Source organism: Clytia hemisphaerica, unplaced genomic scaffold, assembly GCF_902728285.1.
Source record: "Clytia hemisphaerica strain Z4C2 unplaced genomic scaffold, Clytia hemisphaerica genome assembly, whole genome shotgun sequence".
Lineage (NCBI taxonomy): Eukaryota > Metazoa > Cnidaria > Hydrozoa > Leptothecata > Clytiidae > Clytia > Clytia hemisphaerica.
The window spans coordinates 33,928-94,875 of record NW_027103779.1 but is presented as its reverse complement, the minus strand read 5'-3'; the positions used below and the strand labels follow the sequence as shown (position 1 = coordinate 94,875).

The 60,948-nt window shown below is 34.4% G+C and overlaps 3 protein-coding genes across 3 annotated transcripts; all 3 read left to right on the top strand.

The window, feature by feature from the left end:
* Positions 1 to 3,614: 3,614 nt before the first annotated feature.
* Positions 3,615 to 8,792, top strand: LOC136806182 (E3 ubiquitin-protein ligase RFWD3-like). The gene is made up of 9 exons (XM_067062742.1): positions 3,615 to 3,703; positions 4,217 to 4,279; positions 4,424 to 4,504; positions 4,657 to 4,707; positions 5,436 to 5,504; positions 6,335 to 6,379; positions 7,802 to 7,887; positions 8,164 to 8,258; positions 8,555 to 8,792. The coding sequence occupies exons 1-8, from the start codon at positions 3,626 to 3,628 to the stop codon at positions 8,255 to 8,257; spliced, it is 567 nt and encodes a 188-aa protein (XP_066918843.1). The 5' UTR covers positions 3,615 to 3,625; the 3' UTR covers position 8,258; positions 8,555 to 8,792.
* A 5,610-nt stretch (positions 8,793 to 14,402) lies between these two features.
* LOC136806190 (uncharacterized) lies at positions 14,403 to 18,635 on the top strand. The gene is made up of 7 exons (XM_067062750.1): positions 14,403 to 14,531; positions 14,662 to 14,861; positions 15,718 to 15,869; positions 16,054 to 16,229; positions 17,242 to 17,364; positions 17,658 to 17,848; positions 18,441 to 18,635. Exons 1-7 carry the CDS (start codon positions 14,450 to 14,452, stop codon positions 18,630 to 18,632), a joined length of 1,116 nt encoding a protein of 371 aa, XP_066918851.1. The 5' UTR covers positions 14,403 to 14,449; the 3' UTR covers positions 18,633 to 18,635.
* Positions 18,636 to 24,196: 5,561 nt separating this feature from the next.
* On the top strand, positions 24,197 to 24,982 carry LOC136806186 (uncharacterized protein PF3D7_1120000-like). The gene is made up of 2 exons (XM_067062747.1): positions 24,197 to 24,707; positions 24,969 to 24,982. The coding sequence occupies exons 1-2, from the start codon at positions 24,197 to 24,199 to the stop codon at positions 24,980 to 24,982; spliced, it is 525 nt and encodes a 174-aa protein (XP_066918848.1).
* The last annotated feature ends 35,966 nt before the right edge of the window (positions 24,983 to 60,948 follow it).

The following is a 60,948-nucleotide window of genomic DNA, read 5'->3' as shown; positions in this document are numbered from 1 at the left end:
TTAGTTGAAATATTGCTACTCAAAGTTTTTTTAACTCGATGATTACGGGTCTCTGTTTCTAATTTCTGAAATTCTTAGAATGTTTGAAGAAACGACGAGTTACAAAGAAACGGCTTTGAAATTTCGAGCTTTTTTGATATTTTTACTCGGTTTTTTTCCTTCTTTTAATTAAGTTTTCAAGTAATTTCTCATTTTTTAACTCAATTTTTCCTAAGCTTGAAAAAATTGATGAGAACTTTCCTCTTGTTGAAGAAAGAAAGAAAAAACTCAAGAATTCAAAGAAGGAAAATAAATCGAAGATTTTAAAAGAATTAAGAGTTAAAAGACAAAAAATAACTCTTTTTCTTAAAAGACAAAAAATAACTCTTTTTCAAGTTAAAAGAATCTTTTTCATTCAATCAAGGGTGGTTGTACCAATCTCTAACCTTTCTCAGGCAAGAAAAGGTGAAGCCTTTTGACGACAGATTGAATCTAGCAATTCCTTTGTTTACGGTTGATATTTTTTTCGAAATTTAGAGGTAAATTTTAGTTTCAATCTGTCATTTGTGTAAAAACCAGGTGAGCAGCTCAAGATTTGTTGACTTCAAATCCTAACCAAGGAGATTGACTTCTAGCCCTTCGGGCTTATACTTCATTGGTTGTACCCCGACTGGTCAAGATCCAAAAAGTTGGGCACACTCAACCTCGTCCCCGTGTATCCCAGGCTTTATTTACGTTACTGTGATTGACGTCAGAGAAAAATTATGAAAAACGAGGTTCCGGAATAAGGTGATCTGGCAAATATGGGCCACCGTATTATGTAGAAATCTTTGGAAATCTCAAAAGTCGACACAGAGACGAGCAGAGACTGACAGACAGGGAGCGAATGTGGTGATCTTGGCGTTTTTATGATCAAACAATCAAACATTTTATGAAAAAGCAGTAAGTATTAATCATTTAAAGGTTTTATTTTTACATAAGTGTTCCAGACAAATATTTCATTTCATATAAATAAGGCGGCTGTGTCTGCCTATTGTCATATTAGTGAGGTTAAGTAAATCGGCTGATCGGTAAAATCACGACGACGAACGAAAATTTAACAGGCTAGTGAGTTTCGACCAATCAAATTTCGTATTTTCACTAGCCTATTACATTTTTCGTCCGTCGTTGTTATTGTGCTGATATAAGCAAACAATGTTTTCCTTTCCACTTTCTGATCAATCTTGCTCCACATCCGTGTCAATTAAATATCGAAAAGCTTGCAAACGATATCTTCAGAGATCATATGCGCCTTATATCTTGTTATCATTAAAAAGATTTCTGCTGGAGTAATTAGTTATTCAAAAGACCTTCCTGTTCTCCCAAACAACTACATAGGTATTCTTTTCTTGTCCTCACTTTGAAGTGAGTCTTATTCACAGTCTAATCATTTCTTTAGGCTAACGTGATTGTCTTGCATATCTAATTACACCAGTAGCGGCCTGGCTTAATTTTCTTGGTGGTGCAAACTATGAAATTGGCGCCCCTGGTATTTTTGTCCTTATTTGCGCCCTCCACCATTAAGTGAAAATACTAAACTGTAAGAGCAGTGAGTGACTGGTTGAAAGTAACGCCCCTAATCTTTGAAATGGAAATTTTATACCTAGTAAGTCGATTTAGTCTATATTTTTGCATTCTAAAACTCTGATCAGAAAAATTACCTGATAATCTTTAAACTTTTGCGCCACTGGTGTTACTGTACTCTCTATTAAAGATAAATGGCTGAAATAGGCTTAAAAATGTAAAGTTGGGAGGAAGGGTTCCTTTGAATTTTTGCGCCGCAGGCAAAAAATTTTGGTGTAAGAAAGGTCAAACAGCTTAAAAGATCTTCTAAAACGGAGAAAGTTAGTCAGTACAGGGGGGGGTCAAGCAGTTATTATATAAACACTATGACAATTACTACCGTGGTGGTATATAAACCAAAATTTGGGAAAACAGTTACTCCACCAGTGGACTAACTGCAACTTTGGTGGTGCCTAAGCCCAAAATTGTCGATTTTGGTAGGATATGGTGTACTAAGTGAGCACATTTTTCAATTTTTCACTTAAAATTTTAGGTTTTTAAAAATTCCGGAAGCAAAAAAATTCAAAACATTTTTTTCAAAAGTAAAAAAAAAATCACAAAATTTTTTCTTCAATCTGTCAATCAAGGCATGAAAGATATTTTAACAAACTTGGAAAATGATTGAGATATTTAACTCTTGAACGGTCGTTAATAAGACGTACCCAGTAAAATGGTATCAAAAATGAGGAATTCAGTGAAAAAATAGCCAAATTTGGCATTTTTGGGGGTGGTATACACCAATTTTGAGGGTAAAATCAGTTAGTACATTATGGAATAACTGCAAGGGTGGTGGTGTCTGTAGAAAATGTCCAAAATTGCAGTTACCTGGTCAGTATAAGACCAAAAAAAACACAGCGAGAATCAACAAGTTTTGATCATTTTGGCAATCTCTCATTTTGGGGGTGAGCTTTCTCTTTAACCCCTGGTGTATACACAGCACTTCTCTTACTTCTGATTCAATATTGATCGAAGTTTTGAAAAAATTCAAGAGAAAGGATGCAAGAAGGAAAAATAAATTAACATTGTACTCATAGAAGGCGTTATAAACGTGCCGAAGTGCGCCAAATTGCCCAATTAAACATCAACAAAATTTTGGCGCCCCCTTAAAAAGCTCTTTTGGCGCCCCTCTCAGATCCTTCTGGGTGGTGCACTGCACACCCTGCACCCCCTGCCAGGCCGCCACTGAATTACACCATACTTCAGTAAATGCAAGTAAAACAGGCGGGAGATTAGATATTACCTATATATAAGATATGTTCAAATTACAATGCTTACTTTCTTACAAATTAGCATGCGATAAAGCTGCAAGTCCTCTCACGTGATGTGCAATAAAGTACCGTGAGATTGGGTAACTTGCATCAGTTGAGTCTAACATGCATAGCCCTCAAATGAATGACCTGGCTGGTCATTAAAATACAACTACGCAGCTCCGCTTGCAGCTCTACTCTACCATTTTTGTTTTGATTTAACTTTGTATCTTAATGACAAGCTAGGTCATTCATTTGAGGGCTATGTATGTTAGCCTTCACTTATGCATGTTACCCAATCTCACGGTATTAGGGTTTTATTTCTGTAATATGGTGCTGAAAAGGTGACCCTTTAAAGAGACTTTTTTGAAAATTGTTCTTCCATTTTTGAAAAAAGTCCTACCCTTTCGATAGACTTTTTTACAAATTTTTCTCTCGAGCGAAATCCAAAAAATTCCTGAAAATTGTGAATTTTCCTGACCCTAGAGAGATACTACATTGAATTTTTTGATTTTTCCAACCCTTAGAGAGATTTTGAAAGGGGAAAAAACTGACCCTTATCGTCCGCACATACCCAGCACCAATTTTTGCCTGAATACCCCCCCCAATTCAATGTCAAGGAATATATATTTTTAATTTTTTCAAATTCAAATTATCTTACATCATTTGGAATGTGAGGCTGTACAGTATATCTGTATATACTTCAATTAGCAGGAAATAATGATTTGAATGATTTACTCGTACAAATTGAAAAGGTGCTTTGACTATTCTCGTACTTTTAGATAAAAACTAAAAATATGGAAGAAATTACATTAGAGGACCTCGAAAATAGCGAATTTGAAGAATTTCCAAGAGAACATAATAATTCAAACGTGGTTTGTAAATGTTATTTTATATATAATGTAATGGGGTTAATTTCAATATCAACAGTTTTGCATTGACTTGATTTTAATAAAGTGAAAACAATTTGGAGATGATAATTTTCAGTTGTTGTGTAGCTTTTTGTTGCCAAACTATGCATACTGGTTGTTGAAAACACATTTAACTTTAAGTGTTATTTTGATGTCAATAAACATTTGAAAAGTTGCTTTTTGATTTCCATTAGGGATTTAATTTTGCAGATAGGTACACCCGTATCGGCAAAATTCTGCAAAGCTAATCATGACTTTATTGAAGAATATTATTCTTCTAGCAAGGCATCTGTCAGCAAGACATTCAAGGCCAAGTTTTCTTTCCCGAGGCATAAGATCATTATATAATAATTGCAGCATATCAAGATTTGGTAATTAAAAATTTGTAAATGGTTAGGAGGGATATCCTAGGAACACGCTTTTGAAGTCCGTTAATAAGAACAATAACTTTATTGCCATTTTTATTTTTTACATTAGATGAATATTACCTTAGAAGAATTGGATGCGTCAGAGTTCACTCTAGAAGAGATCGAGAATGGAGTGAGTGTTTTAAAAATCTATAACCATGTAAAGTTAATCCAAGAAAGAAAGCCTTAAATAGAACACGAGTGCGGACCAATCAGCATAGATGGTAATAGCAAGTTTATTTTTAAAAAATTGTTTCTTATTTGTTTTTCTACTTAGATTAATGAACAAGTTGAGACCAGTACAAATGAAACGATTGAAATTGAAACAGATGAAACAGAAGAAATCGAAACTGATGAGGTAAAGTAACTTATCCTTCAAGTTACAATTTTAATTTTTCTGTTATATTTTAAACCTGTGCATTACCTGCTTACATACTTGATTAATTAATTTTTGTTTCAAGATATATTTGACAAGTTTATTACAAATACTTAAATGTTTCTTTTGAAAAGGAGATGAGCCAAACCATTTTCCAGCCAGTTCAGGCTACTCCGGAACCAGAGGTATTTTTGTCACATTCTATACTACCTATCATTAAAAGTCCATATGAAAGCGTGATTGGGTAGTCTGTGATAGAGGGCACTTGCATATGGACATAACATTAATTATTGTTTAAAAAAATGCAATCGCTTTATAAAATAATTATTTTTCCCCGAAAAGTATTTTCAATCTGATTTAAATCAAAGTATTATTTTTTATGGATATTTGAATTCAAGATATTACTTTTAAATGCACATCCTTATTAAGATAAATTTCTCTTCTAACTTTGTACCTTGAAATAGTGCAACATGACCTAGACATACTTTGTCGCATTGTGGTAAGGTTGCAAGAAACATGTATATAAATTGTGTTATTTTTTTATTGTCTGTGTACTTTGGATCTTGCATCTGGTGCATCCGGTGCAGATGGGTGACTATGGTTTAAAGTAGATTCCTTTTGGAAATGGTGCAATGAATACATGTCAGTTTCTTTAATGGTCCAGATAGAGGTGCTTTATGATGTTTTCAAACAAGGAAAACTTTAGATTGTCACTTAATCTACCATACTATGCTCCCTTTTACTGTTGTAGTACTTTGAAAAAGGCCTACTTAAAACCCAATATTTCAGACAATACATTTATTAGCAACGGAGATTAGTGTAAAAGTGTTTCTTGTCCTGAAACTGTGCCTCTTCAATCAATTCTTTTTATTTCTTTTGAAAAATGAAATTGTGACATGATTATTTGCTATAGGTTATTGAAGTATCATCAGAAGAAGATGTATTAAGTCCAGAGACATCAGAAAGTGACGACCAAGAAGAGGTTTTTTATAAATTACTTTAATCTTTTGAAATTTGGCTACTCTTAGGTGCCAAATAAACGGGGGAGGTTCGAATAAACGGGGGGGGGGGGTTGGAAAAAATTTTCAATTTAAATAAACGGTGGGGACCTAATTACCGGGGGGTTGGAAAATGGACCTTAAAAAAACCCTAAAAAGGGTCAAAATAGACTAAATTTAGGCTTTTAGAGTAAAACAAGGAACTTTCCTTTTGGTAGCTGGGAATTTTTTCAAAAATTAATAAACGGGGGGTCCTAATAGGGTCCAGGGGGGGTGGGGGTGGAAAAAAATCGAAAAATTAACAAGCGGGGCGCCCGTTTATTTGGCACCTAAGAGTACATATCTTATTACAAAACTTTTCTCCTGTGCCGCCTCTTTATACTTAACCAATTTACTATCTAAAATGCTCTGACTCGTGATCTTTAAATAGTGGGATAACTTTTATAGTTAAAAAAGGTCCACACGATTGCCCATGGGAGTGTCTCACGAGTTTTGGGAAAAAAATCTGCAAAAAACAAGATTTTAGGGGTCAATCATGCTTCATTGATGTTTAAATGATGATATAATACTTCGGATCATTTTTTCTTCCTAATGATAATGCACACTCACAGTGAGCAAACTTTATGAACATAATTTTGAAGGCTTGAAGAGCAAGATGGAAATGCAGAAGGAAACAAGCACTTTTAAAAAAATTCAAATTGTAGGTGAAAGGTATTTCGATAGCTATTATTTTATCATAGTGCATATGCGTATCTTTCTGTATGTCTTTCTTCATCTGTATTCCCCAAGCAAATTTTGGTCTATTACATTTCAGGATTTAACTTTTCTTGGCTCAGATTCAACACAAACAAATGATCAGGTATCTTTTCTCTCCACTCTTTACTTGATGAAGGCTGAAGGGATTGGAGATTTTTAAAACGTTTTAGTCAGGTGGGAGTTCAAACAATTTGGGGTAACCCTTTGCAATCCGGGTTCAAAATTTACAGGTGTGGTGGTGGGTTCTGAGACTTTGGAAATTTCTTTCAGTATCCAAATATTTTTTTGAAATAAATTTTTCTTAAATCAAGATGAAAAAATCTTTATAAAGCATCAAAGCATGCCATGAAATTAAAAAGTCTTCATTAAAGGTATTTTTTTTATGGAAAGGTCAGAAGATGCTGTGGCGGCAATATCTCAGAAATGCCCACGTATGCCTAGCCTGGTATTAGTAAGCACATGCTTAGTAGCACTGTTTCCATTTTTAAGGTGGGGTTTTGAGGATTTTATAAAGTTAAGTATGGCTAGTCAAGCAGGTTGGCTGGTGGTCTTTAGGTGTAAAATTTTAAAGGGTCGTCTGATGGGGGATGCTTTAATGTTTTGTACTTATAAAGAAAGATTATGAGTAATTACTATGTACTTTTCCATAAACCACCTTTGTTATGTGCAGTTTTGTTGTTTTATGCTCAGTTTTGTATTCTGTGCACTTTTGTAATTTTTCTGTGCATTTCTTTGATTTCTGCGCACTCTTGTAATTTTTCTGCACACTTTTGTAATTTTGAGATGCACACTTTTGTAATCAAGTAGCTGCGCACTTTTGTAACTTTGACAAAAAATCAACCAAATTTTAACTTTGAAATAGTAGACTAAAATCCTAGACAACAAAGTTAAGCCTGCAAGATCGCAAATTATATCAAACTGTAAAGTTATACTTACAATGGTTTATTGGCTCACTGACGTAAAGATTTATGTTAACGGAGTTAAATCGAGTTAATCCGAGTTTCGAGTTTTGAAATGTGGCATAAGCCAGATATTCAAATCAGTTATTAGAAACCATCTTAAATTCAATCTTACCTCTTTAATGAATCAACAAAGCTCAATGATGATGCCACTTTTAGTTACTGAGAAGTGAAAAAACAACACAGTCTATCAAAAATATCAAAAACGTATCTGTTTTAGGTACAACTCAGAACAACTCGGACTAACTCTTCATTGTAAATATGACTTATTTGTGATATTTTCAGTATAATATGTAAAGTACTGTGATCTATAAATCATATAAAAATTAAGTAAAGTGCTTTTAAAAAGCTTTTTAAGTATCCTTGACAAAGGTCAATCACAAAGAAGACAAATCCGGAAAGAAATGTTGGATAAAAATGTTCGACATTTTTAGTGGATTGAGTCTCCCTACCCCAAGATTAATTCTGCAATATACACGAGCTTTTAACAAACATAATTATATAATCATAAAGCAAAATATTGTTTTATGTTTCATATTTTAAATTTCAATCATAAAACTTTTTAGGTAACAGAATGTTGTATTTGTATGCGTTCAATAAAATCCCACAGCAAAGTCTTTGCTATGAAATGTGGCCATATGGCAGGTGGAAAGTAGGTAGAATTCTTAACATTATTCTGACAATTTATATCTGCAGTATTTTTAATGCTCACTTTTTTGTATTATGTCAATTGCCCACAATATTAGGATATCTAATCCAAAATCGAGAATAATTAACCATGAATAGTTTTTGACTCTATAAAAATTGTTTTCAATGATCCTTTCAATAATAAGGCTCTAATTTTTCCTGGTTAGATGTGGGGAAAATATTTGTAACAGACGTATCAACTTCAAATAATAATACTTACTTTTAAAATCTTATCTCTTAGATGTCTTAGTCAATGGTTTGAACAAGACAAAAGGTGTCCTGTTTGTAGAAACATCGTTGAAGCAAAGGATGTAATACGTTTGTATCCGGCTTAAGGTAGCAGTGTTTTCAAATTTGCTATAATATTTTGTTGGTCCAAGTCCATTAGCCTCCTAATATAGATTTGAGATAGAATCCTCGGGAGATTAAATTATCGAGGTCAAAGTCACCAAAAACTTGAATAGGTCTTTAAAGATAGCTATAATGTTTTGTTTTTTTTCAAATTAATCATTCTTTCTTTTAATCATAACAACTACCTTAGAAACGGTCAGAACAAAACAAAGATTCTAAATTCTATAGCATTTATATCCTCTGAAAATGATTATAAATGTTTCATTTCGTCTATTTTTTAGGAGAAGCAAGTTTTCATCACGTCTCTATTTTATAGTACTTTTGAGGTTTTCTATACATTATGATTTTTTAAATAGCTTACATAACGTCGCCACTATTTTTTACCGTGATGTGATAACCAGTATTAGAGGGTCCGTAGATGATATACTTATAGTTTACAAAGGGAGACTAAATTACTAGCATGGCCATTGTGACGGTTCTACCCCCTCCCTTAAAATAAATCGCACTAAAATATTTTGTTTTGCATAAGGAAGGATTTTTGAAGTTTTTTCAAAATGAGGGGGGTATCAAGGTCCACATCGACTCTTGCATTCATGTATTATTTGATTTCCTGTTTTTCTTTACTTTACTAAAGGGTCCATATTACTTCTCACATTTACTAAAATAACTCTGAATTTCATTCTTTTTTATCCTAAATTTGGGCACTTAGTGTAAGTAGACTTACTTTAGTTACTTCACTTATTGAATTCGAGATGGAAATATAGCCCGGGGGGTACTAGGGTTGCGAGCTGACGAGGGGGGGTGCCACCCGACTTTCGACCCTCGGACCCTTACCGGGACAAGTTTGACCAAATTTCGATCTTTCTGGGGGTAAGTTGAGATTTTCCAATTTCTCCTACTCAGAAATAAATAATGCCAAAATATGACCCGAAAATTTTGAAAACTGAACTATTTTTAAGCTTTGTTTGCAATCCGTAAACTCGTAAACTGAACTACTTGCTCTAGTGTAAACTAGATATCACTTTCCCGCTTGTTTTCATGTGTTCCTACTTGTAATGGGCAGTCTTTTTTGCTTTTTTGTACTTTTCCCTTTCGTTCTTTTATTTTCAACTACTTGAAATGTTGAAATGTATGTATGAATTTTTAGCTGTAAGTAACTGAAAACGTTTTTTATCCTTAGTATATATTTTTATTTGTACATCATTCATCTTAAAAAGTTTTATCCTTCGTTTACAAAGATACATTTTCTGTAAATAATTGAAATGATCTTTGACATATGTCACAGTCTTGAGTGACTTAGGGCAAGTCTCAAAAACCTAACAGTTTACCCTAAGTTTTCGCTACCAATAGCAGCAAGATTCAGAGATCCACTTGGGACTCTAAAGTACCTCTATACCTTGAAGTTTATGAACCGGGTTGTTAAGTAATTAAATATCACCCCAAAAATTTATAATTAAAAAAATTGTAATCATGTCGTCGTAATTTGATCGAATTTGGTGACGTTATGAATCGTATAAACGCTATAATATTAAAAATACATGTCCAATCTTTCCCAAATCTGAACCAAAGATCCATCTAACTGAAATGTAACTTTTTGAAAAAGAATTTTTGGAAAAATTTGATGACTGCATTTTTTGATGACGTCATCAAAATTTTCAAAATATTTTTCATTGAAGAGTTTGGCACCATTAAGATGCATCTTTGGTCCAAATTTAACAAAAAGTTCGACAAGTACAAATTATAGAGTTAGAGCTAATTTACGATTTATGACGTCATAATTTGATGACGTGATAATTCACACTTTCTTTAATAATTAATTTTTAGGTTGATATTTGATTACGTAACAACCAGGTCCTGAAACCTTATGGTATAGGTCATCTAAAAATCCATAAGTGAATCCCTGAGAATGGGTGCTATTGGTCGCGGATTCGGGATTTGTGATTTAAAAAAAATCTACACACGCCCTAACTCACCCGAGGTGGTTATTATGTTAAGTTTACAGGTTATTTCACATCCAAACTTCTGGGTAAATTTGGGCACTGCTTCGAAATTCAAACTACAAAATCTAAGAGTACTGTGCAAAAAACATAGCCTTATCACAGAATGAACAATTATTTTCTTAACAAGGCCATTAATTATTATAGTTTATTGCGTTATTGGTTTATTAAGTTTATTGGTCTATTAATTGTGCTTGTAAAGACGGAGTACAAGAGAATAGGCACCATGAAACTATGATTTTTAAGAGAACTTTGAAATTGTTTTTATGAAAATAACGTATTAGTGTTAGTGGATGTTAATAGAATATTTGCAGAAAGTTTCATATTGAAAGTTCCAAATTAGTTTACTTACAATTATTTTATGAATAATTTTATTTTTGTGATCTCATTTCTAGAAGAAAAACATAATGTTGAAAGTAACGCACATGGGAAAGTTCATCAGTTTATACAATCGTAATGGGAAAAAGATTTGGACCGCTCACAAGAAACAGCAAGATCTTTTTTTTACGGAAATATTTGATCGAACTCCAATAAGCGATCTCGAGCGAGCTCGATTTCTCGCAGAAGCCGAAAATATGGCAAGCCACTTGGAAGGCTCCAAACATGACGATGGCCCAATAATTCTTGAGACCGATAGAGAACATTGTCGACAATGTAATCTTAAGTTACAAAGAAAGTCTGGCGAAAGAGAGGTAGTGGTTTACTGTAGAGATGGTACACGAAAAGCTATACACAAGATCAAATACTGCAGAAAATGTCAGCTTTCCGAGCATTACTCGTACCGTGTTACAAGCTACTACAGATATTTGGACATAAAAGAATACGAAAATTCAAAATATCTCTTCAGCAGCGAGAGCACTGCATTCGAAAAGGAGCTGCTAAGGGAATATAAATGGGAATTGGTTATTGGAAAAATGAGCTTTTCAACTAAAGCAAATATCTACAATCAAGTAAACAAGAACAGGTAAGTGGTAATTTTCTGATTAGACATACTGCATGGATGTAAAAAAACAGATTGAGGATTTAACTCGTACTGTACTGTCCATCGATCATTGGAACCAAACAGCTGCTTAGTTGCTTTGGGAAAAAGTAATTAATTTTGCTCATTTTTATGGAAGAGCTAAAGTTGGTATGTGTTTGAATAAAAACACATTGCAGTTTTAAATTTGTGCATCGATGTATAATTGTTTTATAAATCAAAAATAAGAGACTATGCTATGAAAAAAACACAAAATCCCTCACTTCTATGGGTTGCTGCTCGTAAATTCATCAATGAATTTTAAATTTTATTAAACCTTAAGTAAAGGTAACCTTTCATCAATCATCTGTCAAAATTTGAAAGCAGCCGCTTTTTTAGCTGTGAAAATTTTTTGTGGGTAATTGCCACCGGAGGAAGCCTATAGCTTCTGAGGATGGCATTCGTAGACACATAAGGAAGTTGGGCAAAAATCTCATAATTTTGCGCACGTTTTCGGTATCTTAGTTCCGCTTAACGGTAGCATTCTTATCTTACGGTTTCTCTATTGTTTTATCATCATCAAAAAGACTTTTTCTGAATTATTTTGATCTGATTACTCATTTTGAAATGCCAGTTTGTCTTCTAAGGAAATTCCCTTTTCTGGGGAATTCCCTTTTTATACCACAAGTAGTTATTAAGCGCTCTTCGTAGGTTAAAAGTATTACTCTACTCAAAGTATTTGAACAGTTATGTTGCTAAACGTATACATTAATAAATTAACATATGAAGAGCAGTATCTTCAGATATATACGCTTTTTATAGGAAAAACCAGTCAGTCATATGATTCTGGCTGGGCTGCTCTTAAATTTATATGAGTTTTTCAGCCTTAAATGTCAATATTAATTAAAATGGAAACATGTACTTCTCAGTAATTTCTGAAACCTGAGGTTCGGATTCTTCTTAATTTGTTCTTAGGTTTTGGCCACATTTCAGCCTCGTATTCTTATGAAATTGTTTTTATAAAAAACGTGTAAGACAAGGCACGGATGTCACTCTAAGTAGACTGTAAATCACTCCCTTGACACATTTGTTAGCATTTGAAAGAATTTTGTCTCAGATGAGAGGTCACTCTTAACAAAAATTACTGTAGGGCTAAGATCATTCATTTTGAAAGCAAATTCAACTCTATGTGTTCGTTTTGCTGCGGTGGCACCTTAATGAAAGTTATGGCTAGTTTTAAGAATGTATGTTAGTTTTAACCAACGCAACATCTTCAATTTTGAATTTGTAAAGTTTCTCTTTGTGAAACTAAAAATCTGCATATTTGTGAGTAAAAAATTACAAATATTAGAAGTGAAAAAGCTTGAAAATTCTACAAAGTTTTATGTTCATCGCCAAAGTTATGGGGATTTCGGAAAAAAAATCATGCAATCTTCACAACCTTGTTTCCCCTTCATACAAATAACCCCTCCCCCTGGGCATGACCAAACTCAAGGGCAGATAGGGTTAATAGGGTGGATAAGTACTTTTTGCAGGCTTTCAACGACATTGACCTAGACAGCTGGCAAATTATTCATAATATATTTATCAAACCCGCCACCCTTACTAGATTTGGGATTATTAGGCGCCTGAGTACAATGGATGAAGTTTTCAATCGTTCTTCCATGTAAAAACTCCATACTTCCATAGTTTATTTTTTGTTTCACTTTCAGAATGAATATATTACGAAATGAACTCGACAGGCGTCGTTTGGAAGAAGGCTTTCTGCTCTACGCTGTTTGTGAAATATCAACAACTTATGATATAGTTATGGACAGTTCAATTGATGATTTATACGCCTTAATTGATTACATAATACCATTCTTTTACAATGCGTTCATCAAAAGATGGTCAGGTAAGTCTATGAGACGCTGCAAAACAAAATTTTGAGTTATAATAAAGGCATCGTGTGCATCTGCTTTTGCAAAGGAATTCTATTATAGTCTGGTAGAATTAGGCTACGACCTTGACATAATTCCAACCAAGCTGAAATTTGGCACAAAGCTCAGTCATAGGATACTTAGTCACCAGAAAGGAGAAAGTCAAAAAATATTTTTCTTCTACATTCGAGGAACAATATTTCAATCAATAATAAAACCCCTTTCCACAAGTTGGACACGAGCCCCTTTTTCAGAACATAGCATTCTTTACTATTATTGTAATTAGACTTTTAGACAATCAAACGTTTTTTATTTTCCAAAATTAGTCGAACTTGAGCTAAAAATTGTTATTTTTGGTCAAACTTGTTGGGATTGGGTTGTGCTTCATTGTCTAATCGCACGATGAGTTATTTTTTCTTATTTGGCGCCCCTTCATAGAGAGCAATTAATCGTTGATTGCATCCTGTAGAAAGCAATTAATCGTTTAATCACACTCTTCAATGCCACACCAATGTTTACAATATTGATTTTAATGTGTTTTTTTGTAGTTATTTTTCATCATTCAAACGTTTTAATTGCATTCGAAATTCATTTTTTGAGAAAGAAAATCTGTAAAAAATAGTAGAAGAAATATAGAGAGAAGAGAAAAATACGTATCAGTGTAATTTACTTTCCTAACGGGAAATAAGTAGTGAAACCCATTGTGCGATTAACTCGTAATCAAATAATAACTCGTACAATTCGAAAATTGCATTCGTGATTTTTTTGTTTCGAATTTTCCTCGTCCTTTCGGACTCGGAAAATTAATAACAAAAAAATCACGCGTGCAATTATTCTCGAGTTACACTCGTTATCATGTGATTACATATATCAGATGCCCGGAAAGCCCGAGTTACTAAAACTCGAGTTACAAAAACCCGAGTTACGACAAATGTGACGTCACAAGTCTCAAATTATGACGTCATAAGGAGGTTTTGTAACTCGGGTTTTTGTAACTCGGATTTTTGTAACTCGAGTTTTCCGGTCCTCCATATACCAAAAAGAAAAAAAAATTTGGCTTAAGAAAAAAATAAAAAATAAGAAAGATAAGGACTTCACATCAATTTCCACTAAAGATTTACCAATTAAAAAGTTGCGGGTTATGAGTAAAAGCCACGGCGTCATTGAGTCATTGACAGTTGATATTTTTTTATTTTCTGTGTTATCTTCATTCGCGAAAGTTTAAAAACATTTTATCGTATTTCTTCAGAACATCGATGTAAAACACCAGGATGTGGAAAGGTTATTGTGCTCGATGGAAACATGAAAAACACCCGACAAGTTTGTTCTGTAAAAGATGTTACTAGCTTTATCTTTCGGACGTGGGCAGAAGAAATAAAAACGGGTACGGTTATGGTTTTATTCGTATTACGGTATGAAAGATGTGATATATTACTTTAAAGCCAGTGCTGAATTAACAGGGACCCTGGTTGTTAATATTTTTTAAAGTGAAGTCTATTTACTTTCAATTTAAGGATGTTTAAATTCGCCTGCAAAAGGATCGAGACACTGCAAGCATCACAAGCCTGTTTCGATTAAATTCGTTGATGAGAAGGAGATAATGAGCGGCAATGAAAAGTCTGCGAAAAGAAGTAGGACATCCGTAGAGAAAGAAGATTATTCTATCGTAAAAGTTTTGGATTCTAAAGAAATTGATGGTACTGTTTTTTGCGAGGTAAATTTCTTTTTCATGTATCAGTACTCACCTCACCTATCAGTTCTCTGATGGCAGACAATGTGTCTTGAAAAAAGCACCCTTTTCTACCGCAGCTACGAGCCGTGTTACAAGATAAATAAAATGGGAGGGTGAGGCTTTCAATGGTTTAATTTATATGTCTATGATGTAATTTAGGGGCAACAAATTATGGGAAAAAGGGGAAATTGTTTATGTAGTTGGAGGGAGGGGGTTTACTTTTGATGTAATTCATTTTCAGATTTTTGGTAAAATGGGGCAACTCATTATAAAGCACTGAAAAGTATAAAACTAAAACGAATACACTATAAGGGGTTCTGATAACTTCAAAGCAAAAATGTTTCTACTTATGTATAATGCAAAATTTTGTTAACATAAGTTAAATGTTTTATTAAACCCTTTAAGTGCCACGGTCATTTTTTTCATTTTAAAGAAAATTGCTAGTTCAAACTTTAAAGGCTTATATCTCGAGATCTAGAAGGAGTTAGAAGCTTGTTCGTAGCTCGTTGGATAGCTTATAGTCTCCTCCTTCGGCGCCGCCCGATTTAATTCGCTGGAGGACAGAATCATGTAAAGCAGGCCTAAATTTGGAGGTTCTTGCAAACATTTGCATTTTTTTGATTTTTTAGCTTAAAATCTCGCTGGAAAGACTCACTTTTGATTTTTTTTTGCTTGATCATAAAGCCCAATCCAATTCCTACGATTTAGACCAAAAATAGCGATTTCCGACTCAAACTGAGCATTACAGGAGGGCTTCGCCCTCCTACATAGCCCATTTCTGATATATACGACATTGGCACTTAAAGGGTTAACATTAAATTACTATACTCTAATCTAGGTGTTATGGAACAATAGCTCTACTTCTTGGATTCGGGAAAGCTACTTACCGGTGATTATCAAAGAATTAGAACACGCGAAAATAGAAACTGTGGAAGAAAACTTTCTTGGTCAAAAGAAGAAAATACAGATAATTTCCTTATCTCAACAAAGGTAAAATTGACTTATCCTCTGACTTATCCCTGGAAGACATTACATAAAAGAAATGTATCCATTCGATAAAATTTCACTTAGTCTTTCTGTCTAGTATGCACTGGCGAACTATTTTAGATTTCATATACTTTACAGTTTAGAGATCTGTCATGTAATTGAAATTGTGCGATTCATTTTATTTGAGGCAAGAAAGTTCTACCACGACTCCGAGAGAAATAGATGAAGCGGACTGTTCAGCTTGTGGAGAAACGGCTGTAATTGGTGAAGAGAATGATGATGACGATGATGACGATGATGATATTGAGAGTACATGTAACACAGATAAATCGAAACAAAAAGCAAAAAATACTAAAACCGCGGGTAAGATAAATTGATGATATGTTGAATAAACCATGTATTTTTATTTGATTATCATGGGGGCGGTATCGGTGTCAAAGTATCTATTTTTAAAGCTGATTGGGTGATTTAAGTTTACCACAATACTAGAATTTGTACAACAGTTTTTTAAAGTTGGACATTTCCAAGAAACAATTATCAAAAAAATCATTTTTTACAAAAACGTATGGGTAGATTAAAACGGACCTCAAAGTCTATCCACGATAAGTGTGCACTCTTTTTTCTTTTAACTATTACTTTTGAAGGAACCCTTCAATCTTTATAAATTTTGTATCCTTGGGTGGAACAATTTGAAATTAAAAAATATTTTTAAAAATTTTTAAACTGAAGATGAAAATAAAGAAAAAAATAAAGATCTTGTAGAAAAGTGTTATAACAATCATTTTCACTGAAGTAAATTCTTGATCATCGAACGTCATCTCTGTGAAAAAATTTCTCAAAAATAATCATTTAGTCAAAAGATATCAAACAAAGTTATAAGCTGATTGACATCTATAAACGCTGTTTATTGCTGTTTTTTTGAGCCAATAACTTATTAACTTTCTATCATAACTTTATATTGAATAAATATTTTAGTGAAATTTCTTCACAATGATAACCTCCTAAAACCATAAGTGAGAATCGCCTATGACCATAACTGCAGGGAGGTAGGGAGGGAGGGATTTAAAAAACTTATTTCATCATGTCAGCTTTCAGTTATAGCGTCGACTTGAACAGGGAGTTGCGATGGCCATTATGAACATGACGTCACGAGGGCAAATTATGGGCAAGTAGAGTAGCGCTTATCAAATAAAAGGTTAAACCACGATTTAACCTATGTTAAATCCAAATTTAACTTTCCATTTGCCTATGACCTAAACTAGGGGTAGAAACCAATCAAGTAGTCAGACGGCTGAGAAATAAGCGTGAGTCGATAGATATAAGTTTGGCGTGAAATTAAGGCTAATCCTCGAATAATAAACTTTCCTTTTTTCAGGAATACTGGCTATAACAAGTCCATGTGGAATAGTTTTGGATTTAAAAGAGCTTTATAACTGTGAGAGTAAACGGCAAGTGTATGGCTGTCTATCTGACTTTCTTTCGGAGCATAGCATGATAGGTTTGTTTGACATTTTTATGTTTTTTCCAGTAAAAAGACTTCCATTTCAAGGACCAAAAAAATTAGCCTATCTATCAAAGGTAATGAAACTAACCCCTGGGAAAGGATTTTGAGGGTTCAAAATTTCGTTGAAGGCATTCAATGTTTTTAAAAATGCAAATCTACATCTTTCAGGTCTGATTCAAATTTCACCTACATTCTCGGGGTCAGGTGCTGTAGATTATTGACAATAGATTTTAACTCAAAGTATCCTTGAAAGTGAATAATCCTCTTCCCATTATACATTACTTTAGAAACGATTGTTTACGATGATGCATGTCATTTGAAGCCTTTCGCCACCAACAAAATTAGGAAAGATCTTACACCATTGAGTAAAAGAATTGCTGGAATGGATTTTGCAGTTGATCGTTTTCATTTCAAAAACCACATTGGAGAATGGTGTCTTGAAAACTGCGACCCTGATATGGTTGCAAATTTAAACGAGGTATATACAGATTTTTATTTTCTTAACTTGAGTATCAAGCCCCCTTAAAGTGGAAATTGAATTGTTAGAGAGATAACATCATCAACATAACTATTTAAGAACTTCGCAGAGATATCATTGAGATTAATGTGAAACCCTGACCAAGTCACAGTCATTATAATAACACAGTTAATAATACCAAGCTCACGATATTACTAAAAAATGATGTACAGTGAAACCTCCAATTAGCGGACACCATCGGGGAGTAAGCAAAGTGTCCATTAATTTGAGGTGTCCGCTTTTTGGAGACCGTTTTAGTGGCGTTTGTTAAAAAAGGGGGAATAGGTTGTGTTTGCTATTTAGACAGTGTCCGCTTTTTTGAGTCTCCGTTAATTAGAGGTTTCACTGTATATATACCGGGTATGCATAAAAAAGAAGTTAAGCACAAATTTCAAGTTTTTACATGCGCTACTCTCTTCAGGGAAATAATCTCAAATTTTTTAACAATTATTGCTGATTTGACCTTTTTATAATACTGCTGAAAATTTTATTTAAGCCAATTTGTAATTTTTTATGCACATCCGGTAATAGGGTTTAATTTCTTTACATTTAGGTCAACACCGAGAGCTGCGAACAGTTATTCAGCTGGTTTTCATCGTTTAAGCACATGACCAAACACATGAAGCGCGAGACCTTCATATTTCTTACGTTGTATTTGATGGAAAGTCAAAATCAGTTGACAGAAGAAAAGCTAAGAAAACGCAAAGAACTAATTCTCCCGAATCAAGATATAGGGATGAACTGAATAAAAAAATTACTGTGTTACTTCGAATAAACGCCTGTGTTACTTCGAATAAACGCCCTCTTCTTTTAAACACTATCCTCGAATAAACGCCCCTCCTTTCACAAAACATTTTTATTGAACGTCCCCTCAAATAAACGGCCCCTTCAAATAACCGCTTCTCCTATAGGAGAAAACACTCAAATATTATTATACATACACTCAAATACTAAAAAAGGCAAATAAGTTTCCAATTTACAAATAATTTAATAAACGCCCCCTTCTTTTATACGCTCTCCTCGAATAAACCCCATTCCTAAAACCCAAAAGTTTTAATAAACGCCCGGGGCATTTAATCAAAGTAATACGGGGTACTGAATAATTTGAATAATCGATATTCACTTTCCAATAATATCTCGTGCCCCTCCCTACATTATTAACTTTTTCTGTTCAAATTTACCTTCAGACGTGGTATTTACAAGGGCTGGAAAGAAAATAATGTTTTGAAAAGTGAATGGTGTATAGAACCATATTTTATAGTGTTGTGTTGAGGGTTTATTTTTTGTAACTGTTTGTACTTTTTTATAGCTTTTCGCTTTCACGGTTCAATTCAAATTGTTGAGTCAAATGCTTTGACATCTCCCTATTGCTTTCAAATACCATGCCACTTCGTGCAATATAAAGAATTTTGTACCAACGTAAAGCTAATGTTGTCATCTTTTACATATGTATACTTGTCTCAGCATTTAACTTAAATTACTTGTAAGATTTCAGCATAGCCGAATTTTGCCTTTTGCTTCACTTTTCTTTTGTTAAATTAGTTTTGTGTCACACAAAGATGTAAAAAGTTCAATCATTTATCTTTGATTTTAGTTTTAAAATTTTAAAACAATCAATAACAGAACGAAACTAATGGACCATTTACCTATTTTCTAAGAATGAGCCCCGAATGAGCTGCCTTCGAGCCCTCCTTTTTCAAACAGCGCATGTATGTAAGTTTTTATAAACAATGCAAACGATTCCTCACTCTCGTTTCATGCGATCTTTATTTGTAGAATAACAAATCTGTAGATACTTTGTAACTAACAAGGGGAATACTTAGAGTAATGTTCTTTCGTTGTTTTTGCCGCAATTTTGATTTTTTTTTTTTAATTTTCCACCACATAGTTCTATTCAAGACAAGACAAGAACGGAATCTGGTCTAGAGGGGGTGTGTGTGGCCGGGGTGGGGATGTGGCGAGAGGGGTGGGGCGTTGTTTTTTGCCGCCATTTTTGATTTTTTTTTTTAATTTTCCACCACATAGTTCTATTCAATACAAGACAAGAACGGAATCTGGTCTAGAGGGGGTGTGTGTGGCCGGGGTGGGGATGTGCGAGAGGGGTGGGGCGTTGTTATTGCCGCCATTTTGATTTTTTTTTTAATTTTCCACCACATAGTTCTATTCAAGACAAGACAAGAACGGAATCTGGTCTATAGGGGGTGTGTGCGGCCGGGGTGGGGATGTGCGAGAGTGGTGGGGCGTTGTTTTTGCCGCCATTTTGAGTTTTTTTTTAAATTTTCCACCACATAGTTCTATTCAAGACAAGACAAGAACGGAATCTGGTCTAGAGGGGGTGTGTGTGGCCGGGGTGGGGATGTGGCGAGAGGGTGGTGGGGCGTTGTTTTGCCGCCATTTTGATTTTTTTTTTTTTAAATTTTCCACCACATAGTTCTATTCAAGACAAGACAAGAACGGAATCTGGTCTATAGGGGGTGTGTGCGGCCGGGGTGGGGATGTGCGAGAGGGGTGGGGCGTTGTTTTTGCCGCAATTTTGATTTTTTTTTTTTAATTTTCCACCACATAGTTCTATTCAAGACAAGACAAGAACGGAATCTGGTCTAGAGGGGGTGTGTGTGGCCGGGGTGGGGATGGGCGAGAGGGGTGGGGCGTTGTTTTTGCCGCCATTTTGATTATTTTTTTTTAATTTTCCACCACATAGTTCTATTCAAGACAAGACAAGAACGGAATCTGGTCTATAGGGGGTGTGTGTGCGGCCGGGGTGGGGATGTGGCGAGAGGGGTGGGGCGTTGTTTTTGCCGCCATTTTGATTTTTTTTTTTAAATTTTCCACCACATAGTTCTATTCAAGACAAGACAAGAACGGAATCTGGTCTAGAGGGGGTGTGTGTGGCCGGGGGTGGGGATGTGCGAGAGGGGTGGGGCGTTGTTATTGCCGCCATTTTGATTTTTTTTTTTTAAATTTTCCACCACATAGTTCTATTCAAGACAAGACAAGAACGGAATCTGGTCTAGAGGGGGTGTGTGTGGCCGGGGGTGGGGGTGGGGATGTGCGAGAGGGGTGGGGCGTTGTTATTGCCGCCATTTTGATTTTTTTTTAATTTTCCACCACATAGTTCTATTCAAGACAAGACAAGAACGGAATCTGGTCTATAGGGGGTGTGTGCGGCCGGGGTGGGGATGTGCGAGAGGGGTGGGGCGTTGTTTTTGCCGCCATTTGTTTTTTTTTTTAATTTTCCACCACATAGTTCTATTCAAGACAAGACAAGAACGGAATCTGGTCTAGAGGGGGTGTGTGTGGCCGGGGTGGGGATGTGCGAGAGGGGTGGGGCGTTGTTATTGCCGCCATTTTGATTTTTTTTTTAAATTTTCCACCACATAGTTCTATTCAATACAAGACAAGAACGGAATCTGGTCTAGAGGGGGTGTGTGTGACCGGGGTGGGGATGTGCGAGAGGGGTGGGGCGTTGTTTTTTAAGTTTTTGCCCATGTAAAGTTGTTAATAATAATTAATTAAAAAAATTATTTTTTTCGAATAATTTAAATAATTTTTGCATTTTAATTCAAAAGAGGTCTTTTAAAATAAATTATTTTTTTTGCTATATAATAAGGTTGTAGTCAAAATAGATGATTACTAGGTTTTTTGTAAGTTTGTAAGATTTATTTTATCAGTACTATGTCTTGATAGTGTAGGGGATGATCATAAACCTCTATAATGGAGATAAAGATCGGAACTTATACACCAGATCTGGACAACACTCCATTAAGAATAATTATAGTTTTAATCTAAAATTGTTTAAACCTTTTGCACAATTGAAGTATCATGTCATTTATTTTTAAATAGCTAAGTTTCAATGAGTAATTAACCTTTTTGTTTCAAAATTTCTTTACACTGTCCGCAAAGAATTGAACTATTTTAAATTTTGCGGAAAATTTTTCTAAAAAGATGTGTCAAAAGTTATGACTGTTTATTTAAGCAAAATCCAGATGAAAAATTGATGAAAAACCGCTATTTCGAAGATTTCGAGACAAAGAAGCATTTACAAAAATTTTCCGCAAAAATTTTTATTGTTCTGTAAAAGACCATCTACTGCGAAAAATTTTTCAAAATGTTTTTTCTTCGCCGAAACTAAGCTCTTCAAAGTTGAAATATGCTTCCTCGCAAAAGTCTTCATTTTCTTCTTCATCAAATTTTTTCAATGCAATTTTTGAATTTTCAGATTCAGGAATAGTTTATCTAACAGAAAATGTATAACATGCCATAGTTTTGTTGGTTACATTCAGAAAACACATTTTAAACACGGCAATTATGAAAAATTCACTATGGTCAGAGCTCTTAAGATTGAGTGACCAAAATACGAAATAGATCCAGTCATTGACCCCAGCCCCTTTTCCAGGATTACCAAAGTTTGAGCAAGAAAGTTGAATATCAAGAAGCAGGCAAACTAGAAAAAAATATTTCTTACCATATTTGTGTCTATGTAGTAGATACAGTTTGTAGAACTATTTCACCGTCTTAATGAAGAACTGTATTTTTACATACAAGTAAATACAATATAAAAGAAGTCATGATGAAAAAAAAAATTCAAGTTGTATAATTAATAGACTTCTACTATGGCTGCGTTTAGACCAGCCTGGCATTTGTAATTACTTGTAGTATTCTTTTGAATTCTATTGTTCCGCGCAATTGTTTGGTTTGTCAAATGCCTAATGATGCCAGCGTGTTGGCATTTCGTTGGCATTTGAAATGCCATTTTGAGCAAAGGAATCCCCTTTTCTGGCATTTCAAATCAAACAAAGGAACCAAAACAAAGAGAAAAAATGACATTTTTGATTTTTTAAAGTATTTCCACGTTTTTTATTCAGTTCTTTCTATAGATTGTAAAATTTGCAAGATTTGCCATAGCCTAGCCCAAAACGGCAAATTGTTTCAAGCTTAATGACTGCAGTTTTTGAGAAATTCCATGCTTTTCATTGTTTGATCTGAATTTATAAAGATTGAAGAATTCCTTCAAAAGTTATAGGTAAATGAAAAAAGAGTGCACACTTATCGTGAATAGACTTTAGCAATTGAGCAAGAATATGATTTTTAAAGATTTTTAAACAACGGCATGTGCCGCAAAAAAATTGGCTTTCACAATCTGACCCGAAATGTACCCTTACACAGTAGTGCATTTTACCGAATGTTTCTCAAGCTTAAAATATAGTTTGATTGCATACCTGATTTTGCTGAAGCTACCCAAAAAATGAGCCTGAGAGGTCAACACAATGTGCAAAGCAAATCAAAATGGGTGTGAGTCAAAACTATAATAATACAACAGATTGTTACTCTCAGACTTGCAATTCCCGAACACACCCTTAATGTTTAATTATCTAAAAGAAGACCCTTGTAGTGCACTCTATCAAAAATGCTTCATTTCAAGGGTCTCGAAAAATCGACCCCTTAAGGGCGGTACATTCCGTGGATCGGACCATATGAGTAATTTAGGGTAAATTTCAATCTCAACTCTTAAAGTACCAATGACGAGTATACTAGACATGGGCTATATAGGAGGGCGAAGCCCTCCTGTAATGCCCAGTTTGAGTTAGAAATCTTCATTTTTAGTCTAACTCGTAGGAATTGGATTGGGTTTCATGGTCAAGCAAAAAAATAATCAAAAGAGAGTCTTTCCAAAAAGTCAAAAAATGCAAAAATTTGACAAAAATCCACTTTTTTAAGATTTCGACTTTTTTTTGACCATTTGTCTGGTCAACGAGTGATCCAATAACCTCCAAAATTGGCCCTGCCTTACTTGATTCTGTCCTCTAGCGAATAAGTATGAAGTTTTACTACTAAACACCTTTCTATCATTCAGGCAGGTCCACGCAGCAGGAGTTAAGAATATCCATTATGAACTGAAAAAACACCATTGTCGACTTATGATTATAAGATAAATGTTTAAATGTTTGAAGTAGAAAAAATCTAAGTCAAGTGAATGCTGAAATCCAAGATGGCCACTGCATTCTTCATATGCATTCTGGGAAAAAAATAAATTGCGGTCACTGATAAATTCTTAATCAATCTTGAGAGAATAAGTAACCCAAAAACTTGTAAAGGTAGTTTTTTTGTTAAAAATGTCAAGGAACCCAATACAAAAGCTTTATCTTCTAAACCCTTAACAAATTTTGCTGACTATGCTCAGAGCCCCTCATAAATTTTTATTTATCACTAACGCTGCTTGTGACAGTATAAATATGCATTGTCCATTACTTCTCCGCAGTCTTGTCTTACAAAGATGGGCGAAAATTCAGTCTCTGATATAACACGGCTATGATAAAAGAAGAGATACAACAGACAAAAGATTTTATGAAAGAGTCATCCCGTAAAACCTACGCTGATATAACCAAAGCACACAAGGAAAATCTTAAATCTGTTGTTGCGGAACAAAAAGAAGAGGAGAGGAGAGAAAAACGAGACATCGAATCAAGAAGAAAAAACATCATAATTCATGGACTCTGTGAACAAGCTGAAGACACGAAAGAAGAAGATCAAGAAGAGGACAAAAAGGAAATTGAGGATCTGCTCAAAGATATCGGCATCCGCGACATCAAACCAACGCATCAACATTGTATTGGGTTCGAACATGAAAAATCGAAGAAAAATCGTCCGATAAAGGTGACCTTGCAAAGTGAAGAAGAAAAAGAAAGAATCATGAGCAACCTTAAAGCCTTAAAAAAGTTTGGATATCATCTAAGCATCACTGATGATTTCACCATCAATGAAAGAAGAAAAATCAAAGAGATGTGCGAAAAAGCTAAAAAATGGAACTCCGAATGCGATGGTGATTTCATTTGGCGTGTGAGAGGAAGTCCCAGAACAGATAACCTTCACTTGATAAAAACAAACAAAAACTTTGCCAACCAAAAGCTGTCAATATCTAGCCCCAGTAGCAGCGACGATGAGCTGCCAACAAAACATTAGTCTTTTTTAATTGTAAAGTAGCGTTGAATTTTATTAGCCTTTGTTGCTACCTTTTCGTCAACATGAAATAAACTATTACTTACTTACTATAACAATAAACTGACCATAACTTTCATTAAAGTGCCACCGCAGTAAAACGAACACAGAGTTGAATTTGCTTTCAAAAGGAATGGTACTAGTCCTACAGTAATCCTTGTTAAGATTGATTCTCATCTGAGACAAAATTCAGTTTTCAAATGCTAACAAATGTGTGATTTACAGTTATAGTTTCAAAAGTAAGATGACGATAAAACAAAAGAGAGACAGTCAAGATAAGAATGCTACCGGGACACCATTTGAGCGGAACTAAAATACTAAAAAACGCACGCCCGGAAAAATAGGTGCTGGGTATGCGCAGACGGTAAGGGTTGTTTTTTTCACCTTACAAAGTCTTTCTAAGGCTTGCAGAAATCTGAAAAATTTAAACTAGTCTAGAAAATTCACGATTTTTAGGAAATTTATTTTGATTTAGAGTGAAAGAATTGTAAAAAAGTCTCTCTAAGGGTAGGGGATTTTTCAAAAATCAAAGAACATTTTTCAAAAAGTCTCTCTAAGAGTCACCTTTTCAGCAAAAATTAGTCTCTCTAAGGGTCGATTTTTGGAGGTCACATCCGTACATACCCCTCAACTCTAACCCTAGTACCTGCGGATGTGTGGTTTTCTTGACCGTCTTGCACATTCCCCATTCAGTTGTGACTTGTAACATACTACCTTTGCATTTTGATATTTCGTAAACATCTTTTAATTCTCCTTGATCAAAACATTCAATCGTCTTCTTTTTCTGAATTTAATCTCAATTGGTTTTAGACCCTATGTAAAAATATCCATTGCGTGAGCGAAAATTCTGCAGTTTCTGTTATTGCCACCAAAGGGAGCCCAAAGCAGTCTAGAATGGCATTCAAAGCTTCGCGCCTAAGGATAGTTGGACATAAATAGCTCACAATTTTGCGCACTTGTTTTTCACTCTTCTTATACCGGTTAAATGGTAGCCCGGTATTACGTTTGTCTTTTTCTTATTCCTAGAGAATTAATGATCTGACAAATGATGGAGAGACAACGAAAAACATAGAGGCAATAAACCGAATTGCAAGATTGCCCCAAAAACCAAACTTGTCATCTCAAACTGCATTTTGAGAACAGACATCAATGGTGGACAAGACAAGGTGAATGATCTGAATGAATCGATGGAAAAGATGTGTGAGAATTTGAAGTTTGACATAATAGACAACACTAACATAACAGAAAAGCAATTATCAAAGGGTAAGCTTCAATTAAACAATCATGGAAATTCTCGACTTGCGCAAAATTTTATAAAATACATTCCTGACTTGAAATGACGGACAAAACATGATCCTGACACTAGCCTGGAAAAATTGATATATTTGAACAAAATTCGATATTGAAATATATTTATCAAACTTACTTACTTACTTCATAGTATAAGAAAGCCGCGGCTGGAATGATAACATCTGAATTTCTGTTGTTCTATCCACAGATCTGTAAAGCCCGAAGAGCTAGATTTGCGGCTTTTATCGAAAAGTGAAGCCTAGGTTTGGAAGGATTTCCTACCAAAGTCACGTGACTAAAATATGCAATTTCACCGGTTTGAGAGATGTGAAATAGCGTTTGGCGCCTACTTTTTTTGATCTCGCGCTCCGAAAACAATTAAAATGCTAGATCCTATCCATCGGCACGAAATTCAAAAAGTCAAATTTTTGCTTCACTTTTTTTTGCTGGAGAAAGTTTAAAGTTGCCTATCTAGCCCTTCGGGCTTTACAGATATCTGTGGTTCTATCTCTGTCGTATTTGATGACTATTTGTTGATCAAGAAATCAGTAAAGTAGCATCTTTAACGGTAAATTTTATTGCTTTGTCGCTACTACTTACTTCTCAGTTTATTTTAGACATTAATGATATGTCCTTGATAATACAATTGCATTATAAAATCATTGTGCAGGAAAGATCAACAATATTTTCCACAAAATACCCCTAAAATATGTCCAAAATCAGTTCAAGTGTTCTATTAGGTACCATGCATGCATATAGTAGAGACCAATGGTGAAAAAATTGTGCAACTTAGGGTAAAAGCAGAAATTTTTTACAGGGACCGAGTTTAGACCTAAATAAATGATTTGGGCCCGGGACCCACTCAAATTTCCCCTTTTTACCCAATTTTTGAGCCAATTTATGATGACGTCATCAGGAAAATTTTGGCTTAGAGGTCATCCCAGAAAATGTGGTCATATTATATACCGTTGGATCGGAAATTCAACGTAGATTTCAAAAAAGGATTATCTCATACCATGAAAATCAAGCCAATAAAAGTTATTCATTCCCAAAGTGGTTGATGACGTCATCAACTTTTTTTGGCTTAGAGGACATCTCTGCAAATATGGTCATATTATATACTGTTGGATCGGAAATTGAACGTAGATTTCAAAAAAGGATTACCTCATACCATGATAATCAAGCTAATAAAAGTTATTCATTCCCAAAGTGAGTGGTGGTCCCATCAAACTTTCTGGCTTAAAAGTTGCGTCTTAAGCAAATGGTCATAATTATACATAGCTCTAGATCAGAAGTTTTACCTATATCCCGAAAGAAAATTATCTGACACCATGAAGGAAGCCAACAAAAAGTTATTTTCCACAAAAATAAACAGATGGCATGGGCTTTATAGACAAAATGTAACTTGTAAATTATCCGAATACGGCGAACACTAAGATTATTAAATCATATATTCGGGTTAAACAATATTTATTTACAGTTTTCTGTGTTATATTTTTATATTTGATACATAAAAATGCAGAAAAAAGCATAAATGAGAATTGCACAATTCGACTAAGAATTATACAAGAACATAGTGAAATGATAAATGAACGAAAAACTTTTGAAAGAAGCATAAGCAAACTAGCGTTCGGGTTTAAAAGACTTTCTCGTACAAAATTATATACACACCTTCTTAATCGGAGACTTTTGAAAATACATAGAAATATATAGAAAAGAGCAAGCCTAGTGAAGTTAACAAAATATAAATCTAGATATTTGTTGAGTTAATCACGTTCACATTCTCCTTTGCATTTGCAAAGCTGGGTACATAAGAACCCTGAGCTGACACACTTGCAACGTCCTTTACAACCTTTCTGAGGATCGCATCCACATTTAATCAACTGTCTCAAAGCCAAGGTGGCATCTGGAAGGTCAGACCATTTAGGTGCGTAGCAACTATTTGCCATTTTGAAGCCCCATTGTTCAGGATCAGGAAGACTTTGGTTGGTGACAATCGCTTGATCCCAATTATAACCGGAAATATACGAGGAACGAAAAGCATGTTGCAACAAAGCTCCACTTGTTGGTGGAATGGAATCAATTGATCGGCCTTTGCAGAATAATTCTTTTCGACATTCGTTGGTTGTTAGACAATTAGACGTCTTGTTGTATAGAAGCACTGTGAAGCGTTCGAGTATGGGCAACGCTTCTTCGACATCACGATGGGTTGGTTTATGACTAAGCTTCTCAAAAATTGGGGTTATTTCCTCAAATGAGTCCCAGATCTTCCAAGCAGAACTTCTAGAGACTTGCGACATGTAAGAGACCTGGTCACATCCTGTGAAGGCATGAAAAAACGGGATTCCTAAAGCTTTTGATTGTCCGAGATCTCTCACAATCAAATGGATCGGGAAGAATTGCCGATGTTTGCCAGTACCAAAATCGATCCACAATTCTTCTAGTTGAGCATGCAAACGAGCAAATATGGATATAGCTATAACTAAGACGTCGGTGTCCACGGTGCGAATGGTTATCTTTGTGTGACCTTGCAGAGACATGTCGTTGACGTGCAAAAACACTCTTGTGTCTGCCTCTTCGTGGTTGCATGGTGAAATAAATGATGATGCCATCTGACCACTACTGGTGACGCAAGTCGTAGCATAAGCACATGTAAGCACTGTTTCATCGTCGGTACACGACATCAGCTCTTTGGAAAGATAGGCGAACAGCTCGGTTTTATTTTGGTTTAAACGAAGGAATCCATTCCAGTTTGTTGGTGCGATGGAATCATCTAGAACCTTCCGACGAATTCCTTTTCCCCGTTTCGTTCGTGTTGCTGCTTTAAGACTAAGATCCTGATATGTGTCAAAAACGACATCCACACGTTGAGACCTGTATTCATTTTGAAGCTTCTTGACCTGAGGATAGAAGGATTGTTTGCAATAATCTTGGAATCTTTGATTCTTCTTTGGTTTGGTCATATTGACGATGACTGATCCTTCAAGCACTGATCCATCAACTTCAGGAGGAGAGGATACAACTTCTGCTGGTTGAACACACTTAGCCAGGTCAGATTTAATTCCCGAACGCATTTGTCCACCTTTTGACAATGCTGGCGGATATGGAAGGGTCTCATGTTGGAAGAATTCATCAAGGTCACTTCCTCTGATTTGTGTGGCAATGTACATTTGTGAGAACAGCCGGAGGTGCATCTTTAATTCTTTCGTTTCTGCCTTGCTTGATTTCCCTTTAGTGCAAGATGTTTTGAAAATGATAATATTGTTTTTTGTAATAGGAGAATCAATCGATGTTGTTTGACTGAAAGTTCTTGTGGTTTGAAACTCCTCAAACTGGTCTTTTCCAATCTTCTCAACTTCAAAAACTTTCTTTGCTGTTTCCTCATTCATCACGTCTTTATTTCCTAATTGAATCAGCTCCTTGGAATCGTCACAACTTGTGCTGTTGAAAGGGTTTCCCAGTTGCGTTATTTCAGTGGAAAGCTTGTCAACATCCGTTCGAAACTTTTTCTTGAACGCTTCTGAATCTTCGTGGTGATTATAAACGGAATGCTCGTTTTCTTTAAGGACTGTAATCTCCTCAAATTCTGAGACTGCTCGAGCCACTTCTGGACTACAAATCTGCCAGCGTCGAAACTTGTCCTCATCTTCTGTCAAACCAACTAACCCGCCGCTTCCTGGATTAAAGAGAATAGAGTACTTTGCCCATTTTTCAAAACCCTTTATATTCAATCAAATTTTAAATAAATTCAAAATCACTTTAGCGAGGTGAAAAAAACTAAATGTGTCGTACTTAAACATAGCACCAAAAAGGTCCTTAAAATTTTGATACCTTATACAAACCTTTGACATCTTTGTTCAGTTGTTCATGGCGTTGATCCAGACCCATGCTAGAGAAGCGGTTTTGAGTTCTGTTCACAACGAAGTTTCCGTTTGTCACAAACTCTTCGTATACTTGAGGATTTGCGTCTTTCAAAACTTCCATGTCGTGATGATGAATGGTTAGCCAACGAGCATAATGGACATGGTCGAAGAGGAAGATCCATGGCAAAAACTTTTTTAATGATGCGACGTAGAGTTTGAAATCAGCAGACCGAATAGAGCGTAGAAACGTAAGATAATCCATTTCCATCTTCAAAGCAATTGACCAAAATTTGAACTGTGGGTTCTCTTTTTCCATCTCGGCTCTCCAAATTTCAAAAGTGTTCGCATTTTTTGGTGTCCTGTTGTCATATGCTGATTTCATTAGGCGATGCAAGGCCATAGCAGTTACTTGATGCACATATTTTGTTTGGGCAACATCGTGGCCAGTTAATAAGGAGTCATTTCCAGATGACGAGATACCACTGTTGGAGACGACAATAGTCCAGCCACTATCCTCAAGCCAATCACCCAAACAACTCAACATGACCATTTCAATGTGAAGTGCTCCGAGCATCAACACCAGCTTCTTTTCACCATATAATGATGGCTGATACCATTGAATCCTTTTAGCAAGTGCAAATAGCGGTTGGTCGAGCCCAATAACAGCAGGTTGACCTGGATTTAAGAAGCTGATAGAATACAGGGCGTCTTGTGCGATCATATCACCGTTTTGGAGTTTGGCATAAAGATCGGTATCTCCAAGAAGACTAGCACATGTACGAACTCGATTATCAAGCCTGTAGGACTGCACTAAATGCAACGAGCCTTTTTCAAAACTCTCTTCTTCTCCACAAAAGAAGCATTTGGATGTTTTTGATGATTTTGAATTAGACGATTGAGAGTTTCGGAGACGAGAGCCTAAGATAAGAATAAATCCACATCACTTGACGAAAAAAAAAACAAACAGTCATATTAATAATAAAGTTTGACACTCCTGTTATAGTCTAAAAACTCGTTATGGATCATCCTATCAGATAAAAAATTAGTTGACTACTCTATCCAGAGTCTTAAACTTAAATTATATGAATGATGTGTATTCATAAGTACCTATCTCACTATGTCTTGATTTCTCGTATTTCTTTATGGCTCTTTCAAGCTTATCTGCCCCAAATTTTTTCTTGCATGACTTGTGAAACTTTGCTCTGTGTCTGATTAAAGCGTCTTCAAGTGATATTTCTCCTTGCTCCAACTTTTGAATGTCTAGCGAAACTGGCAGTAAATCAATGCTTTTGAATTTTATTATGCGTTTAGCAAGTTCCCTGTAAGGTCGTTCTTTGTCTCCAGTTTTCGCATCTGAGGTTGCTTGAAGATGCTCTGCTTCATCTTTTTGACATATAAAGCAGCGGGTCCAATCAATCTTTTCGTTATCTTGATCACTCTTAATAGTTTTAGGATCCTTTCCTACATCAACCGTCACAACACTTCTTCTTTTTGACATTTTTGGCAATTACCTATTTCATTTTATTTTTCAAATTATTTAGTAAACATCTAAAAGAAAAAAGCAAAGTAAGTAATCAGTCTAACAAATGCACCAATCCTTTAAGCGCTGATATGAAAATAGGTTTTAAATGAATGCAGGTTCCTTTCATGAATCTAGGTTCCCTGGACAACAGCGCTTCATCAGGTTTAACAAACGTTCGGTTGAGATCATTGAATTGACATCAGATGACATCAATGCAATCATGCAATGAACTCAACCTGATGTGCGGAAGCATTGGTTTCCAGAACCTTGACGTCACATACTGACCATCGTCTAGATTTAGACCCTGTTCACTATGTGGCGCCGTCTTACGGAACTGGATCTTCAATATATTATAATAGGTTATATTGTGCTCTAGAATTTATTTGAAGTTTTACCACTGGCACCCTTGTTAATCAAGTGAGGGTCTCACTCCAACCTATCTTTGACTTTCGACCTCTCATCTCTCTCTACTTTTGATACCTTTAATCAGTTTCAAGTTTTTAATTTTTTTCATCGGGCTGGGCCTTCACGCCGCTAGGCTTCTTGTTCTCTTTCAAAGAGAGTTTATTTCAGGGGGTGAAACAAAATATTTATCGCTAATGTTGTTTCTTCATTAAAGTGTTCTGACTTATCTAATTATGTAAACACCATTAAAAAGGAATTTTAGGAATCATACATAAGGTAAGTAATAACAATAGAACTAACAATGTTTAAAAGTAAACCTTTGCCTACACGCACGCGAACAAACTGTACATTTCAACTTAAATAGCATTCAGTGAGAAGAAGCTTACAAATGAAGTTCACGTGCTTTTAATTTCGAAAAATTTCTTGAACTTTTGCAACGGAATTTTATATACCTCACTGTTTGTTTAATACTTTGTTACTTTTTTATATTGCTGGTAAATCACATTTTTGAAGATTTTTTGTAACTTTCGATTTTCTTCCGAGGAATGAAGACAATGAGGTAAGATTTATATTATTTTCATTGTTTAAATAATTGTAGCGTGTTTGTTTTAATATGAATGACAAGTGGGTACCTTATCGGGGAAAACTTCATCGGGGAAAATTTTCGACGGGGAAAATTATTCGTCACTTGTCCAAAATTTCGTCACTTTTCCCCGACGAATTTTTCCCCGATAAGGTATTCACTTTCTCATCTTCATCTTAATTATCTCCATCTTCACAAATTTGCATTAATATCATTACTTTTGGCATCTTCATGAACAGAGGTTCCTACATTTTTATAAGCACAAATTTGCATCAATATCGTTACTTTTCTGATCTTCATGAACAGAGGTTCCTACATTTTTATAAGCACAAATTTGCATTAATATCATTACTTTTCTTATCTTCATGAACAGAGGTTCCTACATTTTTATAAGCACAAATTTGCATTAATATCGCTACTTTTCTGATCTTCATGAATATAGGTTCCTACATTTTTATAAGCACAAATTTGCATTAATATCATTACTTTTCTCATCTTCATGAACAGAGGTTCCTACATTTTTATAAGCAAAAATTTGCATTAATATCATTACTTTTCTGATCTTCATGAATAGAGGTTCCTACATTTTTATAAGCACAAATTTGCATTAATATCGCTACTTTTCTCATCTTCATGAATATAGGTTCCTACATTTTTATAAGCACAAATTTGCATTAATATCATTACTTTTCTCATCTTCATGAACAGAGGTTCCTACATTTTTATAAGCAAAAATTTGCACTTCATGAATAGAGGTTCCTACATTTTTATAAGCACAAATTTGCATTAATATCGCTACTTTTCTCATCTTCATGAATAGAGGTTCTAACTTTTTTATAAGCACGAATTTGCATTAATATCATTACTTTTCTCATCTTCATGAATAGAGGTTCCTACATTTTTATAAGCACAAATTTGCATTAATATCATTACTTTTCTCATCTTCATGAATAGAGGTTCCTACATTTTTATAAGCACAAATTTGCATTAATATCATTACTTTTCTGATTTTCATGAACAGAGGTTCCTACATTTTTATAAGCACAAATTTGCATTAATATCATTACTGTTGTCATCTTCATGAATAGAGGCTCCTACATTTTTATAAGCACAAATTTGCATTAATATCATTACTTTTCTGATCTTCATGAACAGAGGTTCTAACTTTTTTATAAGCACAAATTTGCATTAATATCATTACTTTTCTCATCTTCATGAACAGAGGTTCCTACATTTTTATAAGCACAAATTTGCATTAATATCGTTACTTTTCTGATCTTCATGAATAGAGGTTCCTACATTTTTATAAGCACAAATTTGCATTAATATCGCTACTTTTCTCATCTTCATGAACAGAGGTTCTAACTTTTTTATAAGCACAAATTGGCATTAATATCATTACTTTTCTCATCTTCATGAACAGAGGTTCCTACATTTTTATAAGCACAAATTTGCATTAATATCATTACTGTTCTCATCTTCATGAATAGAGGTTCCTACATTTTTATAAGCACAAATTTGCATTAATATCGCTACTTTTCTGATCTTCATGAATATAGGTTCCTACATTTTTATAAGCACAAATTTGCATTAATATCGCTACTTTTCTGATCTTCATGAATATAGGTTCCTACATTTTTATAAGCAAAAATTTGCATTAATATCATTACTTTTCTCATCTTCATGAATAGAGGTTCCTACATTTTTATAAGCACAAATTTGCATTAATATCGCTACTTTTCTCATCTTCATGAATAGAGGTTCTAACTTTTTTATAAGCACGAATTTGCATTAATATCATTACTTTTCTCATCTTCATGAATAGAGGTTCCTACATTTTTATAAGCACAAATTTGCATTAATATCATTACTTTTCTCATCTTCATGAATAGAGGTTCCTACATTTTTATAAGCACAAATTTGCATTAATATCATTACTTTTCTGATTTTCATGAACAGAGGTTCCTACATTTTTATAAGCACAAATTTGCATTAATATCATTACTGTTGTCATCTTCATGAATAGAGGCTCCTACATTTTTATAAGCACAAATTTGCATTAATATCATTACTTTTCTGATCTTCATGAACAGAGGTTCTAACTTTTTTATAAGCACAAATTTGCATTAATATCATTACTTTTCTCATCTTCATGAACAGAGGTTCCTACATTTTTATAAGCACAAATTTGCATTAATATCGTTACTTTTCTGATCTTCATGAATAGAGGTTCCTACATTTTTATAAGCACAAATTTGCATTAATATCGCTACTTTTCTCATCTTCATGAACAGAGGTTCTAACTTTTTTATAAGCACAAATTGGCATTAATATCATTACTTTTCTCATCTTCATGAACAGAGGTTCCTACATTTTTATAAGCACAAATTTGCATTAATATCATTACTGTTCTCATCTTCATGAATAGAGGTTCCTACATTTTTATAAGCACAAATTTGCATTAATATCGCTACTTTTCTGATCTTCATGAATATAGGTTCCTACATTTTTATAAGCACAAATTTGCATTAATATCGCTACTTTTCTGATCTTCATGAATATAGGTTCCTACATTTTTATAAGCACAAATTTGCATTAATATCATTACTTTTCTCATCTTCATGAACAGAGGTTCCTACATTTTTATAAGCAAAAATTTGCATTAATATCATTACTTTTCTCGTCTTCATGAACAGAGGTTCCTACATTTTTATAAGCACAAACTTGCATTAATATCGCTACTTTTCTCATCTTCATGAATAGAGGTTCTAACTTTTTATAAGCACGAATTTGCATTAATATCATTACTTTTCTCATCTTCATGAATAGAGGTTCTAACTTTTTTATAAGCACGAATTTGCATTAATATCATTACTTTTCTCATCTTCATGAATAGAGGTTCCTACATTTTTATAAGCACAAATTTGCATTAATATCATTACTTTTCTGATTTTCATGAACAGAGGTTCCTACATTTTTATAAGCACAAATTTGCATTAATATCGCTACTTTTCCCATCTTCATGAATAGAGGTTCGAACTTTTATATAAGCACGAATTTGCATTAATATCGCTACTTTTCTCATCTTCATGAATATAGGTTCCTACATTTTTATAAGCACAAATTTGCATTAATATCATTACTTTTCTGATCTTCATGAACAGAGGTTCCTACATTTTCATAAGCACAAATTTGCATTAATATCATTACTGTTGTCATCTTCATGAATAGAGGCTCCTACATTTTTATAAGCACAAATTTGCATTAATATCATTACTTTTCTGATCTTCATGAACAGAGGTTCTAACTTTTTTATAAGCACAAATTTGCATTAATATCATTACTGTTGTCATCTTCATGAATAGAGGCTCCTACATTTTTATAAGCACAAATTTGCATTAATATCATTACTTTTCTGATCTTCATGAACAGAGGTTCTAACTTTTTTATAAGCACAAATTTGCATTAATATCATTACTTTTCTCATCTTCATGAACAGAGGTTCCTACATTTTTATAAGCACAAATTTGCATTAATATCGTTACTTTTCTGATCTTCATGAATAGAGGTTCCTACATTTTTATAAGCACAAATTTGCATTAATATCGCTACTTTTCTCATCTTCATGAACAGAGGTTCTAACTTTTTTATAAGCACAAATTGGCATTAATATCATTACTTTTCTCATCTTCATGAACAGAGGTTCCTACATTTTTATAAGCACAAATTTGCATTAATATCATTACTGTTGTCATCTTCATGAATAGAGGCTCCTACATTTTTATAAGCACAAATTTGCATTAATATCATTACTTTTCTGATCTTCATGAACAGAGGTTCTAACTTTTTTATAAGCACAAATTTGCATTAATATCATTACTTTTCTCATCTTCATGAACAGAGGTTCCTACATTTTTATAAGCACAAATTTGCATTAATATCGTTACTTTTCTGATCTTCATGAATAGAGGTTCCTACATTTTTATAAGCACAAATTTGCATTAATATCGCTACTTTTCTCATCTTCATGAACAGAGGTTCTAACTTTTTTATAAGCACAAATTGGCATTAATATCATTACTTTTCTCATCTTCATGAACAGAGGTTCCTACATTTTTATAAGCACAAATTTGCATTAATATCATTACTGTTCTCATCTTCATGAATAGAGGTTCCTACATTTTTATAAGCACAAATTTGCATTAATATCGCTACTTTTCTGATCTTCATGAATATAGGTTCCTACATTTTTATAAGCACAAATTTGCATTAATATCGCTACTTTTCTGATCTTCATGAATATAGGTTCCTACATTTTTATAAGCACAAATTTGCATTAATATCATTACTTTTCTCATCTTCATGAACAGAGGTTCCTACATTTTTATAAGCAAAAATTTGCATTAATATCATTACTTTTCTCGTCTTCATGAACAGAGGTTCCTACATTTTTATAAGCACAAATTTGCATTAATATCGCTACTTTTCTCATCTTCATGAATAGAGGTTCTAACTTTTTTATAAGCACGAATTTGCATTAATATCATTACTTTTCTCATCTTCATGAATAGAGGTTCTAACTTTTTTATAAGCACGAATTTGCATTAATATCATTACTTTTCTCATCTTCATGAATAGAGGTTCCTACATTTTTATAAGCACAAATTTGCATTAATATCATTACTTTTCTGATTTTCATGAACAGAGGTTCCTACATTTTTATAAGCACAAATTTGCATTAATATCGCTACTTTTCCCATCTTCATGAATAGAGGTTCGAACTTTTATATAAGCACGAATTTGCATTAATATCGCTACTTTTCTCATCTTCATGAATATAGGTTCCTACATTTTTATAAGCACAAATTTGCATTAATATCATTACTTTTCTGATCTTCATGAACAGAGGTTCCTACATTTTCATAAGCACAAATTTGCATTAATATCATTACTGTTGTCATCTTCATGAATAGAGGCTCCTACATTTTATAAGCACAAATTTGCATTAATATCATTACTTTTCTGATCTTCATGAACAGAGGTTCTAACTTTTTTATAAGCACAAATTTGCATTAATATCATTACTTTTCTCATCTTCATGAACAGAGGTTCCTACATTTTTATAAGCACAAATTTGCATTAATATCGTTACTTTTCTGATCTTCATGAATAGAGGTTCCTACATTTTTATAAGCACAAATTTGCATTAATATCGCTACTTTTCTCATCTTCATGAACAGAGGTTCTAACTTTTTTATAAGCACAAATTTGCATTAATATCATTACTTTTCTCATCTTCATGAACAGAGGTTCCTACATTTTTATAAGCACAAATTTGCATTAATATCATTACTGTTCTCATCTTCATGAATAGAGGTTCCTACATTTTTATAAGCACAAATTTGCATTAATATCGCTACTTTTCTGATCTTCATGAATATAGGTTCCTACATTTTTATAAGCACAAATTTGCATTAATATCATTACTTTTCTGATCTTCATGAACAGAGGTTCCTACATTTTTATAAGCAAAAATTTGCATTAATATCATTACTTTTCTCATCTTCATGAACAGAGGTTCCTACATTTTTATAAGCACGAATTTGCATTAATATCGTTACTTTTCTGATCTTCATGAACAGAGGTTCCTACATTTTTATAAGCACAAATTTGCATTAATATCGTTACTTTTCTGATCTTCATGAATAGAGGTTCCTACATTTTTATAAGCACAAATTTGCATTAATATCGCTACTTTTCTCATCTTCATGAATAGAGGTTCTAACTTTTTTATAAGCACGAATTTGCATTAATATCATTACTTTTCTCATCTTCATGAATAGAGGTTCCTACATTTTTATAAGCACAAATTTGCATTAATATCATTACTTTTCTCATCTTCATGAATAGAGGTTCCTACATTTTTATAAGCACAAATTTGCATTAATATCATTACTTTTCTCATCTTCATGAATAGAGGTTCCTACATTTTTATAAGCACAAATTTGCATTAATATCATTACTTTTGGCATCTTCATGAATATAGGTTCCTACATTTTTATAAGCACAAATTTGCATTAATATCGTTACTTTTCTGATCTTCATGAACAGAGGTTTCAAATTTTTATAAGCACAAATTTGCATTAATATCGTTACTTTTCTCATCTTCATGAACAGAGGTTCCTACATTTTTATAAGCACAAATTTGCATTAATATCATTATTGTTCTCATCTTCATGAATAGAGGTTCTAACTTTTTTATAAGCACAAATTTGCATTAATATCATTACTTTTGGCATCTTCATGAACAGAGGTTCTAACTTTTTTATAAGCACAAATTTGCATTAATATCGCTACTTTTCTGATCTTCATGAATATAGGTTCCTACATTTTTATAAGCACAAATTTGCATTAATATCATTACTTTTCTCATCTTCATGAACAGAGGTTCTAACTTTTTTATAAGCACGAATTTGCATTAATATCATTACTTTTCTCATCTTCATGAACAGAGGTTCTAACTTTTTTATAAGCACAAATTTGCATTAATATCGTTACTTTTCTCATCTTCATGAACAGAGGTTCCTACATTTTTATAAGCACAAATTTGCATTAATATCATTATTGTTCTCATCTTCATGAATAGAGGTTCCTACATTTTTATAAGCACAAATTTGCATTAATATCATTACTTTTCTCATCTTCATGAATAGAGGTTCTAACTTTTTTATAAGCACAAATTTGCATTAATATCATTACTTTTGGCATCTTCATGAACAGAGGTTCTAACTTTTTTATAAGCACAAATTTGCATTAATATCGCTACTTTTCTGATCTTCATGAATATAGGTTCCTACATTTTTATAAGCACAAATTTGCATTAATATCATTACTTTTCTCATCTTCATGAACAGAGGTTCTAACTTTTTTATAAGCACGAATTTGCATTAATATCATTACTTTTCTCATCTTCATGAACAGAGGTTCTAACTTTTTTATAAGCACAAATTTGCATTAATATCATTACTTTTGGCATCTTCATGAACAGAGGTTCCTACATTTTTATAAGCACAAATTTGCATTAATATCATTACTTTTGGCATCTTCATGAATATAGGTTCCTACATTTTTATAAGCACAAATTTGCATTAATATCGTTACTTTTCTCATCTTCATGAATAGAGGTTCTAACTTTTTTATAAGCACAAATTTGCATTAATATCATTACTGTTCTCATCTTCATGAACAGAGGTTCCTACATTTTTATAAGCAAAAATTTGCATTAATATCATTACTTTTGGCATCTTCATGAATATAGGTTCCTACATTTTTATAAGCACAGATTTGCATTAATATCGCTACTTTTCTGATCTTCATGAATATAGGTTCCTACATTTTTATAAGCACAAATTTGCATTAATATCATTACTGTTCTCATCTTCATGAACAGAGGTTCCTACATTTTTATAAGCACAAATTTGCATTAATATCATTACTTTTCTCATCTTCATGAATAGAGGTTCTAACTTTTTTATAAGCACAAATTTGCATTAATATCATTACTTTTGGCATCTTCATGAACAGAGGTTCCTATATTTTTATAAGCACAAATTTGCATTAATATCATTACTTTTGGCATCTTCATGAACAGAGGTTCCTAAATTTTTATAAGCACAAATTTGCATTAATATCGTTACTTTTCTGATCTTCATGAACAGAGGTTTCAAATTTTTATAAGCAAAGATTTTCATTAATATCATTGCTTTGGTATCTTCATGAACAGAGGTTCCTACATTTTTAAAAGCACAAATTTGCATTAATATCATTGCTTTGGTATCTTCATGAACAGAGGTTCCTACATTTTTATAAGCACAAATTTGCATTAATATCATTTCTTTTCTCATCTTCATGAACAGAGGTTTCAAATTTTTATAAGCAAAAATTTGCGACAATATTTTCATTTTTCTTGAATTGATTATTAAGAAGATTTGATCTCTTTATCAGTAGAAATCCGATATACAGTATAATAGCATTCATAATAATAGATCCGAGTTTTTCTGAAAACTCCCAATTTTCTTTTCTAGTGTAGGGACTGGTAAAACGTATCGTGCCGATCCTTGGAGATCTGGCATTACGAATAAACAAAATAAAATTCTTCACCCGTCTCCTTTCTGCAATTTGAACCCTGTAAGTATGGGAAGGTTATCTTCTTAGAAGCTTGATGTTTTAATGTTATTTTTAGCCAAAAGAAAACTTTTTCTATAAGTACTATCTGTAGAGAATGCTGCTTAGAGGATCTAACTGTCATCATTCAATCATCCTTTATAATCACAAAAATCTAAATTTAGAATAGGTTAGTGTGTATGTTCCAGGTGACAATTTCCACCCTAATTTTTCAGGTTGCCGTATTTTCGGATTCATTGTTACGCCCATTTTTGCAAAACCGTTTACTGGTCGCTCCGCCCACATTTTATCTCAATTGTACACCTGGTGGAACAGCTTACCATGTGAGAAAAGAAATGGAGGCATGTCACGTTAACCCTTCCAAAATTTATTTTGTTGTTGGGACCAACAATATTAATAACAGTCACTATGATACGCGCAGTCAATTTTATGATCTCATTAAAGCTGCCAAAGAAAAATTTCCTTTCAGTGAGGTAAGACACGTTTATTTCAGACTAAATATCATATACTTAGTGCTCTGAATCGATGCTATTAACTTTTTATTTTGAAGAATGTACTCTCAGGTTCCAAATAAACGGGGGGGGGGTTCGAATAAACGGGGGGAGGTTGGAAAATTTTCTAGATTTTAATAAACGGGGGGGACCTAATTGCCGGGGGGGTTGGAAATTGTACTTCTGAAACCCAAAAATAAGGTAAAAATAGGCTAAAATCAGGCTATTTAGAGCAAAATAAGGGGCCTTCTTTTTAACAGTTGAAAATATTCTTAGATATTAATAAACGGGGGAGGGTCCTAATAAGGTCTGGGGGTTTGGAAAATTTTCGAAAAATTAACAAGCGGGGGGCCGTTTATTTGGAACCTAAGAGTACGGAAAAAACATTTTTCTTTCTAGATAACTGTAGTTTCAATTCCTGAGCGTTTGGATGCGGATGTTTCGTGGTTGAATATTCTTTGGGAAGAGGTGTGCCAGTCCAAGAGAGTTGGTTTTCTCAAGGTTGAGATGGATTACAAAGATACAAAAACATGGAAAAGAAGTGATCCACTCCACCTCAGCCTAGATCGGTGTGGACTCCCTAGATATTTTGACGCCATTGTTACCCATTCAACCAAACCAAGTAAGTCAAACATATCTTGGACGAAATAGAATTTGAGAAAGACGTACGATCTCGGGGATAACATTATTTAGCCGACAACAGGATGAACAAAGCCCCGGGAAGGCACTTAAGCAAAAATGGGTACAGGGACATACCGCTGGGCAGGGTCCCTTTTTCAACCTCTGGAAATCTCTAACATGGTTATTATTGCTCTGTCATCTTTTTCGGAGAAGACACCAGCGGCTCATCGCCGTCAGTCGTCAAGGTCAGCGACGCCCCCCCTGGGAACAAAGTGATCACTTTTTTTCATAAGTTTTGCCCAAATTTCCTACTTTCTACCACAATGTGTAAAATAATGTTTCATCACCATCTTATAAATCTTTTTTTTAGAAAAACGCTCCAACGAAAGAAGCAAACCAAACAAAATCAAAGACGAAAAGGCAAAACCCTTTCAAAGGAACAAATTCGACTATGGATATCATAGACAACAAGTATACATTGAGCATCCGACTGAGTGGAATTTAATAGAAAGGTATACTTTAAAGGAAGAAAGCTTTATGAGACACTCATAAGAAAAACTTCCTGAGGTTGATATCTAACGTTTTTAGCCGGGCTGCCGCGCTATTTTTCTGCACGGGGTAAATGTGTAAGATGTCTTAACAATACCTATGGTGCTTCACTCCGATACGTTCATATAAATTAAAAAGCTAAAAACAAATCAATACTTTTTTTCAGGAATGTTGATTTAAAGTTCAGAGATCAAGAAATGAAAAAGTACGTATAATACAATAAGGGCATGGAAACACCAACATTCGTTGGTATTAATATTCAATACTATGCATTCTTTAACTAGTCCCCAGTTCCTTATTGAGTAACAAGTTTCTTAGTTTGAAGTCTCAAAAAGTTCCAGCACATTTGTTACTAATGGCCTTCTTTTGCCACACATAATCTCCATTTCTGCTGAGTTTAGCAAACAACCTTCAAATTTTATAGGCTTGTTAACTACACTTGCCTCAATGATGACCCGGAGTACAGGAGCTTTATAAAGACAAAAACTCTCAAAGACTTTGTAAAACCTGTAAGTTGATGATATATCACGGAATAATATTATTTATATTCGTTATGCCTTTAGATGAATTTTTAGAGATTTTCTGCGTATCACATTAATTATTTTGCGACTCATTTTACCACTAATTTGATTTTGTGTACGAGCGTGTATTTCAAGGATGTTTGCCAAGTACGCAAATTCATCTGGTCCAAATCTTGACTGATTAGTCGAAAATTAAACTCTCTTTATAGGAAACGAGATCTTCTCGGCGGCCCGCCACCCACTGTGTTAAAAAAACAAATCAAAGTCAACCGAAAATCTTCAGAACGACGTATAGAACGGTAACTTTATTTTCTGATGAAACATCAAATTCAACGGATTCTTTTTATAAGCCTCAAAATTAACTGTATGTTGGCACAATGACCAATATAAACCACTGATGAAAAATCGGAAATATAGGGGTACATGATGATAATTGTTATTGTGAGCTTTTTTGTAATTTTTCACGGGGACCGGAAGACTTTTGTTCAATGTATTGTAATGAACTAGAGGGTCTCTTAACTACAATTTATTAAGCGTAAACTGTCCCATTGACACTCAGTAGTGGCACTGCCCTAATAATAGTTTGCCATTTTTGCTTATAGAAATCAATGTGCTTCTACTGTAAGAAACAGTCGTTTTCGGACGAAAACAAATATTTAGACCATGTGATCGTTTGCAAAAAGAAAATAGAAATGGTAAGATTTTTGATTTTAGATTCTACGTACCGCTGAGTATTCGGTCAAAAATAATTCAGGCAAAGAGAAAATTTGAAAAATATGATTGAATAAGAATTGTGAGAATATGTGTATTGGTTGGGGGTTTTAAAGATTCGATAAGTGAGAGTGGGGAATATCGTTTTAAAATCAAGGTTGGATAAGTCATTTTAAAGGTGTACATTCAGTGAAATCTCAATCTCATTTATTTGTAGGCCGAACCAGTGCGTTGTGGTGGCGAAAAACATCAAAAGAAAAAAAGTGGTACCATTCAGAGAGTGTCTTGGAGCCTTCTCAAAGAGGTGAAGAAGGGGATCCATTCTCCAAATGAATTAAGTGAACATTTCACGCAATCAGTTTTGAGTATTTTATCTAAAAGCACAGCTATCTCCGAGGATGGTAACCTTAGACGTTTGGCTGAAGATTTTTCTAAGAACAAGTGGGTCAGTGATAATATTATTTCGTTAGTTTCAGAAAAGCTTAATTCTGATGAACAAAATAAGGCACTTTGTTTTTCATTCACGGAAGAATTTCGTGACAGAAAATGGAGTGATACTGTCGTATCTCGCTTTCAGCAAAAAGCTGAAATAAGTACACCTGAAATCATTATTTTAATCTTGAATACTGGAAGGTTTAAAGATAATTCGACGGGTCAGTTTAGAACATTTCTTGGGGCCCGTGATGACGTTTCTGATTACGTCCCAGCCTGCCATTACGCCTTGACGATCATTGATCTAAAAAAGAAGAATATCTACTATGCATGTTCAACAGGTTGGGAAATACCCGATATTCTTTCTGAAGGAATAGATCAACTTTTTGAAAGATTGAGCTTAGATAAGTTTGAGCGGACCATTTCCTGCCACATTAGCTCAACAGAGGTACCGCATTCTTGCACGAAGGGTGCATGCTCTGAAAATTATCCTTTGCAAACTTGTGGGGTAATATGTGGTGTATTGGTTTCTTTAGCTGCTGTGATATGCATATACGAGAGAGAGAATTTTTATCTATTGACTGATATCGTCAGGAACGACTCTGTTTATTCGTATTTAAGGGATGTTTCCTCTTATGGTTGCTTTTTGCGTTGTTGTCTTCTTCGCTGGTTATTTGGGGGAATAGATTTAGAAGTTTTGTTGAGTGACCTAAAACGGCAAGCTGACATCACAACCTCTTCTGGGCAACCTAGCAAAGGGTTTCTTGGTGATAATACTGCTTCCACTGAAACCACGGAAAGAAAATCTGAACCCAACACCAGGCTTCTTGATAACATTACTACCTCAGTTGATAATACGGTCAAAGAATCTGAGCCTGAGTCTGTTGATTTCTCTATTGCATCTCGCGTAACTGACAGCGAAAATTTTGAGTACAATATACCTATTCATGAATTCGAAGGTTTAACTTCTGCTCTGAGATTCAAAGCTGCTGGTTCCATCTGCAATGAAGATAAAAAACTCTGCTCGAATTACAGCGAGAATCATTTTCACTGCATGTTGTGCGATGCTACAACATTCCCAAAACTTGCACGTCTCAATCGACATTTAAGGCAGACACATTTTTCTGAAAAACACGCAGTCAAACTAAATAATGTTATGTCTGTTGCATGCAAAAAATCAAGCCATTTCATTGGTGTATCGAACCAAGATAATAAACATTACCATTACCATTGTCCCGATTGTGGTAAAGTAATAAAGCAGCAATGTAACCTTTTGTCGCATTTCCGCGCTCATCAAAATAAAGAAGACCGAGAAAAAAATCATCTACAGAGCAGCCAACTGTCAAAGGAGGTGGAAGTGGTATAGAGTCTTACCGTATTCCGAAATCAAAATTAAATTATTTACCGCCTGTACTCGTCAAATGTGATATATGTAACGTTGAAATGCGAAAAGATTCTTTATCAAGACATGTTGCTACAAAACACGGGGACAGTGTACCATCAAAGGCGATCTGTGTTGATAGAGAAAACGCTCTATTTATGGTCATGAAGAACAAAACGGGGATCCCTTATCCTATTCATGTCCAAAAGTTGTTGCAAGTTGAGGTCCCTGTAATTAATTGTGAGGACGATGCTTGTAAGACCGCTTTTGCAGTCTCTAGCGAAAATCGTAAGGCAACTTCCTGTCAACATTTAGACAACGTTGACGATAATGCTCAGTACCCACAGCGAATACAGTTGACTGAAGAATCCATTCGAGAAACAGTAACTGATGAAGGTATGGAAGCGATTTTCAAAGAAGAAACTGTTGAGAAGTGTGTTGATTTGTTTAATTCTGCCAATTCACAATTAAAAGAAGTCGTCGTTCCCTGGAAAGTCGGAAACTATTTTCATCTTTCTGTTTTTTCTGAAGCAGTACATTATAACGCTAGGTTGCAGAGATTTGTGGTTTCTTACAATTGTCTTACCGGACAGTTCGACTGTAGGTGTAACAAACGAAGATATGTTTGTGTGCATAAAGCTTTGTCAGTTTTGTTTTTGAAAATGCAGAACCTTTTACCAAATCTTCCGGAGGTGGAAAGGATTGGCCAAGTTGAATTGGTTGGATGTGATAAGGGAAGCAAACAGTCTTCAAATAATTCCAGTATCGCTGATGAGCATATAGAAAATGAAAACCACCTTCAATTTGATATTTTTAAAACCTGCTCGTACATTCGCGAAAGAAAACATTACTCTGAGTGCGATATTGAGAATAAAAGAAACAATGATTTCTCTGACATACCAAGGGATTTAGTCCCGAGTGAAACTTGTTGTTTTTACTGCAGAAGAACCTTACCTCTTCCAGAACTCGTTTCCCGCAAGGCTAGATTAGTCACGTTGAACCGCATATATACAGGTTTTACGACATACAGTAAGTATTGTTCGACCTGCAAAGTTTACTATCGATACCAGGAGAGTAAGGATGGGATACACAACTTTGACAACGTTCTTTTACTTGGTTTCGATTTTTGCATGCATCTTCGTGGCCATGTGTTACAAAACAACTCAATAAACTCTTTTCTTTCCGCTTCGGCTTTTGTTACCGATTGTGTTTTGGACCAGCAGAAAGTCTCTAATGCTTTTTTGCTTTTTGAAATCTTGGCAACACCTGAGGTATTTTTCAAATGCTCTATTTGTGGTGATCATCCCTGGGCATTAGTAACGGATGTTAATCGGAAAATTGCATTCAAATGCTCCATGGAGGAAATTGGTCAGGATGAGATCGAGGAAGACTTTGATGGCGAGGTAGACTCTAATAGATTTTGGGAGGACGTAGAACTCGAAATCATTGGAAGAGCATTCCCTGGACCAGGACCAGTATCCAAAATCAAACCTAATCTTACAAACTGGTCACCTTTCATGAATGAGAAATCAAAAAACTCTTCCATACTTTTGAACACCGAATTCAAAAAGGTTTCCACACGTACAGATACCATGGAAGATGATTTCAGAGAGGTTTGTGAAGAAAGAATTCTGGAAATGCTTAGTAATGAAACTTCGAGAAAGGTAAAAAGTATTGCAAAGTCGTGTGGTTTTAACAGTGATGGCTCTAAGCTTGACATCTTAACTCGTATTCAAAAAAACATGAAAAAAGAAGGCCCAAGATTTAAAAAGCTCTTCACTAAGCTTTGGGGTCATTCTGGTGGATGGTTAACATTTTCTTGTTTACACGGAATAGTGTATTACGTAAAATTCCTTATAAGGGCTGAAAGTTGCCGAGATTATGTTGATGGTATCCTTTCTTTCAAACACATACCAAATGTAATTGTTATTGATATGGCTCATATACTTGCAAATCACGCAAATGGGGCTCGACGAGGAGACACGTTGAAGTATGACAAAGGTGATCAGGATGGTAATTTGTTTTATCCGTTTGATGGGAGGGTTGAGGATCCTGAGGATGGTGAGATGGTAGATGCTGCAAGCAGTGGTAACTTAAATCGTTCATTTAAATGGATGAATCCAATTCATCATTTATCTTGCTCAGAAAATGTGGAACCCAATTGCCATCCTGTTACAGGTAGCGATAGGCGTTTTTGCTTATTTGATCGGTTTCATCAAGGGAACACAAATTCAGAAATTGAGGTTTTGAGAAGAATAACACTCATCCCCGAGCTTCATGGTCAAATAAACACTCAAGTCGAGGAACAATTGCATCGAAAATTTAAAGATTCGACACATTTTTTGAATATGTGTGGTCAAGTGAATCATATATTTCTTCTCCGTTCTATGCTTGGACACAACAACAAGCAAAGAGACAATGAAAGGCTTAAAAAACTTTCAGTCAAATTCGACAGCATTCATTATGACTCATTGGGAAGGATCAGAACTGGAGAAGCGTGGGAAAATGCTGAAAGTCTACCTGGAGACGCTATAGATGAAAGTTTTTCTGAAGAACGTGTCGACGAACTTGCTGAAATTGTATCAGTCCCTGAATCCACCAGTCAATTTTTTGATTTACAGCCCTCAGAGGTAGAAGATCAAGAGAATACAGATGACGATCTCACGGACGACGAAAGCATTGATACCAAATTAAAGCAGCGTAAAAATCCGATGAGGAATAAACGAAGACGCTTTACTGATTACGAAATAGATGATCGAATTACAAAACGCAGGCGTACGGCAAAGTATTCCAAAAGACCTGATGATGTCTGGGTTGAAACTGAATGCAAATCAATGCAAGTTATTTTATATGAACGAGATAAATGTCGTATCCTTTCGGGTGGTTCCTTTTCTCATGAACTGATGAACCTTATTGGGGGTCTTATTAAGACCCCTCGATATACGGATCTTCAATCAGTTGGAATGAAAAATGGCTTTTACGGACCCGATGAAGGATTTGTGCAGATAGTGAATGTCTATCCTAGTCAATGGCTAGTTGTCAGTAGTAGCTTTCCCGTGATAGTCGGGAAGAAAGATCCTACTGACAAAATCTTTATTTTCGATCCATTTCGTTCTACATCAGAGGTGACTGAAAAGGGGCTGATTATGTATCCATTTTCGTTTGTAAAAGAATACGCAAATTGATAAAATATCCGGGTGAGGTTATCAATTTTGAGGTGATAGATGTTCCGCAGGCTGACACAGCAGAACTTAGTGCTGTATATTCACTATGTATTGCACATCTTTTGTGTACCGACCAAGATCCAAGTGAATGTATTTTCAAGCCTGATCAACTCCTAAGCTCATTTGTCACTTTCTTGGAAACAGGAAGAGGCATTGAGAGTGCGATTCTTTTGAGCGATAAAACATCTTCAGAAATCAAGACCAATTATGATTGGAAAGTACGTTTGCATTGTAAATGCTTGCAGCCAGAGTCTGATCTTGCTCACTTGAAAAAATGCAGCAAATGCTTTAAATTTTTTCATCCCTCTTGTCTTGAAGAAGAAATGTTTGTTGAGAATATTGACAATGTGATTTGCGATTTGTGCTATAACCCTGATGGGTCTATGATAAACGAGCTACCTGTAGAAACTTTAAGAAAGATTTTCGTTGACCTTTGTCACGAGAAAGAATCCATGCATAGCACCCTTGCCCTTGTCTGCAAGAGATGGTGTCACATCGTAGATAATCATCCGTTTCGAACCGTTGTTCAGCAGAGGTTCTTAGACAAAGATTTCGACGCTTATCTCTGGGATGAAGAAACAAAGCAAAAGTATTACTATACAGGATTTGACATAGGTATGTGTCTTTTTTGTGGTAATTCGTACAAGTCAGAGTCGGGTTATTTTCGTCACCCAAAATCAGGATCTGTTTCAATTACTCCTCCTGAATGGATGGAGAAGGACATTGGTTACTGTAAATGGTGCGCTCTTGATCGAGAAATGGCTCGAACACCCGAGTATATGCATAGACTTGAAAGTGAAAGTGATTTGTTCTTGTTATTGCGATGAAAATTTTTCTTTCGGTTTTATTTTTTGGGTAGATGGACCCGTAACAATAGTGTTTTTCACTTTATCTTTTTTTCTGACTTTCACTGTTTTCGGTTTGGCTTTTTGTTTTGTTTACCTCAAATATTTCACCTATTTTAGTGCGTTGTATGCTCTCAAATGCTCTCTTAAATGCATCAGATGTCAATTCATTTGTCATCTCCAACTTTATTATGTTTTGTTGTGTTTCAAATTGCAATTGGTGATTTATGAAGAATATTTCCTGTTTCTTGTTGTACGACCTTATTCACTTAGTCGAAACATGCTTATTTTGTTGTTGCATCAGGTTAAACTCTAAAACTCTGATAGAGACCCGCTGATCGGCATATAGAAGGTTGCTATCCTCGTCATGACTTTTTTAAGTAAAAAAATATATACCTCCATCCGTTTCGTGTAAATTGAATATTATATAACATTTTTCTAAACTTTTTTTTTGATAATATAGAAAATTGTAAGTATGTAAAGATTTTGCTTCACTTATAGAGTCGGAGCATTTTTATTGAGCTAAATATACGCATATATCCGTATATGTCAAAGGAAACGACATACCGTATTACTTCGAATAATCACCCCCTTCTTTTCAACGCCCCTCCTTAAATCAATTGTAAAAAGGGTTACGCACGAAACGAAAGCCTCGTGTTCGCAAGCGCAAGGTTTTTAAACATTACCGTAGGATGCTTAAACTTTCTCATTCCCGGATCTTTCCGATTGCCAGTTTAAAACAGAAAAGGACCAAAACTAACCCAAAAAACGCTGCAAAAGTAGATTTAATTTGTTAAGCGGTTAGTTAAAAGAAAAACAAATTAAATTAACTCATGTATGTCATCAAAAAATTCTTTACCGATTTTTGACTCGTTGCTTTTTCAAAAAGTATACTACGCTTTACTGTTACGATTAATAAAAGCTTGCGACAGTTTGTTTTTTCCATTATGATGAACATAACATTAAGCCGAAATGCTGATAACGCCATCACGCCAAAAATAATTTCGAATCAGCCATCACGTAAGAAAGTCCAAATCACGCCATGCAAAATTAAAAATGTAGTAGTCGTCCCCCAGCAATCTCCAACCCAACACCCCCTTCTAACTAGAATATTTTATTTCCCCCGTGATTCAGCTTTGAGTCGACATCACGTCAACTGCCCCACATTTCACTTCTCACAAGTGCTCGGTTAAGCTTTTTAGATAAGAAATATATTTTTTTATTGTTCTTATAAAAAAAACAAAAAATAATAACAAGATGAACAAAAAAACCCCCTTGCTGATAAAGGCTTTGCGAAGGAGTGCTGTTAAAATGATTAAGAGCGCATTTGTTTAATTCTTTTGTTTACCACTTTTTCCCTCTTTCTGAGGAACCTATTTTCATAAGAATACCCCTATTCATGAAAAAACCTATTTTCAAGACAGCGCTGAAAGTAATTCTCAACAAATGAGCAAAGAAAGAATGTAAATTTCTAATTCAATGACTTAGCCTGACCACAATTAGAGGACACAATGATCTCTTAGCAAAAACATCAAATGAAAGCATCACTTAGAAGAAAAATAGCCTCAATACACTTGATTTTAGTGATATAGGATTATCCTTTTTTCCAATCTAGATCGAATTTCTGATCCAAAGGTATATAATATGACCATATTTTCTAAGACAACCTCTAACCCAAAAAAATATCGATGACGTCATCACTCACTTTGAGGATGAATAACTTTCATTGGCTTGATTTTCATGGTATGAGATAATCCTTTTTTGAAATCTACGTTGAATTTCCGATCCAACGGTATATAATATGACTATATTAGCCTCCGTCTCGGAAGAGGACTGGGCCCGAATTTGCGGACGTTTTCACAGTTTCACTTTCGTTTTCGGCTATACGACAGCGTTTTCAAGCAGAAAGCAGAGGAAATCTGTTAAATTATGGCAGGGAATGCTAACCTATTTTTCCAGTGTTTCTCAAGATTGGAGCAAGATTATTGTTCTAGAAAGTTCATAAAGCCCTAATAGTTTCAGATTAGTATGATTTCATCAGAAAAAACATTTACACCAAAGCTCCTTATTGATATGTGAAGGCTACCAAAAATAGCAATGTCCTCCATGTTCCATCAGAACAACTTTAACATAAGGGACAAGGAAGGACAGTCAAGAAGTCTACTTTGTTGAAAATTTGCACAAAATACTTAGAGAAAATGGTACTATGGAAGCCCATTCTATACTCCTAAATGATACCCCTAGTTGAAAGATCAGCAGTTGAGAGGGTTGATTAAAATAGAACTCAAAGCACACAATAAAGTATACATATATATTTGTCCAGAAAGAACTGGCATGTTGTTTGCTTTGTTTTGGTGTTTAAAAATATGTACTTATCAGTCCTAAAAAAAATTCGAAATATAATGAGGGCAATGAGTCTGGTTAAATGTTACTATATTTACAAGAAAGGATTACTGAAAAAATACTACTGTATGTACTAATGATGATGAACTAAACTCAAAAACTAAAACTTTACCATAAATTTACATTACGACAATTTAAAAATCTATCTTTAATAGCAACAAAGAAAAAAACATGGCTCAAAGTTTAAAAAACAGACCTAGTCAGACCTTCAATTCAGTAGGTATAGAGCTTTCAAAATTTGAAAACAGACACTGCATTGGTTACTACAAGACATACTATCCACACGGTTTCTTCGATTCATGAAAAAAATAAAGTATTTATCAAAAAAAGGTTCTCTTTTTTTTTGGTAATCAATTCCAACAAACAACAATCAATATAACAGTTTTTTGAAAACCATCCCACAGTGTAAACATTATCAACCAACTAAACCCACACCGCCAAAATTGTAAAAATAAGTCAATATAATTTCTATCAACAATTTCTCGTAAAATGTTTTTTTTCAACATTCTGATACCAATCATGGCTGGAGGCATGATGTGTAGAGTGACTGTGTGGCATTTCATTGCTTTTAATGATCACGATACCAAACATCAACCAAACAAAACTGACGCCAAGCCAAATCTGTCGATTAAAAATTTCCATGAAAATTATAATTGAAACTTATCTCGTAAAATGCTTTTTTAAACATTCTGGAGGTGTTCAAAGTTAGAGGTATCATATGTAGAGCCAAGTAATACATGAAAAGTCATTTGCTATCCCATTTGCCATGAGATATATGAGTCAACAAATCAAACAAAAACCAACAAATCATGTCTCTTCACTTTCATGTCACATCGTGTTTATATGGGGTATCAGAAAGCCAATCCACAAGAAGAGCCATCTTCCTTTATTATGGAGTGTTCCAAAACTATTGGTAGGTTGTTTGGAAGTAAAGAAACCCACACAGTTTGTTTTATTTTGAAGATTTAACTTGAAAACAAACTGCATCTTTCCAGCAGAAACTCATGTTTCAACCTGCTACATAACATTGGTCAGTCGGGTCTGCTACTAACATGTAATAGTTTTATTATAGCCGAGCTTGAGAATCCGTAGGCAGAACTTGTAACATGTATTATGTGTATAATTATGTCAGTCGACTTGAATCATGATACATTACTCACATTTCACTGGATGCATTTTCGCTGTGAAATTATCCGCAAAATTTTCTGACCGCGTTCTGAGACGGAGGCTAATTTGCAAGGATGCCCTCCAATCCAAAAAAAGTTGATGACGTCATCACTCACTTTGGGAATGAATAACTTTTATTACCTTGATTTTCATGGTATGAGATAATCCTTTTTTGAAATCTACATTGAATTTCCGATCCAACGATGTATGATATGACCATATTTGCAGAGATGACTTCTAAGCCAAAATTTTCCTGATGACGTCATCATAAATTGGCCCAAAATTGGGTAAAAAAGGGGAAATCCGAGTGGGTCCCGGGCTAAAATCGTTTATTAAGGTCCAAACTCGGTCTGTGCCAAATTTCATGCTTTTAGCCAAATGTGCACAATTCCATCAAAATTATGCACCATTGGTCTCTACTAATAATGCGTGATTCCTTCCGTCCATTCATTTTTTTGCTCTAATAATGAAATGAAAATTAATTTTTTTCAATTTTTCATTTTTGTTTTTAAATTGAAAATTGAAAAATGAAAAATTGAGATTCAATTTTCAATTTTTTATTTTTCTCCTACGTAGGCGAAGTTTCTGCCTTTCTCCTCGTTGCCAGTGGAGTTTTATCATGTGTGCCCCGTCCTGTAGGATCGATGGTGATCTTTCGCGGTCAAGATAATATTTTAGTCCCGAGATTCTCTTCAGCCCCGGGGAAAAATCTCAAAAAAAAAATGAATTAATTTTTCAATTTTCCATCTTTTTGAAAACAAAAACAGAAAAATGAAAAATGGAGATTCGATTTTCGATTTTTCATTATTTTGTACTTGTGGGTGACATCATTCTGCCATCATGTTGCGCCACTCAAGTCCGACGGGGGTTTGACAAAGAGTGAAGTTCAGTCCAGTAGGGTGACGTAGTTCATACAAATTATCCTATAACATCTTTATTACATCTTACAAGGTTTTAAATGTTGTAAATGCGAATAAGATACTTACTGGCAAATGGATCGAGCCATTTGGGCAATCTTTTATCATTGTATTTCTGGGGATGAGAATGAGTCACTAGAAACACAACATGTCTATTGTCCGCGGGATGGATGGTGTAAGTTTTGGGTAGATAAGGAGCACCACAACTCAAATAAATGCCTTGACCCTGTGTTCAGAGAATTATTATAGCCAACGTTCAAAACCCTAACAGAAGATTCATTACTAAGCCGCTGTTTGCTCGGGATTACGCAAAACCAAAATGAGGCTATCAATGGTATCTTATGGCGTTATTGCAACAAAAAATCGTTCTTCAATGGGTTGAAAAAGTTGAAGCTAGCAGCAAGCATGGCTGTTGGAAGATTTAATTCTGGAGAGGGATTTTTTTCAGACTTGCTTGAAAATCTTGGAATTCAACCTGGCGCAAACACGTTGAATTTCCAAGTCCGAAAAGATAAGTCTCGTATGTCTGTTGCACAAACTAAAATTTCAGGGGTTGCCCGTCTTCGTTGCCAAGACATTAGGACCGCAAGGAAAAAGAAATCAGAAAAGGAGAGCGAAACTGTGACTTATTTTCCTGGCGCGTTTGGTTTGTCAGCGACTCCAGACATCGATCTCGATGGTGAATCATCAAAGAAAAAGCTGAAACGTAAATCCACAATCAAGCTGAAACACAGCCTGTCGAAAAAAGGAAAAAAACCGCCGCTATTCCCGTCTCAGTCAACCAAATCGAGCAATCCAAACCTGGAAAAAGTACAAAATCTTCAAACACCACTCAATCCATTAAAACTCCAACGAAACTCATCAAACCAAAGAAACCAGTGAAATAGTGTCAATCCTCTAGAATTTCCGCTAAGCTGGCACCCGCTAAGCCGGCACCCGGTAAGCCAAAACCTGCTAATTTGAAGAACATTAGCAAGTACAAAGCTGATACTGATATTGATATGACTATTTCATCAACAACTGAAAGTGCTAATTCAAAAACAGAACCATGCAACAATTTATCTGCTGACCCTTCCACTATCCCGGCTTCACCTGACCAGCCTTTATCTGAAAGCGTGTGGAAGTAAGAATTTGTTTTGTTCCTAATGAATCTGTGTCATGGATTAAAAGCAAAAAGCCTTGTTAATTGAATTGTTGTTTGATTTTTGTGGTATATCGCTAAACACGGTTATACGTTTGATTGGCATTATAACATTTTTCGCTTGTTTTCAATATACCGTTAGTTAATGTTTTCATGACACTCATAGTAGAATTTAGTATTTTTGCTCCGGCCTAGGAGCCTTAAATTCTCTCTCGTCCGACGACGACGGTCAAGACATTTTTTGTTTGTTTATCTAATCCGATGATCTATTCCGATTTAATAAAAACGGATTATCTGATTCCAATCAGATAATACAAATACAAAGATCATTGATAATACAATACATTAGATAATACAATACAAAGATCATTGATTCAGCCTCAAATTGGAACATTCTTCTTATAAAAGAAGCATTATACATTAAAAGAAAATCACTTATTTTGAACCACGGCCTCAAAGCCTCAAGAGATTTATATCTTTTTTCCTAGGTTTTGTCTAATTTTTGTCTCTTGAGTCGTTTCTATCGTCTTGCCTCCTATTCAGGCCTCTTTGTTTTAGCCTTTCTTTTTCCATTGGGATTTTGACAAATTATGTTCTCATGTCTTATATTTTTCTATTGTTTAGTATTCACCACATTTTATTGATTAATTGTTTTATCCTCTAGTGGACATTTTCTAATTTTAATTGTTTTAATTAGCAAGATTTTTACCCCATTTTTACATAAAAGCCATAAAACTCATCGACACGTTTGTAAGAGAACTTTTACCTGAATGATGTACTAAAGTCTATTCACGATAAGTGTGCACTCTTTTTTCTTTTACCTATAACTTTTGAAGGAATTCTTCAATCTTTATAAATTTGGTATCATTGGAAAGATATTAGTGAGTGGAAAAATTTGAAATAAAAAAATCTTTAAAAAAATTCTAAAAATGAAGATGAAAATGAAGAAGAAAAAAATGAAGATCTTGTAGAAAAGTGCTATAACTATCATTTTCACTGAAGTGAATTCTTGATCTTAGGAGATTATCATCACTGTGAAGAAATTTTATCAAAATATTTATTCAATATTAAGTTATGATACAAAGTTAATAAGTGATTGACCCCAAAAAACAGCAAAAAACTGCAGAAAACAGCGTTTTTAGACGTCAATCAGCTTATAACTTTGTTTGATATCTTTTGACTGAATGATTATTTTTGAGAATTTTTTTTCACAGTGATAACGTTCGATGATCAAGAATTCACTTCAGTGAAAATGATAGTTATAGCACTTTTCTACAAGATCTTCATTTTTTTCTTCTTCATTTTCATCTTCATTTTTAGAATTTTTTTAAAGATTTTTTTATTTCAAATTGTTCCACTCACTAATATCTTTCCAATGATACCAAATTTATAAAGATTGAAGAATTCCTTCAAAAGTTATAGGTAAAAGAAAAAAGAGTGCACACTTATCGTGAATAGACTTTAGTTTTGAGTACGAAATATTGTAATTTTAAAAAACTCACTTTGTTCTTTTTCATGTATTGAAAAGTCAAAATGAACGTTTTCGGACTTTCTTTTATATTGTTTTATCTGATTCCAATAATACTGTAATTTGATTGGCCGAAAGTATTTAAGAAAAAGATGGCTGCCGAAAGTGCACTAGCTGACTGTGTAGCAAATGCTGGCAAATCTCAGTGAAAAATAGATCATTTTCATCATTATTCATGATGTTTTGGACATGATTTATGAGAAGTTTGATGCATGCTGGCTCTCTAACAATGTGGAAAGAAATTTTGACCACGAATCGTCAGCTGTTCGAGTGCTTAAATCTTGCATATATGGCTAACAAAACCATAAAATTCTGTAGGTGTAGGTAACTTGACAATGAAACTTTCAAACACACATCCATTGGAATTTAAAAGAGAATACTAAAATTACAACATTACAGTGCAAATTTGAAAACGATCTGAGTAGTTTTTGTAGTGGTATTTTTATGGCTGAAAATGATCCTGTTTTGTATTCATCATTAACATTACATTGTCAGTGTAGCTGGAACCTCGATATTCCAGAATTAGAAAAAGCTATTCCTGTTATCTTTTTCTTTAAAGAATCAACAAGCCATCAACATCGATAAATTACACACATTTTCCTCAGAAACTTTTAAAATTATCTGCCATTATGACTTTCTTGAAGCCGCTCCAAAATTAACCAATCGGGTTAGGTATCGGAATTCCTATGGGAGTTCTTTCCGAGATTTGTGAAATAGCTAAGTCGGCAAAAAAACTTTTCCCGGGGGATTGAGGAATAAACAGAACTGTTATCTTTTGTTTTTTATTTAACCATATACAGGGTGTCCCTAATAAAAGTATCGAGTTTGAACATGCGATTGAGTAGAAAGTTTTAAGTGTGTATTCACAAAATTGTATTTTAAGCTCTCCCTCTTTTTTCTTTGTCATTACAATTAATTTATACGTTGTAACTACCTTTTGTAATGAGCCTATGTGATGGAGAACGTTCTTATATTTTAGCGATAACACACACAAACTTTTTTACTCGATCGCATGTTCAAACTCGATACTTTTATTAGGGACACCCTGTACTTAAATTTGCGCTCAAAAATACTTCAATAAATAAGTTAATAATATTCACAATATACTATTTGTATCTCTCAGGAAATAAACACTTACAGAACAACACAGTTTATCATTTGAAATACCCCCGTGTTTGGACCATTCTATCGTGGGCGCAAAATAGGGCGGAAACTAAGTAGCACCCTCAGTGCGAGATTGCCGCCTCATTTTTATTCGCCCGCGCGAAAACGCGAGCTAATCATTTTTTTCTCGCGCGCTCAAGGGGAAAAGGAAAGTGATCAATATTTTTTGAAGGAAAAACGTCAGAGACAAACCCAAAGACCAAAAGATGTATTTTGTTGTTGAGAATCGATCCTGTGAAGATGAAAGAATTTCTGCTCTGTGTTTTTTTCGGAACGCTTAAAAACTCTAATTTTGATCTCCCTTAAGGTAAAGAGGTTGCAAGATTTGGGTTAGCGAGGCAAAAATCGCTAAAAAACTGGTAAAATCGTAATCCTCAAAAATCGAAGTTCCAGCCTCACTGATTGTTGACTGGCGATCATTCCTTTTGATTCTTCAAACCCGACACATATTTTTTACAAACATATCACTATGAGAATTCAGTAAAGGATACTAAAACACAATTCCTGTGAAAATTTGAATAAGATTGGAGAAATTTTCACAGTGTTATGGCTGAAAATGATCGTTTTTGGACTTTGTCATATTTTCATCGCGGCTGGCGACCGTTCCTTTTGATTTTTCAAACCCGACACAGATATTTTACAACCATATCACTATGAGAATTCAGTAAAGGATACTAAAACACAATTCCTGTGAAAATTTGAACAAGATCGGAGAAATTTTCACAGTGTTATGGCTGAAAATGATCGTTTTTGGACTTTGTCGTAATTTCATTGGCTGGGCGACCATTCCTTTTGAAGATTTTTCAAACCCGAAATAGGTTTTTTCCAAATATACCACTAATTACATACACACTATTGTACCATTTTATTTGGTTTATCCTACTCTTTTCCAAGTATTATCCCAACAGAAAAAATATTAGCTAAAAGCCGTGGCCTCTAATTTAGTCTATTTTTCTCCCCAAATTTTTATCCGGACAATCAAATCAACGGCGCATCATGGCTTCGCTATTGGCAAGTTTAGAAAAAAATAAATTTATAAGAACTTGGAAATATTCACTTCTAAATGTTTATCTCCTTTAGCTCCAATTTTGAACTTTTTAGTCAAGGATGAGTGGGCGGGGGTGGGGTTGGTTCTTTAGGCAAGAAAGTGCATGTGTAATCACTTAGAAGAGCTAAACTTCCAGCTGGTGTATTTATGTGTTAAGATTATTTCTCATACTCGCTCTGCAATAGAATTATTACTTTGCTTTCTGATCTGTTCTGATTAGTAGTTTGTGGGCAACGTTCTAACACAACTAACTCAACAAGCTCATCTTTCACATCTTTTAATCTCTTGAGCCGGAGCTTCCAGCGCAGCTGGTTTATTCTAGCTTTTTCAGACTTTTTTCCAATTTTTCTTATTTAGAAGTTGGTTCATAATACCTTATTCTCAACAAATTTTAAGTTTTGAGCAGCTGAAATAGTCTAAATTACGTTTTGCAATATTATTTGAACTGTAAAGCCGTTTTTTTCAAAACGCGTTTCCCGGGGGTTTACGAACGCCTTGACGGATATTTCTCAGGATTGGAAAGTGTTAGTTTCATGAAATTTTCAGGGAAGATTTCTTTCACCATTTTCCTAAAAACTAATGAAAAATTTCATAAAAAAATATTTCACTCCTTCAGAATCCAAAAATTTACAAATTTTAGGTTCCAGACCCCCTGGAAAAAAAATTCAAAAAAAAATGTCATTGGTTTTCTTTGTTTTCTCATTACAAAGCTGTGTGCCAAAAACATTTAGTTGAAATGATCTACAACTCTAGAAAAACCTGTCAAAAGAAAAATATAGAACGTTACCCCCTGGCCAATATTACCCTTTACCGTCTTTGCTATTTTTAGAGTTTTTAGTTTATTTTTCACATTTTAATAGTTGTGTTACATTTATGAAAAGTTTCATCAATATATCTTTACTATTTCAGAAGTTATGACTAACAAGTGATACTTTTATGGACCTACCTGGTTATGCACTTAACACACATTTATAATTGATATCTACGTGGGCGTGACCATTAAACAATCATTCAGAACACAAATAGTGACGATCTATTAAAATTAGTCGTTTATTTCTTATAAAAAACATTTAGAAACCAAAATTTCATGCTCGTAAAATATTCTTTTATATTCAAGACTTCGTGAGCAAAAAAAACATATCTCATCAAAAAATTCAGTAATTTGGCAAAGAACATTGATGCATGCTTATTAATTCTTAGAGATAAAGATGCGTTTTTTGAGCTGAAAAATTATTTTTTTTACAAAAATCGGCTTGAGCCATCTTTTACCTACTTTCATGCAAAAAATCAGAAAAAAACAATGATTCAATATTTCACAAATCCAAAAAAACCTTTTTTTAGCCGTTTTTTAGCTGAAACTTACCCAATTTCTTTTCTTCCAAAAATCGAGCTCCGTCACATTTGAGGGATTATTGTTATGCATCTTTGTACAAAAAATCATAAAGAATGAAGAGCCAATCTCGAAAAGAGCTAATACCTAAGTAATTGATAATGTGCTTATAAAAAAATATCGAAATTGGCCAGTTTTTCTATAAAAAAACGCCACACAACCAAAATTTTATGTCCAAACACACATATTCTTTAAAAGTAAGCCCTCACGAGTAAAAAAAATATCTATCTCATAAAAAAAATTCGGTAATTTGACTAAGAACATTGACATTGATGTATGCTTATTAATAGTGATTTCTATAGATAAATATGCGTTTATTGAGCCAACTAATTTTTTTTGTAAAAATCTGCTTGAGCCATCTTTTACCTATGATGGTACCCTACTTTCATGTAAAAAATCAGAAAAAAATGATACAATTTTTCACAAAGTCCAAAAAACCCGTTTTTTGGCCGTTTTTTGGCCCAAATTTGCCCATAAATTTTTTTTCCGAAAATCGGGCTCCGTCACATTCGAGGGTTTATAGTTATGCATCTTTGTGCAAAAAATCAGAAAAAACTAATGAGCCAATCTCGAGAAAAGTTGGTAACGAACGGACGGACGGACAGAGGTGAATTTATAGGACCTCCACCCCACCGGGGTAGGTCCAAAAAGGTAAAAAAAATGACTTTTCCCATTTCTCAGGTAA

Bases quoted from the DNA above. Each gene is read 5' to 3' on its own strand.
- LOC136806190 (XM_067062750.1), top strand. From the start codon at position 14,450: ATGAAAAACACCCGACAAGTTTGTTCTGTAAAAGATGTTACTAGCTTT. The intron at 15,870-16,053 runs GTAAAATTGACT...ATTTTATTTGAG, and splicing joins ATTTCCTTATCTCAACAAAG to GCAAGAAAGTTCTACCACGA. The intron at 16,230-17,241 runs GTAAGATAAATT...TCCTTTTTTCAG, and splicing joins AAAAAATACTAAAACCGCGG to GAATACTGGCTATAACAAGT.
- LOC136806186 (XM_067062747.1), top strand. From the start codon at position 24,197: ATGATAAAAGAAGAGATACAACAGACAAAAGATTTTATGAAAGAGTCA.
- LOC136806182 (XM_067062742.1), top strand. From the start codon at position 3,626: ATGGAAGAAATTACATTAGAGGACCTCGAAAATAGCGAATTTGAAGAA. The intron at 4,505-4,656 runs GTAAAGTAACTT...TCTTTTGAAAAG, and splicing joins AAGAAATCGAAACTGATGAG to GAGATGAGCCAAACCATTTT. The intron at 4,708-5,435 runs GTATTTTTGTCA...TATTTGCTATAG, and splicing joins AGGCTACTCCGGAACCAGAG to GTTATTGAAGTATCATCAGA.